Here is a 72,089-nt window from a genome sequence, read left to right as displayed (position 1 = left end):
GGCAGTTGAACATGCTCTCCTTCATCATCAATCAAAGGAGGCTCAAATAATCTCAAATTCTCAACATTAACAATAGAGTATATTTGCATATAAGGAGGCAAATCTAAGCTTAAGTGCGTTGTTACCAATCTTTTCCAAAATTTTAAAAGGACCATAATGGATTGGCTTCAGCTTTTACCTTCCCCTTGAAGTCTCTCTTTGCTAATATATAACAAAACTTTGTCTCCAACTTGAAATTTATGATTGACACGGTGTTTTTCATGCCTTGCCTTGTAGCTTCTTTGACTCTTTTCAAGTTGTTCTTGCACTGTGTGATGTATCAACTGAATTTGCTCAATGAACTTCCTTGCCTTATCAATGTCGTTATGACCATCAATAGCAACATCTTTCTCAAAGATGAAATCCAATGGCGATCTTGGCAAGTACCCAAAACATGCCTCAAATGGTGATGTGTTTGTGGAAGAATGCTTTGCCCTGTTGTATGCATGTTGTATGTAATGCAATTGTTCATCCGACAGCTTGGGATGTTATATCCTCTAAGAAGATGAATAATTTCCCTGTTTACCACCTCGGTTTTTCCATCTGTTTGCGGATGAAAGGTTGTATTCTTCTTCAACTTAGTGTCCATCATGTCCCACAAATTTGACCAAAAATTCCCAACAAATCGAGAATCTCGATCATTTACAATGGAAGTAGGAAGACCAAAATAAACCCAAATATTTTGAAAGAAAAGATGAGTTGTTTGTTCCGCTGTAATTTTATTTTCACATGGCGTTAGAATACACATCTTGTTGAACCTATCTACAACTACATACAAGTAATCATGGTCTTTCCTTGACAATGGAATACCTCCTACAAAATCCATTGAGATACTCTCCCATGGACGTGAAGGCACCGGAAGTGGAGTGTACAATCCTAATTTCCTATTGTTAGGCTTAATTATTGCACACAAATAACATCCTCTAATAAAACGAGATACATTATCAAACATGTGTGGCCAATAACAATACCTTTGGAGATTTGCTATTGTCTTGCCTACACCAAAATGTCCAGCAACCAATGAAGTGTGCGCCTCCCTTATGATATTGTTTCTTTCTCCCTGTGGAATACATAACTTTCCCAAGTGATACAACAAATTGCTATGTACATGGTAATCTAACTCTTCAATTTGGTTTCCTCGCCTCAAGCTTGCAAACACATCTTGAAAGTCATTATCATATGCATATTGCTCAATGTAACTTTCATGTAAAACAAAATTGTGCTTGAGTATAATAAATGAATTTACAATAAGCCTAGAAAGCATATCAGCTACCTTATTGTAGATTCCATTTTTCTATTTGATAACCAAATGAAACTATTGTAGAAAACCCATCCATTTGAAATGTCGTGATTGTTGAAACTTTGACTATGACTATAAGTACTACAATGGTTGATTGTCAGTATGGATAATGGTTTCCTTCCCCATCAAGTAGTGTTTCCATTTTTAAACACTTTGTACCAATGCGTAAAGTTCTTTGTCATAAGTAGGACAATTAGTCACAGCACCATTAAAAATTTCAAAATGAATGAAATGGGCTTACCATGCTGCATGAGAACTGCTCCCATCGCGTAATCACTAGCAATTGTTTGAATCTCAAATGGTTGTCTAAGATCCAGAAGAGCCAATACCGGTATTGAACTAATATTTTGTTTTAAAGCATCAAATGCTTTTTGTTGTACATCTCCCCAATGGAAGACTTTCTTGACACTAGTCAATGCATGTAGTGGAGTTGCAATGGAAGAAAAATTAGCAATAAATTTCCTCCAATATTGTGTTTCCCCTAGAAAGCTTCTTACCTTTGTAATTGTATTAGGCTTGGGCCAATTCACAATGACCTCAAACATTAGAGGGGTCTATCTTCATCTCACCTTCTCCAACAATGTGTCCCAAATACACCAAAGTCTTGCCAGATTCACACTTTGACATCTTTAAAAATCATTGTTTTTTTCTCAAGACATCAAGTACTTTGTTCACATGCATGACATGTTCATCTCTAGATTTGCTAAATATGAGAATATTATCTAAGTAAACAATGATAAAAACATCTAGAAATGGTCTCAATACATCATTCATAACTCTCATGAAAGTAGCTGGAGCACTTGTAAGACCGAAAGGCATAACAAGCCCCTCAAACAATCCTTGTTTAGTTTTAAATGTGGTTTTCCAATACCGGTGTTGAACTATTCTAACTTGATGATAACCACTTCGTAAGTCTAACTTAGTGAAATACTTTGCATACCTCAATTGATCAAGCAAATCATCAATTCTTGGGAGTGGATAACGATTCTTTACCGTTATCTTATTTAGTGCACGGAAATCCACACACATGCGCCAAGTCCCATCCTTCTTTGGCACCAAAACAATTGGTGAACCACATGGTGAAGTAGATGGGCATATGATACCTTTTTTCAGCAATTCTTGAATTTGCTTCTTGATTTCCATGCTCTCCATGATAGACATGCGATACATCCCAATATTTGGAAGTGGAACAAACTGTTGCAGCAATATCTCATGTTGAATTCCCCTCCTGGGAGGTAACCCCTTTGGTTCCTGAAACATCTCGCCATGCTTGCTTACCACATCAAACAAATCAGATTTTAACTTATCATCACAACCTTCAAAAGATTCATAATCTATATCATTATTTTTCTTGATCATGAAAAGCACACAATTTTTACATTCATTTACTAGTCCCTTCATCTACCCTGCATTAACTAAATAAATGTTTAACTTTTTGTGATGGGATCTCACAATATACTCCACTCCATCCTTAAGCAATTGATATTTGTTCTCATGGTGATAAAATACGCTTTCCTATCATACAAATATGGGCTCCCCAAAATAACCCCTGAGATGTCAAGCGGAACTACATCTAACTCAACTTCATCAATGAATTTTTCAGTGATGGCAAACCTGAATAAGCATTTCCTTCTAACCTATAAATTTGCATTATTGTTAAGTTATGGTATGTTCTATGCTTATAACAGTTTACTTCTTTTTCTTATTATATTCCACAGATTAGCAATCACATGTACATAAAGTAAAGTGCAGATAGAGCATTAAATGATCGACAGAAAACAAGCCAAGACAAGAGACACAAGATGTGGCAGCTAGCCAGGGACAAACCCCACAATGTGTGGGGAAACCCTTTGATCAAATCTTCTTTTATCTTCAATAATTCAGCAGAGAGAAATAGTACAATAAATATGATTCATATCAGCGATACAAACCCTAGATCAGCAGCATCAGCATTAGCGGTTTCATTATCAAACTAGGGCAGACGATATCTCACAAACCGACCATCGGATTGACTTCATTCCACCACCAAAAGTTGCGGCTTCCAGAGGAGGTTCAGATGAACCTACAGCACAGTTCCAAAGAGGAGATCTTCTAGGCCACACAGGTCATTCTTTACTTCTGCAATTGCAGCTTCAGTTTCAGCAGTTTCAGGCTTCAAACTAGGGCAGTCGATATCTTGCAAACCGTTCGTCGGATTGACTTCATTCCACCACCAAAAGTTGTGGCTTTCAAAGGAGGTTCAGATGAACCTACAGCGCAGTTCAGATGAGGAGATATTCTAGGCCACGCAAGTCAATCTTTACTTCTGCAGTTGCAACTTCAGTTTCAGCAGTTTTCGGCTTCAAACGTGTGAGAGAGAGACCCATTTCTGCGTAGTAGAGAAGAGACTCATTTCTGCGCAGTAGAGAGAGAGAGATGTGATGAGAAGAGTGAGTGAAAATGAGGAAAAGTCCTCTTATATTTATACACAACGTTGGTGTTTGAATAGATGCGATTTTTGGGCTTCTGAGCCTACATGAGTTGTAGGTCAGCTTGATAATAATTCCATAATCAAAATAAATTCATATCTCCATGAATACTTATCGGAATCGGATGATCTTTATATCAATCCTACACCTCTCGACGAGAGGAATCTAATAAAAATATTATCAGCCATGAATAAGATGATCCACATGAAGTTTTGCCCTGGTCGCCAATTTTAACACTCCCTCTCAGCGAGGGAGAACTTCATCTGCAATCTGTCTATCAGTCGTTACTATTCATCCATCAAATGCACTGCCTTGTACAGCCTGACCCTTGCCCTACTCTACTCTATTATGCCTGTTCTGCTTTGTCTTGTTCTGCCCTCTACTCATCGGTACTGTTTTGCTCTGTTTTGTTCTGCTCTGCTCTTGCATTGTTCTGTTCTGCCACTGGTCCCAGACCAGTCTCAACCAACTCGAAGTCAGCGTCATAGTGAGTACAACTCCATTGGTCCTAGACCAGTATCATCCTCCACTGGCTCAAAGTCAGCCTCAGAGTGTGTACCACTGGTCCCAAACCAGTCTCAGTCGACCCGAAGTCAGCTTCATAGTAAGTACCACTCCTACCACTGGTCCCAGACCAGTATTGCAGTCTCAGAGAGTGTACCACTGGTCCCAAACCAGTCTCAACCAACACGAAGTCAGCATCATAGTATGTACCACTCTCACTGGTCCCAGACTAGTACTGCACTGATACGAAGTCAGTCTCGGAGTATGTACCACTGGTCCCAGACCAGTCTCAACCGACCCGAAGTCAGCGTCATAGTATGGTACAACTCCTACCACTGGTCTCAGACCAGTATCGCAGTCTCAGAGAGTGTACCACTGGTCCTAGACCAGTCTCAACCGACCCGTCGTCAACATCATAGTATGTACCACTCTCACTGGTCCCAGACCAGTACTGCACTAACACAAAGTCAGTCTCGGAGTATGTACCATTGGTCCCAGACCAATCTCAACCGACCCGAAGTCAGCGTCATAGTATGGTACAACTCCTACCACTAGTCCCAAACCAGTCTCAACCGACCCGACATCAGCGTCATAGTATGGTACAACTCCTACCACTGGTCCCAGACCAGTATTGCAGTCTCAGAGAGTGTACCACTGGTCCCAGACCAGTCTCAACCGACCCGAAGTCAGCGTCATAGTATGTACCACTCTCACTGGTCCTAGACCAGTACTGCACTGACACAAATTCAGCCTCGGAGTATGTACCACTGGTCCAAGACCAGTCTCAACCGACCCGAAGTCAGCGTCATTGTATGGTACAACTCCTACCACTGGTCCCAGACCAGTATCATTGATCCCAAATCAATGGAGGTCATCCTAGCCTAGGGAGTGTGGTAGATACAACGATGCGTCCATCGGTACTACTATGGTCCCTAACTTCATTTCCCTGCTCATTGATCAGATGAGAGGTACTTCCCATGAGTCCCAGACTACATGGGTAGGATGCCTCGACAGGAGAACTAATCAATCATGTCCTCACATGAGAACACATCAAGCCTGCTACAATCGCCGTGGAGAACACATCAATCCAGGTTGCCATGGAGAACACATCAATCCAGGCCTCACAGGAGAACTAATCATCCTGCTACACAGGAGAGCGAATCATCCTGTTCCACAAGAGAGCGAACCATCTTGTCCCACAAGAGAGAGAATCATCTTGTTCCAGTGTGCACCACCAGGGAGGGTGAGTCACCCTGTGGTCATATGTTGCTCCAGTAAGAACCGCAAGCCCTCAGAGCTCCCAGAGCTCAATGTATGCAACATGCAGGACCCTTGTACAAGGGTTTCTTGACGACTCCAAGTCGTTTGGGAAAATCACAGATTGGATCTTTCCTCGGGGCTTTGACAAGGTGTATCGACCTGTACATCATCTTAATGCGATGGAACCTCCTTGCTCATCGACTTACCATATCCCAGATGATGTCTATCTGCTGGAGCAATCGACGAATACGGGATTCCTCAATAATCGAATCCCACCTCTGGTTGTTACAGAGAATCACAGTGGTATCCAATGTAAATCCAAACAGCTCACTAAAGAGCTTTCGCAACCAGACTACCTCACACGAGGTCATGCTAGCAGCAATATATTCTGCTTCGACGGTGCTCAAAGCCACCGACTTCTGCTTCCTGCTCATCTAGGATATCGAAGCAGATCCCAAGGAGAAACAGCACCCAGAAGTGCTCTTACGGTCCATCACACTACCTGCCCAATCAACATCAATATATCCAAGTAGTCTCACATCTTCGGCAGTGTATCTAACCCATTGTGCCACGAAGATATCTCAGAAGATTCTTGGCATCAATCCAGTGAGGTTCAACCAAATATGAGCTCACAATGCTAACTGCAAAACATATGTTTGGATGGAGGTTCACCAAGAACATCAATGCGAATGAGTTTATGAAACTCAGAGGCATTTCGCAAATCTGGTCCAACATCACTACCGTAACTTCTAAAAGTTAAGATCCTCGGGGTAGTCACAGGCTTGCAGTCCATCATACCGAGTCTTTCCAATATATTTACCACATATTTTCCTTGAGATAGGAAAATTTCCCCCAGCTTCTGCCACACTTCAAGTCCTTGGTCCTTCATTTCAAATTCAGAAGCCAACTCCCTCTTACATTTGTGAATGAGAGGGTTTACACCTGTTAGAAAGAGGTCATCCACATACAGCACCAGTATGAGAGGCTTTTCATCTTCAACCTTAAAGTAAGGGTTAGGATCGGCTTCACTCCTAGTGAATCCCAGCTTCATCAAGTAGCTATCGATCCTCTCATACCATGCTCGGGGTGCTTGCTTCAGCCCATAGAGAGCCTTCTTCAACCTGCATACATGATATTTTCAATCAAATCCTTCGGGTTGCTCCACGTAGACCTCTTCTTTGATCGAGTCGTGTAAGAACGCAGTCTTGACATCCATCTGATGTAGGTTCCATCCTTGTGAAGCGGCAAGGGCTATGATCGAGCAGATGGTCGTATATCTGGCAACAGGTGCAAATATCACATCATAGTCTATACCTTCCTTCTGGGAGAAACCACGAGCAACAAAACGATCCTTATACTTTTCCGTACTTCCATCTGTTGCATGCTTTATCTTGTAAAGCCATTCGGAAGTAACAATTGTCTTGTCCTGGGGTCTGGGAACTACTTCCCAGACATCATTCTTCATGATAGACTCATATTCTTTGGTCATAGCATCCTTCCATACTTGATGCCTGACGGCGTCTGAGAATGATGAATGCTTATTTTGTATGATCGTGCTCATGATGGTCAGGTATCCCTGATACCTATTAGGTTTCTTATTTTCACAAAAGGTTCCTCGGGGTGCAGCATGTCCTTTAGCATCATCAAGTAGCCCCCTAATCCATGAAGGCCTCTTCTTAGAAGAGGAAGGCTCATGTGGAGGAGGATCAATCGGATCCATGGGTTCTTCTACATCAGGCATTGATTCATCATCCTTTTCTTTCGATTCCCTAGTGTCGGCTTCTTGAGAGCTCCTCAAAGTCAGAAGATTGTTCACCTTGCTGAGAGCCATATCTTCGTCAAAGGTGACATCATGACTAATTACGACTTCCCATTGACCGGTGGTGAACTTTTCTTCAGGAGTCTTGGAACCCAATGCTTGACGAGGGCATCGATTTTGTACATATACAGTAGTGTTTGTAGTTTCAGCCCATAGAAACTTCGGAAGTCTTTGATCATGTAGCATGGCCTGGACAGCTTCCACAATCGTGCGGTTCTTCCTTCCCGCCACACCATTTTGCTTAGGAGTATGTGGTGTTGTAGTCTCCCTCTCAATGCCAACATCAGGTATGCCTAAGTGAACCAACTGTAATATATTGGAGGTCTTTCTTTGGCTTGAGGGGAATGGTCCCCTTTTGAGCTTTCCTTCGGCACATCCTGGACATACACCTTCTTTCTCTACTCAGAATTCGGGCATCCCTGTCACCATTTGTCTTACACCGAGTATAGCTTTATAATTAAGGGGGGGAAACCTCCAATGCCAAATTTCGGACTGAAGAGATGTGTCATAAGACATGACACCTAGCGGACTTCCATCGACCTGATATAATGAATCAACATTAAACCCAAGAGTAAAGGCATCTTTAACATTATTTTTCCATATACGTACCTTGCCATAGCTGAAGGTTACCTTGTAGCCTTTGTCTTCCATTGCCGAGATGGACACTAGGTTCTTTTTGAGGTCAGGTGCATTTAATACATCCTGGAATTTCTAGCCTTCTTGAATGGTTGTCCTCTTCCTCGATTCCCAGCTCTCCTCTTACCTTTGCTATTGAATTTTCCATCCCTTCGATTACCATGAGAGGGATTTTGATCATCGTCCCGGTGTGAGTCCTTCCTATCAGGGCACTCCCTTGCATAGTGGCCTGCTTTATCGCAGATGTAACATCGTCATTTTCTTCCAGCCTTAGGTCCAACCTTTCCTTTTGATTTAGTCCCAGAATTATTTCTTTTCTTAGCATGAGAAGAAAAGGCAGCAGGAGGACCTTTAGGCATGTGCATTTCTTGCTCTTCTTCCCTTGTTTCTTCTTGCATGCATCTAGCCATTAATTCCTCGAAACCAGGGATTACATTATAGTTCAGAAGAGTAGTCCTGAACACCTACCATTCGTATGGTAATCCTCCAAGAGTCGTGAGTGTCATTTCCCTATCAGTAATAGCCTCCCCAATAGATAGGAGATCGTTCTTGATCTCGGTTATTCTTAAGAAGTATGCTTTCATACTCTCATCTTTACCCTTCTTGATTTCCCTCAGTTTATTTCTAAGAAACAAAACTTGATTTGCATCATTAACTTTAAATAAACTCACCAGTCTATCGTAGATTTCCTTGGAGGTGTCTAGTTCAAAGATGTAGGCCACCAAATAGAGTCCCGGATGATCTTCTATTTTGACTTCTTCGGTTTTCCATTTGTTCCATGCAGCAGCAAATGCATTTGATGGAGGCTCAACAATATTGCCTCTTACATGGTCCAACATTCCTGGATCTTCTAGCGTTAGATCGATAGACATCTTCCATCCGTGATAGTCATCTTTCTTACGAAGCTTGCCTTCGGTAGAGTGTTGAGGACCCCATAGTTCTTTTAGGATAGCCTTGCCAATCTTCTCTTCGGTGATTGCTCTTGCTCTTGCTCGGGCTTTGTCTTCACCTCAGCTCTGATACCATGTTAAGTTATGGTATGTTCTATGCTTATAACAGTTTACTTCTTTTTCTTATTATATTCCACAGATTAGCAATCACATGTACATAAAGTAAAGTGCAGATAGAACATTAAACGATTGACAGAAAACAAGCCAAGACAAGAGACACAAGATGTGGCGGCTAGCCAGGGACAAACCCCACAATGTGTGGGGAAACCCTTTGATCAAATCTTCTTTTATCTTCAATAATTCAGCAAAGAGAAATAGTACAATAAATCTAATTCATATCAGCAATACAAACCCTAGATCAGCAGCATCAGCATTAGCGGCTTCATTATCAAACTAGGGCAGACGATATCTCACAAACCGACCGTCGGATTGACTTCATTCCACCACCAAAAGTTGCGGCTTCCAGAGGAGGTTCAAATGAACCTACAGCGCAGTTCCAAAGAGGAGATCTTCTAGGCCACGCAATTCATTCTTTACTTCTGCAGTTGCAGCTTCAGTTTCAGCAGTTTTCGGCTTCAAACTAGGGCAGTCAATATCTTGCAAATCGTTCGTCGGATTGACTTCATTCCACCATCAAAGTTGCGGATTTTAGAGGAGGTTCAGATGAACCTACAGCGCAGTTCAGATGAGGAGATCTTCTAGGCCACGCAAGTGAATCTTTACTTCTGAAGTTGCAGCTTCAGTTTCAGCAGTTTCCGACTTCAAATGTGTGAGAGAGAGACCCATTTCTGCGCAGTAGAGAAGAGACTCATTTCTGCGCAGTAGAGAGAGAGATGTGATGAGAAGAGTGAGTGCAAATGAGGAAAAGTCCTCTTATATTTATACACAAAGTCGATGTTTGAATAGATGCGACTATTGGGCTTCTGAGCCTACATGAGTTGTAGGTCGGCTTGATAATAATTCCATAATGAAAATAAATTCATATCTCCATGAATACTTATCGGAATCGGATGATATTTATATCAATCCTACACCTCTCAACGAGAGGAATCTAATAAAAATATTATCAGCCATGAATAAGATGACCCACATGAAGTTTTGCCTTGGTTGCCAATTTTAACAATTATTGACTATCCAACCCAAAGGGTATGGCTTGTGATGAGGTACAGTTTCAAGGTTACGTTTTTTGACCAAGTATTCTGAAATTAAGTTCGATTGTGACCCACTATCAAATAATACATCAACCTTTGTATGATTTGAGATTACCCTTACATGGAACAACTCTATCCTTGATTCTTCATTTGGAGTATTGTTGTGACTATGTGAGGAACTAGTGCTTGCTATAACTTATTTTCCCTTTGTAACTCATCACCATAATTGGATCCAAGATCATGTTGTGTGGTAGCGGTCGTCTTTTGTTTCCCCTTATTGCTTGGTTTCTTAGGTCTTAGTTCGGGATGTAGTTTCCAATAGTGGCTTTCATCATGCCCCGCTTTGGAAAAATGTTTGCATATAGTTTTCTCTGCTTCTTTCTTTACACTTGCATTCTTCTTTCATTTCCATTTTCCACCCTTCTCTTTCTCCTTACCCTTGAATGGCTTCTTTTTTTTACCCTCTTCTTTAATGTTCTTTCCCCTTGCTTCAAGGTGCGTGGCTTACACACATACCTCATCTAAATTGCTTGGATTGAACATAAGGATAGTGTGTTTTAAGTAGGAATGTAAACCCCCAATGTATTTCAATAGAGTATCTTGGGAATTCAAGTTTACTCCTAACAACAAAGCCCTTTTCCTAAACTCCTGGGTATAGTCTTGAACTGTTTGGCCCTTGAGTTGCCTAAAGTTTTTCCAACTCATAATGGTTGTTTGCATGTAGGCTAAAGGATAAAACTATCTTTTAATTGAAGAAACAAATTCAACCCAAGAAATGGATATCTTACTATGAATTCGCATTTCCTCTTGAGTCTTTTCTTCCCACCAAACTAATGTTCTCCTTCTAGCCTCAATGAAGCCAACTGAATTTTTTTGTCATCTTCTTGAAGGTTCTGAATTATGCAATAAACCTCCAATTGTCGAATCCAATTGTCTAACTTCTCTGCATTTACCTCACCATTGTACATGGGAAGTTCAAACTTAATGTCCAATTTGAGTAAGGGAGTTTTTTCTTTTGGGGTTTTTGAATGAGTATGAACAGTTTTTGTGGTGGAAGTGGAAGATGATGTTGTTTGTGATGATGAGGATGATGAAAATCATGAGGAAGATGGTGGAGATGTATGAGGCTCTCCTCCATTACCCTTTGAACCCTTCTTTTCATCTTTTTTATCTTCTGAACTTCCCTCTCCATGTGAGGACTTAGAACTCTCTCCATCCATTCTAGTATTCCTCTCTTCATAGAGGACTCTAACCGTGTCAATTAAATCATAGAAATATTTCTTGTATGCTTCCTCTTCTAAAAGACCTTCAGTCTCTCTTGCTCCAGACATGATGGCTTTGGATTAAAGCTCAGCGTCTGGTACTGCGTGTACCTCCTCGATCTCAACTGAAGGTAAAGCTTGAGGTGCTTCAAGTGCAGCTGGGATTGAAACTTTAGGTGGAGATTGTGGCCTTGTGGCTCTCCTCCTTTTGGGCATTACATCAGGATTTGCAACCAATAGTTTCCCTTCTCCTCTCTACCACTTTAACCTTGTAAGCATCACAACTTTGCAACCATTAAAACCCTACTTGCACAGAACTCAAGCAATCAAGAAAATAACCTTTGCTCTGATACTAACTTGATCTGTTGTTGAATGTTAGTTTTGTTGTGCTAATTTCAACTTCAGAATGAAAAAACAATTTCTCATCATTTGCTTTATGTGCATAGCTTTCCTTATGGTGTTTGTGAATGTAACAAGTGAATTTGTCAAGTTTTATGTCAAATTCATGAGCAAAATAGCATGTAAATGAAGTATTGAACAGCAGCAAACAAATGTACAGCAAAGCATCAAAATGAACACTTAACACAGTGTTTTGATGGAGTTCACCCCTCCTGGGCTACATCTCCTTGGTCCAACTTCCATGGCTTAAGCCTCTATATTAGCTCAAAATGGCAAAAAAATGTTGTTTACAATGCTCTATTATTCCTGAAACATGCTTCAATGTGCTCAGCGCCTCAAAATCATCTAGGAATGACTTTTTTTTAGCCCAAATTGGTCGAAAATTGCAAAAGTTATGGCCTCTTCAGTTTCCCCTAGAAAAACTCCACTAAAACTGGAGAACTCCAGTGAATCCCGCCAAATTTGGAGAAAATCTTGAACTTATCGAAACCGCCAAAAATACCACCAAGTTAATTGCGCCATTAATTAAAGATAAGCATGTTTAATTATGTTAATCTGCAGTTTCATAAATCGCGCAGTTAGTACTAACCACGCGCCACCATTTTTGTGATGGTGGTCACATGCGAAGAGGGTTGGCCCTCTCTTCCCCCAATCGCTAATTGTTTAACATAACAAATATAAGTCGTAACCATTGTATTGTAAGAACTAATGGTGCGGTATAACGATGAAGCATGGGCATTGTGTCGGCGAGGTCGCGGGTTCAACGTCGTCGACCTACCAATAACTTTTGTCATTGCGCGTCAATGGATAGGTCATTGGGGAGGGACACATGGCGGCCTCCGAGCTTGCCACATGTCTCTTCTTCATTGGTCCTCCCCTACCCAATAAGAAAACGTCATTTCATCAATCGATAGACCAACCAAAATGCACCACTCGGCGTGACCTCACTGGTCGTTGACTAACCTTTGACCTGCACAGTCACCTGCCACGTCAGCAGTACGGCCTCCTGACTATGCAGTGGCTATACTTTTTTTTTCAAAATTCCTATGTTTGGCAAAGCAGACAGAACGCAATATCTTTCTCATACGACCTTTGTTTTGGGTGAAACAAGTTGCGTTGGAATCATATCGCCAAGACAAACGTGGTTGTTCAGGCTTTGAGTGATTCTAAACACTTCCATTTTTGAACTAAACAATGATCCCCTGATCAGAAGTGGAGTCGCCACCCAAACAGAAATCTAACTTAAACACAGAAAATGATATGATGAAAATGAAATGAAGATGAATGGGTGAAATCAAAGGATCAAATGATGAAAAAAGATTGAGAGGACCAAGGACAAAAACTTTCTTCGACAACAGCACCAAAAAAATATTGTCGCACAAAGTGTCCAAGCACTGCGACAATACTCAACATACGGGTTGTCACTGTAATCCTTACTTTGTTTACACTCCCTCCTAGACAAGTCAAAGGGAATAGTCCCTAGGGGTAAATGAATGAAGAAAAATGTGGAACACAAACTCTAGGAGACTTGACGTTGAATAACTTAATGAAAATGAGACAAGTTCTGATTAACTGAGATGAATAAAACACAACCACAAAATAGAGATGATTTTTAGACCAATGCCTATGATCAATTAACCACGAACCTACTTGAAGACACACAATCAAGCTATTTAGAAGAAACAACGATCTTAACATGCAAAATAATATAGCAATTTAAATTCTGAAAGATCTAAATACCATGAAGAACTATGAAATTCAAATGCTAAGCAATTCACAATCCTAGAATTATAATGGTTTCTTTAATGACCAAGATCTAGGAAAAATTATCATTTTCCTATAGTCAATCTTTAGAGACAATTTAAAAATATTAAGCGTGTTTGACTATAAATGTTCCCCTTAAAGTTTTTAAAGTCCAAAACCCATTAACACAAATAAAAACCCAAGAAGGAACTTTAGATTAATAATTTTAATTATCCCTTAGGTAGTTTTTAATGTTCTAAGTTTTATGAGAAAATTTAATGTGGTAAATGAAAAGATTAAAATTTTAATGTGACAAAAATAAAAATCAAAAGGATTTAATAACTTGTTTTTAATGGGCCAAAAGCCACATAAAAATTTAAAATTTTCAATGTGAAAGTGCAAAATCTTTTGATTTAATTCCTTTAGAAATTTCAAAGTCACATAAAAATGAATCTCTTTTTTTTAGTGTTTATTTTGAACAAAATCTAAAAAAAAATATCAAAACAATAATAAAACCAAAGTCATATGACAAAATTAAAGTCAAAAGATAAAAATCAAAACAAAAATTGAAGTGAAAGCAACTTAAGAAATGAAATTGAAATCAAAGCTAAAAATAAAAGATTAAATTTTTTGAGATTTCTTTTGAGTTTAAATAAAAATCAAAGCAAAAAAAATGAAATGTAAACCAAACAAATCGAAACAAACAAAAACCCACAAAAAAATTGAATTGTTAATAAAACCAAAACCTAACAATACAAAAAAAAGGTATTGGAAAATCGGGTTCATTTGTTTGTATTCAGGTTCAGCATGGTGGCAGTGGGAGAGGACAAGCAAGGGGAGGGCAAGGCAAAGATGAGGAAGGCATGCAGAAGAGGGAGCTTGGGCTAGCAAAAATGAATGGCAACGATGAGGACACTGGTAGCGATGTATGGATTTAGTGCAAGTTTCGACAGCAATAGAAGCGAAGGAGCTCGAGGGTAGAGGCAGAAATGGAGACTAGACGAGGAGCTGCATGTCAAGAGGGGGAGGAGGGTCGCGGGAGGAGAAGTACACACAGAAGGATTGCAGCGATTTTGCTTGCAGGGAGCGAACGAGAAGAAGGGACGGTGCAAAAGAAGGGTTATGCGACTGCAAGAAGAACACGGGTCGAGGGAGCAGCAAATAGAGATTAACGCACAGATAGAGAGAAAATGAAGGTTGTGGAGCGCCGAGGCGCTGCAAGAGGGCTAAAAGAAAAAAGCAAACAAAAAAGAGGGCTCAACAAGGTAGCAGACAAAAAAATGGTAGCCCAAGAACCTCGAAAAAATATAATAAGACTAAAAATAAACAACTAAAAAAAAAATCTCGAAATCTAATTTTCGAAACCCTCAAATTAGAAAAATTTGGAATAATACCCCTGTAAAATGACTTTGAGTTCAGATCTTGCCCTCCAAGGCCTAAATCTGGCTTCAAATTAACCTTATCTTTCATATCTGCACCTTGAAAAATGAAAACAAAACACCCAAATGATATATATAATGATAAATTTGAAAACCCCAAAAACCCAGTTAGATAATTACCATAATTACAAACTGAAAACTCTAAGTAGTCAGATCTACCATTATGCTGCACAAAAATTAAAAATAAAAATAAAAGGAAGTGCTAGATCGAAACCCTCATGCATCACAAAACGAAAATCTTATGATAAGCCTAGAGCTTATTTAGCTAGGCTCTTCGGGAAATATAGATCGGGAGTTGGTTGGTCCAATTAAAAACTTCCCTAACGCACGATGATTTAACTCAAGATTTCCCTGCAAAACTCGATCCAGCCATTAAAAATACAGCGAAAAAATAATAATAAAACTTAGACAAATAGAGATACCTGCTATTACGTTCAAAATTTAAATTATTAAACAAACCCCAGCAACTAAGCAAGATATATGTACTCAAATCACTTTTCAGAAGTTATCATCAATGGCTTTAGAAAAAATATGCATGAAATAAAAAGCATCTTACAGCATTCTCATGAAAAGTAACACCAGCAGAATTAACCCCAAAGTCTTTCTTTATTATCCAAAAAAAGATTACACCAAAGCTTCTTGTTAAGCACACGACTCAAAAATCGGATTGATCGATTGACAAATGACCTCCTATTTAAAAGTAAATCATCCAATAGTTAGTTCGAGTGATCCTTGTCAAAGTAATCTCGACTGTTGATGAAGATCAAAATTTCTTTTAATCTCATCCGTCGAAATATTTTATTTTTTAGGAAAATCGAATTTTTCATTTAAATGCATTTTAATTAACTCAAAAATAAAGTTTTTGAGTTAATTTCCCCCAAAAAAATGACTTTGACTTAACCCCTATGGACCAGAGGTTTAAAATTTATCAAAATAATTAATTTACCTTAGTTTCAAGACTTCTTAAAATTTAATTTTTTTTAGGACCGACAAATTTTGCTTTTGGAGAATTTAAATTTACCTGAGACTTAGAATTAATTAAATTTCTGGCTTAAGATTTTTAACCTATGAGGGGATGAATTATTTTGACAACCCTCAAATGTTTAGCCATAGTTTTATAATTATGAAGGACCATGCACTAGACATTTTACATCATGATTTACATATTTTTTACATCGCAAAGGGGAAACTCATTGTAACAGACCCCAATAGACTACCCATTTACGCGACACAAGTATAATCCAACAAACCAAGCAATTAGTAATAAAATAATCTAATCAAAGAGTTTGGATTATTCTCAAATTACTTTTACATAGACTTGATCCAAAACACTGAGACTTGCCTCAAATCCAAGCGACAAAATCCATTCCAGCTTTGAGGTAAGACTGGAGGGAAAAACTCTGCTGATTATTTGAAAATAAATCGGTGAGACGAAAAACCTCTTAGAATGGAGATCGTCACTAAAAAGGTAGGTTTAACCAAGTCGTTACATACATGACACGAGTCTGTTGAGATTATTTACATTATACACATGCAGAATGGGTTTACATAACATCTTGGAAGTCAGGGTAATGATGATAGTTGGACGGCATAGACACATCGAGCAGGCGTTATCCCTTTTGCGAACAATAACAAAAAAAAAAGTGTACTGTTATGGGTCGTTGACACGTAGTGGTCAACACCTCCTATAGGAAGGAGTACATTCCTTTATTGGAATTGATATGTCCTTCCTAATTGAGAGGGAGAGATAGACACATCATTTTGGTGTTCACCTGGGAAGACAGAATGGAGGATTGGGTAATCATTTGGCATCTGATGCTCTTTGAGGATGAGATAGGGCATCCAAGATAAGAGTAGTCGTAGAGGACCAATATTCTTTGAGGACTGGGGAGTCCAAGATAAGAATAGTCCTAATGGAACACACCCTGAGGACTCAGGTGGGGTATCTTCTGAGAGAGACAATGATGAGGGTGTCTATAAATCATTGGTCTCGCCAACATTGAGCTCAGATCTTGTGGAGAGATAAGAGTTGTTAGTCAAGGTCTTTTTATATAACAATTTTGGTTGATATGATGTTAAACAAATGGGTTACCAATCCGATTCTTCTTATGAGAAATTTTTCAGATTGAGAATGACCAAATACCATTATGAATACCTCCCTAGTTAAGAGGGAGTGTTGAAAAGTGTATCTAGGTTCGGTCTTCATAATGACATGTAATTGAATTTTTTATGTAAGAGCTATAAAGAAGAAAATAAAATTATTATTGGTTTGCTTCATAGGTTTCATGAGCAAGTAATTTTATTTTTAGCTGGCTCCCATTTTGAGCCTTTGGGATTTTTCAATGAGTCAATGTCATGAAGAACCCTTCTTAGGCATGTTACAATGTATATGAGTCAATAGAATTGTCTAGAAGCCCTCCAACGACAAGCATAAGTCCTCATCATCATGTCGGCCTCAAAACGAAGTAAGAACTCTCATGTCGGCTCAACTAATGGAGACACACCTCTTCAAGATCACAAATCGGCTTATTTATATGGGTCAACAACTATATATAGGTGTGAGGGCACTTCGCATTTCCACAGCCAGAAATTCGGATCTCTCTCTGAAGTTTCAGTGGACAATTACAGTGAAGAGTTTGGATGTTAAATAACAGAACAGAACTAGGATGGGTAGGGATAGCGAGGATCTTTAGGAACACAAGTTCATATGTCTCTGTGATTTCAGATGGACAGTGGCAGAGTGAATTTCACATATATATTTGATATTTGGATAAGGATACACAGTGAGACTATGATTCGTTGCCACCACAATTAGGAGAATTCAGTGCCACACAAAAGGAAGGTCACGAGTGTGTTATAAGATCTTAGTGTTGTTACAAGAAAAAAGGTCTTGATGGTGTCTCAAAAGGCAGCAAATATGGTTCAGTGGTATGTCTTCAGGATTCCATGGTACAACTGAAGAAGAGGTTCAGTATCCTTGACTAACACAATGATCACAGTTCGGTGTCATCACTTATGGTACAAAGTCTGAAGTATAAGGAACCTAGAGAGAGTAATCGAGAAGGTGGAAGAGGACTTGTGTCTTGGTCTTAGAGTGGCTAATAGGTCAAGGGTCCTAGTCTTGGTATTCATCAATTGGTATCTCTATAAGAAGAATTTGTGTGGGTTTTCCTCTCAAAGAGTGAGAGGTTTTGGCCCTGGCTGATAGCCTACATTCTATGTCTCAAGTTTATTTATGTTCATGCATTGGTAATTGTTTGATGAAGAAGAACACTAATAACTTAAGCAACTAGAAGATCTTAATCTAATAAAGTAAAAGTCACTCACAAGCAGTTACTAATGAAGAGAAATCACCTACTTCATGATGCCCTAGATTTCTCAACAGGGACAACAATGGCTGCCAAAAATGAAGAAAGTATATCTATGAGTAGGTGATCACAAGGTGCGTGCTTGGAATAATCACAATTACAAATCTCACAACAATTTTAGCAGATAGGAAAAGTCTTGATTTCCAAGTGAAGTGCTAGCCATGATCAAAACAAGAGACCTTATTTTTCAATCACCCATTCTACTCTCCTAGTCTAGCCATTCAAACAAATTCATCTAGGCCATTCAACCCTATATGAGTTTTCTAAAATAGCAATTGACCTAATCCAAGACCCAGGATTCCTCGATAAGTCAAGGGATGAAAAAGTTTGAGTTACAAATGGCTACCATCTCTCAAGTGCTTTGCACAAGACAATGACAAGAGATGATCATACACACCTTGGGAAGGTTTATATGCTTTCACCAACTCCATTGCTCAATATTGTTGCCAAGTCCAAGCTAGTTTCTCAATGGTATGTACTAGTATTTGGGTCATCAAGGTTATGTATGTGCAATTGTTCAATCTTCATGGCAAGCTTTGAGGGAAAATCTTTCTGGAGGGGAGGAGTATGTTATGTCCCTCCATGCCTATTGTAACAACCTAGAATAGGGATCAAGACAAAGGTAGATATGCAGTCTGCTATTAATGATGTAGTGAGGTAAATGCATTACGGCCTGATTTGAAGGTATGGTCATGGGAACGAGTGTGTGTGCTCTTGATTATGTAGGTGGTCATGCCATTAACTATGGTCCACTAGTGGTGTAAGTAGGTTGGGGTTCTTAGGGCCATAAACATTAAGGGGAAGTCATCATAGGATTACTCAATCTTGTACCTTGTGCCTTTGCACTATTGGAGGAACCCCCTTGAAGTTGGAAAGTTGCCCTCTCTCGAATAAGGCAAGTTCTAATAGAATATTTTGCTCATCTTTGTGCTCATAATTGTGTGTGTATCCAGCAATCTTATGTGTTGGAATCCTGGGTTAAAAAGTTAAGTGGGTAACCTAGGTACACCAAATTAATATTTTAGATAGTTGGCCTTACAGTTTTGAAAGGGTCTGTGGATGAACTGGACAACACCAAGCAGCATCCTGCGATTTTGCATGCTCAAATAGGCTACAACTTTGAAACAAACAAAAACAATGCCATCATCCTCAACAAAGGAACTTGACACATTTGAATTGAACTCCTATGGGTCATATTTCTCTGCATACCGTGTGTCAAAACCTAGGATCTAAATTAGAGTAACGGTCATTCAAACATGATTTTGGCTGCAAAATTTTTGCTATGTAAACATTTTGTAAATGATAAACTTACTTCAATTCAAAATATTTACAAAGGAGATATGAAGAGACAAATAAAATGGAGTTGAAATAAGAAAACGAGGTGATAGAAGACTTGCATAATCCATCTTCAAATTGTATCAGAAAATTGTAAGATTACAGTCACCTGTCAATTCATAGCGTTATGGCTGATTTTGCACAACTCTGTAAATAACGAGAAGCTCCATATTTTCACAAGAGAAATTAAATGTCCAAGACAATTTTCACAAGTGCTTATAAACTTTTTCCCTCTCATAAAAGAGAATCATTAACATTGCTGCAATATACAAGCTCGCTTTCTGCTGATATTCAGGCTTCTTCAGCCCTGTGCCATGGAATATGGCACAGAGGCTCCACATTTTTCCGAAGTCCTGTAAACAATCAATTAGCTGGTCCAAACAGCAACAAACCTATTAAGCTGTTGGTGAAGCATTGTCATCATTGTAAATGTGCTCTGACATCTGCCAAACTTGAAGAATGTTGTCTTCAGCAACACTGGCAATTACCCATTCCTCAGCTGGATTCCATGAAAAGTCTGAAATCTTGCTGGTATGCCCTCCATGTATGAATAGCAGTTCAGGAGGTGCCTCCTCAGCATCCTCTGGATTTTGCTCATCGCCAATTCTATTGCAAAAGAGAATGGGACTGGTGCCTCTTAAGAATAAATTATAGAAATAATGTGCATTCGGATTTACAATCATATACATCAGAGCTAAAATAAGCTGACTTTTAAATCTATATAATTCCTTCCTAATCTCACCTACTGAGGTCCCAAACCATGAGTCGTCTATCCGATCCACATGATGCTAATATAGCTCCGTTTTGGGGACTCCAACCAATTTGGAACACTTCTTCTCTACAAGGACAGATACATAAATGATAGTCTTTTAAGGTAGATTTCCACTGGGCCTCTCTCTCTCTCTCAATCCAAGCCAAAAAAGCCAAAGAAAACAGCTTACAGGTTGAAGCTATACTGTAACACTTTTATCATGTAGATATTATTTCATTTCTCTAAGCAATGTCAAAAATATATGTATATAATAAAAATTTAAACAAGATTATCTAAGCAACAACTTCGGATTCCAAAAAAATAAATATATAAAAGAATCATACATGTGGTGTGCACAAGTATGAAGAATTTTGTCCAGCTTACGAATGTCATGGAGTGCAACAGTTCTGTCTGCAGAGCCTGTAGCCACAATCCATTCATTGAAAGGATTGAAAGCCAAACAGTTAACCTGGACATCATGTCCAGAATTATTAGAAAAAAACAACTTAACAAACTATGTACCAAGAGAACTTGAACTTTAATGCAAAAAAGGGTAAACCTACCAACAAGAACAAACAAATAAATGACAGCAAAGCTTCTTGAATGTCGGAGAAAATGAAGACAAGTATACATCATACAGTCACATAAGCTGCAACTTTGATAGCTACTTCCTCTTAGCATAAGTGATAGTATTTTGATCTCTAACAGTAAGCCAGGAGAGTTTTGAATAGAATAAACAAGGTAACAATACCTTAAAGTATGCTGTCTGGGAATGGAAGGATAAACTTTTGATATAGAAATATATGTGATAAACGAGTTTTCCTGGTTAAGTTTTCCACAAAACTAATTCAGATAGTTTAAGGGCTATTACCTCAGCTTGATGAGCTTCAACAATATGAAGTGGCTTCTCAGAGTCGTTCCTGATATCCCATAGAAGCAAATGATGGTCATCCCCTACAGACCCAAAAAGATGATCATGAATTGCGTGCCATGCTACATCCTCCACTGGTCCGTCGTGGTACTATATCTCCAACCAGAGTTACCACAATATTAAATGAGTACTTTGTTTCTGCTATTAAACCAAAATGATCATAACACCTAATTCAATTGAATGAATCCCTTCTCCCACCAACACCTATACATTTTTAAATGACAGGAAAAATTACACAGCATGAATTCAAAAGCATAGAGAATAATTTTTTTTCTTTCTGGCAGAAAGAAGCACTTAAAATCCTAGATGAACCCCCCAGTTATCAAGTTTGTAATCTGTTGTGAAAAAATTTATTATTCTTTCATGTTCCTTCGCTCAATTCGGTGTGTGAGTACCATTTTAGTTTATTATGTGTCATAAATCTCCATCCCACAAATATTATCGAACTCTCAAAACCACACACATGCTGATATTTCAACAACAATTCAACAGATGAAATTGTCAAGGATTGTTCAAAAATGTAAGATTTGAGGTACATTGAATTATGTTGTATCTCAGAAATTTTATTCAAAATTAATTAAGGCCTGAGCAACCAAAGAACATCATACTAGTAAGTCTCAACTAAGGATCAGATGCTTAAATTATCAAATCAAAGGAAAGACGATTGAGGCCAAAAGGCAATCGGAGACCAAAGAAAAGCATTTGCCAAACATTTTAACATTATCCCCTTGTCTTTATGTTGAGAAAAAATTATCCGTTGCCAGCCAGTGCAAACAAAAGAATCGGGTACCAAATGTTAGTGTTGAGTTCATGCTTATCAATCTCATATCTATTAGCATCTTGCAATGAAGTTTATTTGATACAGCAACCACAGGGCAGCCTGATATTTGAGAACTCGTCTCTTCAATTTTAATGGTATCTCTCAAAGTGGTGCTATTGCAGGTTGATTCCAGGTGTGCAAAAGGAAAAGAAGGATGAAAATGTAGATTTGGGCGCAAAATCAACATGTATGCATCTAACTTAAGAACTGGTTTCCTTGATCTTAATGACAACTCACAAGTAATGCAATTGCGTTGTAGAGTTCACGAGTGCAAAAGCAAAATTGGTTGAAAAAGTAACTTTCAAGTGTGTAAGATCAAATTATATTATAAAGAAGTGAAGGTTATGTAATATGTAAAACAACCCACTAACCTAAGAACAGCTATCGGCCCTCCTATCTTCCCAAACGCAAAAACTTAAAAGAGAACACTTGTTTGTATCTATTAGTACACTATATTAATGTGTACCAAAAGGACATGTGATACATCATCACGCATTGCCTACACAGTCCTGCACCATTAGGGGAAGCAATATAGACAGCTTGCTAACCTCCCAAAGGAAACCTTCCTCCAAATGCCAGTGCCACATAATCAATATAATAGTCTACCAAGTCATTGTTCTTTATAGACTGTACAATCATTAGAAGCTAAGTTACACAAATCAGCAATATTGTCATAATTCCATTTTACAAGCAGGGAATCTTTTAGGAGCAAAATTTTGCCAATAGGCCATTTTTTGGACATTTCTTGAAAATAATATTTGCCCATTTGGTAAAAAATATGCCTATTAACTATATATATATATTGATTATATTTGCCAAAAATTAACCAGTTTAAATAGTAAATTACATGAATTTTTATTGAATATTTGTCTACATTCTATATGTATGATTTTTCAAACCAGAATAGTTGCCTACAATACTATACATGGGCATAATATTTGAATCCTTATAAAATACCCTGTTTACAAGGTTGTGCCGCTGTAGACCAAGATTCCAAAATCTTGTAGGCAATCGAACTTTTAAAACTGGTTTCAGATCTATGCAATTGCAGAAATGTACAACATTGTACCAAAAAGAGGATAAACTTTCGACGCTATGCTGCAATAATTACTTCCTTCCATAGCTTTTTTGTCCCTCCAAGTTTAGAGGTAAAGTTCAAACCCTCCTCCTTAAGTGATGAACTTACCCAAAACAAAACCACTATCTAAACCAAGAGGAGTCCCCTTCTATAACTAAAAGAGGTTGCCCCAAAATTGCTCCTGAATGAGGAAAGATTGTAAAATAAGAAATGGAAGTTTCTATATTAACCGACCGAGTTAAGACACTCTATCCAGCCAAAGTATCAACATTAGGCAACGCCCCATGGGGTCCTTTAGACTTTGGAACAGAAGAACAAATGCCATCCAAATGGGGCACAACCAACCCTGTATCAGTGTCTACAGGAAGGACACCACCTCCATCATAACCTTCATTAAATATGAGAGACGTTCTTGCCATAATAAAGCATCTATCTTTTACATCAAAGCCCTTATTTTATATATTCCTGCAAAGTTGTTTAAACTGTCAATTATACAGCCTGTTGAGAAGCTTCCTGCTTCATCTTACAAAATATTTCAGTAAGAAAGCTGTCATTGAGCAAAAACCATATTTCACTTTCTTATATTAACAAGCATAAAATAAAACAGATAAAAGTAGACACATTCACTCTTGAAGCTCCCTCTTGATTGAACGCCACACTGCTTCACCATTTGGATTTGCTGCAAATACAGTACTCTTTATGGTTTGGGATTTTAACATACAAAGCTGGTGAAAGTGCCATCTGAGGCACAAATAGAGTATGAAATGTTTAAACGGTGTAGCTATATTGGTAATAAAGTGGTCAAGCTCTTTCCACGACTCAAATGTCCATTGAAGTCCAAACAATGATGGCTAACCCAGTTTGCTCAACAATTTAGAAGATGCGAATAATAAATATTCTCCTTTTCACTTTATTAAAGAGGCAACAAGGCTCAAGCCGTCCATCCAGCTGTTCATCTAGGATCATGAGCTCAAATTCTAACTGCATTGAAATCAGATGGGGCCATATTGCTGCCACCAATACTGTTGCCGCAAAATCTAGCAGGCCTTGGAGAGGGGTACCCTACAAGGCTATTACTAGACTAAGTGACAACAATGGGGTGATGGCCCACTGTCACCACAGCCAAAACCCCCTGCTCTTTATGGATTTTCACCAATGGGAGGAGTCCTAGTATGTATATAGGTCACCTAATAGGTATTCTAAGCTTAAAGGTGCAAGGTGACAAAGAGGCCTCCAAGGGAAAGACACAATTTAGGCACAAGGCTCCAAGAGGAGGCAATTTGCTTTCCTTGAAAGAGGCCAAATTAGGGCAACAAAAGACCTAGGGTTTGATTGATAGTTTTAGAATTGGAATGACCAAAGGTCAAGATGCAAAGAAAGGGTTTCCCACAATGTATTTCAACAAGGTTATGGCACATGAAACCCTCAAGAAGCCCCCAAGTTGAAGCTATAACCAAACTAGGGTTTACCCTAGGGCAAGAGAAATTATGGATGAAATTGGAGTGAATGCCCTCCAAGGGGAAATGTTTTTGTGGCAGCCACTCAACCCTTGATTTTAAGACTTTCCAAGGTCCAAAATTCCTCCTTGTGAATTCACACCAAGCCCTAGTTGATCGCTTGGCCTTAAGAGGGCATTAGGCAAGAGAGAGAAAGGAGTAAAATCTATGGATGAAAGTTGACTTGATCACCAACAAAGGATGGCCAATGCCTAGTCCTTGGGTGGATGGAGTCTATGGATGTTTAAGGTTAGCTAATCCTTGCAAAGGAGTAAGGATATTTTGATGCCCTAGCATCAAAACCCTAACTATTATCTTTGTGAGGGATCAAAGGCACTTGGGAGAGCTAACATGAGATCACCGTATTCACATGTTATACAATAAGTAATGCATGCAATAATGACATCTAGTTTCTATGCAATTAATTTTCAATAAAATTAGGGCACAATAGAAAAACCCTAGATTACCAATATATCCCATACATTAGACATAAAAGCAAAGATTTATCAAGTACAAGGCTCACTTACAAGATAACATGCATGAAATAGTCCATTATTTATCCAAGATAACTTCTACAAAGATAGAGATGGCTCCAACACAAAATTCGTTCCATAGATCACATATTTCCCACAAGTAAAGAAGGTTGAAATTCTCCTAAGAGACGCTGAAATCTCCAAGTGATGATGATGATGACAAATGAAAAGATACTCTCCTCTATTTATATGAGGAGGACAAATCTAACTTTAGTCTAAAATCACCTAAAGACAAGTAAAATCACAATAGAACCTTGGATTACAAGCCAACCCAACTAGCTGACACAAACTCAAGTAAAAAGCACACGTGTGTGAGTCGTGAGGCCTAAAAGGTTGACATCATCCATTAGGTGAGCTCCATGTGGCATGCGTTGAGGCTTTAAAGTGCCATGAGCGTTGGGTGTGAAGCCTGATTATCTTCTTTATTTAGAGGTATCATTGCATTGGACCCCAGTTCGTAATGGGGCGGCAACGCCACCCGTTTGTTCGCCGCCAAGGGGGTCCGGGGGGGCGATGACAATTTTTATGAGACCCCCCTTGGCGGGGGTTCGGGGGCAAGGCCCCCGGAGCTAAAAACAGATGCAAAATTGCCTTGTAAAATATTGTAATTTCATAGTCAATCTTGGTCGTTCATTAGGCGGATGATTTGACGGTAGAAGTTATGTTTAATTTAGCATTTTTTTGCCCTAAAAGGCAACCCCTCACTATATATGAGGGAATTGTATTACGACTGAATATATGTGTATTCTGAGCAAGAAAGAGAGAGGAGACTGCGTGAGAGCGAAGAGGAAATTACAGCGGATCAACTGTAGGTTGTATCTCTTCGGATCAACTGTAGGTTGTATCTCTTCATTTTGTTGGATAATATAAAAGGAAGCATTGGTTGTTTCTCCGTGGACGTAGCCCAAATTGGGTGAACCACGTATATCTGTGTCTCTCTCTTGTTTTATGCATTTTCTGTGTTTGTGTTTCTGCAATATTTTATGTGTTCCACTGCTCTATAATATATAATTTTCTAACAATGAGTGGTGTAGAAGCCTCTAAAAATCATGATACCAGGGTTGGACCTCAAATCTCAGTCAATATCCCTCTATGGACCCAAAAATCTAGTTTGGGGCACCAAAGGTGGTATCCTAGATCTCCAACTACTCAAAATATTCATCTCTGCTCCAACATTGAGGGCTTTCTAGGTGCTACTATCCCTCCCATGTCTCAGAAGGTGAGACCATCCTCATTTGGGCTCTAGATAAACTATCATCTCTCAAAGAGTGCTAATATCGGCTTGGGGGCATGCTGGTCCAGGTACATTATCCTGAAGAATCATCAAATGTAGTGCAAAGTGGCAAAACGTCTTGGGTGCAGAAGATGTCTAGGGGTAGGTGTGATGTGTTGCTACTACTCAGAGACCCAAGGCTCTCAACACTTCACCTGTGGGTGCCAATATACATCTCTAGAGCTTGGGTACTTGTGGGTAAGGTGCCTAGGTCATGGACCGTTGAACCACCTAACAATCACAACATAAATTCTAGTGAAAGCAACCAGTCATCAAGAACAATAATCATTTTTGCATCTAAGTGAACCAAGCTTGAATGTAAAGGGCTATTTAATACTTCAAATAAGGCTTCCCTTCCAAAATTGGGGCCTTGAACTCGTAATGGTGTTTCCTCCCTAGGTAGGAGTGGCTAAAGGAGAACCATATTAGGTGTTTCCAGCTCCCAAGGGGAAGCAACATTTCCTCAGTCCACCCTTCAATTGATAGGTGTTAGTCAATAATGACGATACGGAGGGGAGAAGACTTTGTGGCCAAGTACCATGATCAAAGGGACCAACATGATGGGGATCCACCTCTTGAGTGTATAGATGTAAGGAGGGAGCAATCGTGGATGCATGAGTTACCAACTCAGCCTTTATTTTTCCAGCCCTTTTGTGCACCTTTTACTTTTACTTGATCTTTCTTTGTATTACTTCTCGTAGCTCAAAGGGGTGGAGTTTGCTTTGTATGATGTATAACAGTTGTATCACCCTTTAATGATGAGGTAGCTCATTGCCCATCAAGGTTGGGACATGCAAGGGTTCCTTTTTACGATGTAATGGAGCAAGACGTGCTCAAGAACCAGGTGATGGCCATAATGAGTGAAGTAGATCTCATGCTATGGTTTTGCCCACATGCTAATGTGTATGACCCAACCATCTCTTAAATTTTGATATTCTTTTTGTTTTATTTTGTGGTTGTAATATGCTCTTTTCTTTTCTTTTAGTTGCATCAACCTCCCAGGGCAAAATTTTGGGCCATACCCATGTATGTGGATGTATGGGTGCCAAATCCCAAAGAACCAATGGTCAGTTGAACTCGAAGAATGGAGATGGAATATGGGCTTCTAATGTAAGATGGAAAGTGGTAAGCATTGAATAGGGATAGATGGAACACGCTATCTCAATCAAGGCTTCCCGAGTAGTGCCCCTCCTATACCCATTGGGCCATTAAGGGAGGTCCCACTAGACTAGGATCAAATATTAACCCCCCATTTAAGGTGAGGGAACAAGATCACAGTCAAAAACCCCTCATTTTTCCTAGTCAACCCATAATCTATATCAAAATCCCAAATACAAACAAGCATAAGCACCCGATTGCAAAATGAATAAAGGAACTTTTGATCGGAAGCCCACCTTCATCCATGTGCTCTTGTCAGATGCGTGAGAAAATGTATGACTGATGCAGGTGGCGAAGATATAATGGCACGTCATTAGCTAGTCGTGGTTGTCAAGGGCTGCATGGTTGGCTGTCTGAAGGTGAAGAAAGGGAGAAAAAAATTCTCCTATATGGTCACCCACTTTGGTGGGTAACAAATACAAACACTAAACTGCAATAGAGATTTTCCCCTTATAAATAAATGCATAGCTTGAAAGAAGTGCATTCTCCTATGTTAAGTTCCTCATACTCATACATGAGTTTGCCACCTCCCGTAGGTTAAATTATGGTTACTTTCCAATGCCTTTTGAGAGTGTGAATCAAGGAATCATTTACTGATTCCACATCATATATATATATATATATATATATATATATATATATATATATATATATATATATATATATTGATTCCATTTTTTATATATATAATGATTAAAGTACCCATTGACAAAGCCTTCGTCTAGCTAAATAGTGGAAAAGTTAATCTTAGTCTTTTCTACCCACCCTAAGGCCACATTGACAAAGCCTTCATTTATTATGTTACAAACAATAATGATCATTTTCCATTGTTTAATTCCTAAGTCACCTGACATGGGGACACATGACATGCAGGACACTCGAATTTCCGTGCCGACACAGGCACGTTGACCCCTCGAAACAAGCCACGTAGGACACGTTATATATATATTAAAAAATAAATACTAAATAGATATTTCTTACACATTCTCATTTGCGATACAAATTCAGACATAGATCTAGATTCTGCATTGTAAATTAAAATTGTAAGTTTTACAAAGTAACATTATGCATACAAATACAATTGTGACAGATTCATCAATGGTCCAATAAGAGAAAGACGAGAAACTGCAGTTTTCTCATTAAGTCATCAAAATCAAAATGTGTTACATAGGTAGTAGCAATGCCAATGCCAAATAGAAATAGCAAATACAAAACAACTACAAGGTAGTAGGTAGCTCACGACTCATGAGTCATCAATCATCATCATCAAAATCAGCATCTTTGTCATGGTCACCACTGCTCTCCTCTGTTGCATCCTTCTCCTCTATATCTAATGTCACCTCTGCATTTGTTGGTGTGGAGGATGACCCCTCAACAGTATCACCATCATCAAAAGTGACAGCCTCTAGCACTGGGTCATTAAGATCCAAGTTGGCCAATGTCAACTCATTGTTGTCCAAACCCATATCATCAAGAAAGACATTCCACATCTTTGTCTTTCCCTTCAACCACTCATCCCTCTACCCGTAAATAAGACAAAGGTTGGTGTGCACATGCACCATTCTCTGCCCTAGACTGCTCAAGCTTGCTCTTCTTGACACTATAAAAATTCCCATATGTGCTACAATTCCTCTCGCAATAAGACGATGAAGTCACCTGAGAGAGGAGACTGTTGTAGAGGAAGGCTTGTTGTCACATGAGTTTCCCACCAAGAATAGGGCTTCTTGGCCCTCTTGTCTCTAATCACATCATAGCCTGCAAATCGCCCAATGCCAATGGAAAACTCAGGGCACTCACTCTGTAAAATAATGGTCTTCATGGACTCAATCATGGAATCCCATCCCTCATAAACCTCTCCTAGGATGGGTTGGTCTGTATCTACAAATCGCAGAAAAGCAATGATAGGGTCCATGATCTTAATAGTGAGATCTACCCTCTCCCACCAAGCATCATCTAACACTGTGTCCTTGACTCTTTTTTAGGTTGCTTGATCTGTCTTTCTCCAAAAAGACCAAAACTCTGAAATAACCATGGCCCCAAGAGTGGTCTTGACCTCCCTCAACCTCTTCAACATGATGAATGAAGAGGCAAACCATGTATCTGCAATCTTCAACAATGATAGATGGGTGTACTCCTTGTAGATTGTGAGCGCATTTGTATGATTTTGTACATAGTTGCAGATATGTTGTGCATACTCAATAATATTTCTAATCCAAGGTACATCAGAAGCAATAGATTTAAGTGTTAAATTCAAGGAATGGACAATGCAAGGTGTCCAAAATACTTGTGGATATTTAACTTCCACAATCATGCTAGCAGCCTTGCAAACAAGTGCATTGTCTGTAATGGTTTGCACACAAGAATCAACACTTACATCTTCAATAACTTTAATGAATAACTCACCAATATATTGTGCATCCTTGTATTGTCCAAGTGCATCCACTGATTTCAAGAAAACTAGTCCATTCAAAGAAAGACACCATGAAGTTGATGAGTGGGTGGTGCATTGGATTTGTCCATCCATCAAAAATAATAGTAACCCTAGATGTTGGCCATGCTAATTTAATAGGTTCAAGCATTTTGTCCACCTCTTTCTTTGCCTTAGTCAACAATGTGGTTCTAAGCTTCTTTAACCTAGGAGGCACATACCCTGATGGAGCCCCTTGAGCTAGAGCTCGGCCCATCTCAAGAGATAAAGGTGAGCATGCAACATTAAAAGATATGAAGTTCTGATAGAAAAAGAATTGCAATGGTGAGATCAAGCTCTTCCTATCTCTCTTTCTAAAAAATCTTGTCCATAGGACCAAGTGCCACTGCCTTTATTTTTGCTGCTTAACCTACACCCCCACCAAAACTCTCAAATGGAAATTTGTTGTTGCTTTTCCTCAAGAATGGAAGGGGATCATCATTCTTGTTTTTTTAAATGATGTAGCCACCCTTGCCACACCAACATTGGCCTCTTTTTCCATTTCTTTCCTCTTAGCTAAAGACACATGTGTACATGCCGCAATTCCACAACTTGGTGTTGGCATTATGACACAGGTTTGGCGCTATGACACAGGTGTTGTCCTTGATGGCAACTCACTCAGATGACAGATCACAATTCAGGCTCTCAGAATGAAGGAAAAAGATATATACGCAGGTTCCTCTTAACCAAGTTGCGTATACACACGGGATAGACGTTCAAAAGGCGCGTATACGTATGCATGCACTTTCATGCAAGGAAAAGCACGTACATGTGGGAAAACTTATTTTTGGTCCATGGTATTGAGTCCTTGGTATTTGGACCTATGGTTTTGGACCATGGTATCTTGTCCGAAGTGTTGAACCCAGGTATTGGGTCCATGGTATTGATTCTTTATGGTTTTGGACCGTGGTATTGAGTAAGGCCTAAGACTATAAAAAGGGAAGGAGATCATTTGGCAAGGGCATTCACTCAAGCATTGAATATCTTATGAAGAGCAAGAACTAGAATTGGGTTATGGTGCATTGCTGGATCTGAACCAAGGAGGAACCTGAGCGCTAAAAGATGGATAAGTTCTATTGATGGGTCAAGATCTTAAGGCTTGAATAGTAGTATCTTTGTGTGATTTTGATATGTTATATTTGGCGCATGATTTGATCTATAAATCTGAGAATCTGGGTATAACTAATGTCTGAATAAGTGAAAAGGGTAAATTATCTTTTATCTGTACACAGGTTCGGCACATCAGAGGCGCGTATACACGCTGGTTCAGTAAGTCAAAACAGCGTATATGCTGGTTGGCCTTAATACAGCAGCGTATGCACGCAGGTTTCTACATATTGAAGTAGCGTACGTCTCATGAAATATGTTTTAGCTGCTTCTGTTTATTGTTGCAGTGTTCTGGGTTCAGGATTGGTTTCTGGTTACTGTTAATGTATTCTGGTTACAGCATTCAGAGAAGTAATTGTTTGATTCAGTTTTGATTGAAGAAAAGGAGATTGGTTGATGCAGATATATTTGATTAATGTTATTGATGGATCTAGTCTGAAAATTTATGAAACATGGTCCTTGGAAGAAAGAGAAGGTTGTAGCCTTCTGTAGGTCAGCACCTACATACTAGTACATCAGCTAGTACAAGAGCTAAGGGGGTTGTAGCTCCCTTCCAGGAGAAGCTGGCGAACGAGAGAAGGTTGTAGCCTTCTGCAGGTAGAAGCTTGCGTACTGGTATAACACTGCACCAATACAAAGATATTGTAAAAAGAAGTTTCTTATTAAAAGAAGATAGAGACGAATTGCAGCATGTGGCTTTCACCCACATTGGGTTTCCACCTTATATCTTGTGTCCATGTGTGTGATGATCTGATTCTGTTTTACTGCTCTTGTTTACTGTTCTTATGATTAATGAAGTCCTGATGCACTGATTAAAGATCAACATTTAATGAATCGTAAGTTTTCTGATATATGCTGGTTGCTTTAGACACAGTAGCGTATATAAGCAAGTTCCCATAGCTGAAGTAGCGTATACAAATCTGATTGTGAAATGAAAAATAATTGATTTGATAATATTGATTCACCCCCCCCCCCTCTCAGTATTATTTCCAACACTTGGTAAGGCCAAAAGATGAGCTTTCACAAGGTAATAAGTGCTCTTGAAATGATTGTTGCAATAGTTGCATTTCCAAGCAACATTGCCTCCTCCCTTCAATTTGTTTATTGGCCCTTGATCTCTTGTGACATACTTCCACAAGGGATATTTGTTTTCTTGAGCCTATTGTCTTTCTAAATTCATTATGCCCTCAACATTTGAAAATATTGTTGCAACCCCACTTCCAATAGAGGGAACACTTGTAGACCCTGATGAAATTGGAACAGGAGGGGCATCACCAATGGGAAAATTCTTCCCTTTCCTTTGCCCCTTCCCTACTACCCTTGATTGAGCCATGAATGTTGTAAGAAATTAAAGAAAAAATGCACAAACTTGTAAAAAAAATGGACATGCAAACTATTGTAGCAAAAATGCAAAAAAAAAATAGAAGCAAAATGCACTTACCTGTTGCTTGAATCACCTCCAAAATGCTCCCAAACCCTTTGCTAGAAGCTCCCACACACCCACAGCAGAAGACACACTCAAGAATGAGTGACAAATGAGCCCAAATCAAGCTTTATTGGTCGCATGACACGCCTTTCTGTGGGACACGCTGGACACAAGCTCGAGATCCGCATGTCCTTCGAATCCCACGATCCAAGACACGACGGACACACTAATCGGACACGTGTCCTAGTGAATTGTGTCTAATTCGTGGGATTTGGGACACAGGGGGGTGGACAAATCCGATTTCTTAGTTTAATTCCTATTTATGCATAATTACTTGGAATGTAACATCCCCCCACCCCACCCCCAATTATTAGGGTTCCACTATATTTTCTTGTTAGGGCTCCAATGTGTCAGGATGCAATTCTTCATACTTAGTATAACACACTTGGCACTAGCATTCAACTTCCATGACATATATTCTGACCACTTTTTACACTAATCATATGAAGTAATACCATTACAAGACTCGTTGGAAGATTAGCTTCCTCTCTACACTAGTAACACTTGGATATTCAACAAGTGGATATATGTATATGTATGTAGTTAGCGTAATTAGCAACCTATGTTGCACCAAATGGGAGTAATTTAAAAATTTCCAAAAAGATAATGGATATGGAAATAGTAATTTTAAATTATCAAGAAAGGGGTATTGTTGCTGCAAACTCTAACAGGCCTTGGAGAGGGAAACCCTACAAGGCATAAAATAGACCAAGAGACAGCAATTGGGTAGTGGCCCACTGTCACCACAGCCAAAACCCCTACTCTTTACAAGCTTTCAATGATGGGAGGGGTCCCGATAGGAAAGAGATCACTTATGTCAAATATTCTAAGGTTAATATGTAAGATGACCTCACTAGGAACTCTTCAAGAAAGGCACAATTTAGGTTCAAGGCTCCAAATGGAGATAATTCACTTTCTATGATGAGATCTAGGAAAGAAGACCTAGCACTTGATAAATTTTGACGAGTGTTGGAGTTTCCAAAGGTCAAGGCTAAGAGAAAAGGTTTCCAACAATGTGTACTAGCAATGCCAAGGCTCATGAAACCTTCAAGAAAGCCCTTAAGTTGAAGCAAGGCAAAACTAGGGTTTCCCTCTTAGGCAAACAACTAGGGAAAGAAAGTTTATCGATGAAATTGAAGTGGAAGGCTAGTACATCATGCCCATGTGCCAACGCTTGCCTCAAAGCATGCCATGTAACCCCCATGTTTCCTAGAAGAGTGACATAAGCTTTCTTGGAGATGACATCATGGTGGAAAGTAGTTATTTGGGGGTATTACCATTCACTCTGATCATTTCTTGGAGTCAAGAGCACTCATGAGCCCCTCTATCACTTGCTTGATGAAGATTAACCATTTTGAGAGGATGACGCCATAATGCCACACATGTGGGAAACTTCAATGTATTTATCATGCTTTAAAGCTATCTTAAGGTTGACTTGTAAACTTTAGGCCTAGTTGAACGCCCAAATAAACATTTTAAGGGAGTCGCTTTCATTTGGATCATTACAGTTCTCTCTTAAGAAGTGCGCACTAGATTTGTTGCTCTTTTCTCATGGAGACAACGTGATCTTGTTGAAGCGCATTGTCTTGGGAGGGATATTTTGCATGAGGAGACTAGTCTTGAATTGATGACATGATTGTTGATTGAATGGGGTAAGTTTATTCTTGATTTTCTTCCATTTTGCATGCAAATATCTGAAATTAGGGTTTCTTTGTGCCATATTAAAAAGCGCAATATCATTTATGAAATCTTATTTCTTTATGCTTTTGCCCAATATTTCCCCCCAACCCTCGCCCTCAAAAATGTTTTAAATTATTTTTTAACCAATATTTCCTCCCCACCCCTCACCATCATATAATATGTTTCAAACTTTCACCCCGCACCCCCATATTATGTTTTACCCCATATTTACCCTCCCATCACCATGCTCATATATGGAGAAATATTGGATAAAACGTAATATTCCCCCCACCCTCACACATTATGTTTTACTTAGTATTTCCCCCTCACCCCTGGCCTCATATGTGGGGAAATATTGGATAAAACATATTATATTTTACAAAATTATGTCCCTCCTATTTTTACCCAAATATTTCCCCCTAGCCCCACCCTCATGCTCATAACATAATGTATTGCCCAATATTTTATCCACCCCCACCCTCATAACATATATGATTTGTCCAATATTCTATCCGCCCCTCCCCTCCCCTCCCCTCCCCCGCACCCCCGAAACCCTCATATATTTATTCCTAGGGATTAATCTCACCATCAATATGTTATTTCCATCAATATATTTATTCCTAACCCCATGTATATTTTGCCCAATGTTTCCCCCCATCATCATATATGTTTTACCTAATATTTAGGTAAAATATATATGGAAGTGGAAGGAAATATTTGTGAATATATGTTTTACCCAATATTTCCCCCCATCCTCACCCTCATATATGGGTGGGTGGTGGGTGGATGGGTGGTGGGTGGATGGGTGGGTAGGGCGAAACAATGGGTGAAACATATATGGGGTGGAGGAAAATGTTGGAGAAATATATGCTTTACCCAATATTTCCTTCCACGCTCGCCCTCATATATGGGCACTTGGGGGAAAATATCGAATAAAACATATGTGGAGGTGGGCAGAATCATAATTACCCAATATTCCCATCCACCCCCATATATGTTTTTCAATATTTCCCCTCAAACCCACCCTCATATATGGGCAAGGTGTGGAGAAAATACCAGGTAAAATATATATGATGGTGGGGGGATTATATATTTTACTCAATATTGTGATCCCTACAAACTAAAATTTTGGAAAGACTAAAAAATAAAAATAAAAAAATTGTTCTCAATAAAACGAAACAATAATAACACAAGCAATTATGATTGTTTTTAGGAAAAAGAACTAAAAATAAAAAAAACCTACAAGTTGGGTACTCTCAACATCATTGCTTCATTTTATAAGAATATAGTAACTAAAAACCAAGCCTAATTATAAGGGCAACAAGCAATGCATTAGACAAAGGTTAGCACATAATTGTAGTAACATCCATAATAAAGTTGGTGATCCAAACTACTAGGAATTTTTGGTATTTTTAATACAGTCAAGCTCTAAACTTTAGGAAACACCCAAATATTATAAACCCTAAGTTTATTGTCTTAAATTTTTTTGATCCAAGTTAATTTTACATTGGCTCATTATATATTTTGTGTTAAAATTGGCAACTAGGGCCAAACTCCATGTGAGTCATCTTATTAATGGTAGCTAATATTTTTCTTGGATCCCTCTCATCGAGAGGTGTAGGATTGATATAAAGATCATCCGATTCCGATAAGTATTCATGGAGATGTGAATTTATTTGTGTTATGGGACAATTCGTCAAGGTCGGCCAGCAACCAAATAAACCAATATTCCACCAAGGTTCCGGGACGAGGCGGCAAGGGGGCGAGGGAGCAAGGATACGCGGGAGCAGCTTATGCAAAAGCTCCCCACCAATTTTTAGGAAACATGGGGGGACGTCAGGGTCTTAAAAACTTATAAATATAAAATATAATTTATAAATTGAGTCCACTATGACAATTGGGTTTGAATTGAAATGATGCAAAGCATGATCATTGATATGAATATCATTATCTAATATCATATAAATTTAAAATTCTAATTTATAATCATACATTAGACATTATGATTAAAGTTTAAACCATATTGATGTTCCACTTCCTACTATGAACATTGAAAACTGAACAGTGAATATTGACATAAAATTATAAAAGTCAAGTCTGATACATCAAGAATCACTATTTTATGGAGTCAGAATAACATAAGCACATCAACATATCAAAAGATAAACGAGCATAATTTTGCTCAAGCCTCCAAGGTAATGCCCCGCTAGTCTCTGCATCCAGCTGCTACATGAATAAATCAAGATCAACCATATCCCCATCTGAATCTGAATCACTAGCATTCTCAAACATGCTAAGTGGCACACCAACCAACCCCATCTGTCTCTCATCAAGTCTCTCCTCCATATCTACCTGTGCATCATCCTCTAGATCAACATCCCATCGTGTTGTTGGTCCCTTCAAATACTCAGGTGTCTTCCTATGCTCAAGACGTAGGGCACTGTGCACAACAACTAACTTCTCCGCTCTTTTAGAGGTAAGCTTGTTCCTCTTGATAGAGTGGATGAAGCTATATGTGGACCAATTCCTCTCTGCTGCAGAGGAACTAGGAACGTCTTGCGAATGGAGTGAGAGACCAGGACGAATAATGAATTAAATTTATAAAAAAACGAAATGAAACCCTAAAGTATTAAAAGTAATGTTAAATTTTAATTATAAACAAAATTTTATTTAAAAAAATTGGGCCCCTCGATCCCCCACGTCCCCCCTCGACCCCCCACGACCCCCTTTTCAGAAACAACCCCTCATCACAAGGAAACGACCCCCTGGCACGTCCCCCTGCGTACCCTGTTTTTTAGGAGCATGGGGAAATGACCCCTTCTCATCCCCAAGTCCCCAGAGCGCAAGGGAGCTAAGAAACTAGACCCCTTTGGGGAGGGGGGGAAGAGCATGGGGAAATGACCCCTTCTCGTCCCCGGAGCACGGGGGAGCTAAGAAACTAGACCCCTTGGGGGGGGGTCCCCATGGAACACTGAAATAAACCCCACTTGTGCTCAACGTTTTAGTATAAATAAAGGAGGACTTCAAGTCATTTAGACACTCATCCTCTTGGAGATCTCTTCCTCTCCACTTGTCTTTGGGTTTTGGTGGGAGGAGAGACCTAAAGAAGATACGCTTCCCTAGAGGATGCCCTATCCTATATGTTGTCATGAAGGAGACCTCTACGTTGCCCTAATGAAGATCAAGCTTCAGCCATCAAGAGATCTATACGCTGGACACCTAGACGCAGGCCCTATAGACGCAGTTAAGGAGGATCCTTATACGTTGTATAAAGGAGGCCTTAATAAGCCCTAGCCGCAGTCACAAAAGAGGCGTAGCTGCAGTTGGAAGGAGCCCTACAGCAGGTCCTATTACATAGAAAAAGAAGGTCTAAATACAGCCCTATATCCGCAGTTGAAGGAGGCTTCTATACGTTGCACAAAGGAGGACTAAACGATGTCAAAAGAGACCTAATCTATCTGCTGTTAAGGAGCCCTAATCCGCAATCCTGAAGGAGACTTATACACAGTCAAGGGAGGACCTATATGCTACCTGAAGAAGCTCCTCCTAAACGTTGTCAAGGAAAGGTCTTAAACACAATTTAGGATGAGGCCCTAGCCACTGTTATGTGCAACCCTTATTCCGCAGCAAGAAGACCTTATACGCAGCTCTAAGAGACCAGTTACAGTCATCTAAGCAGTTGTCATAATGCCACATTGATGTAGGTGAAAGCGTGGACTATTTAAGGACTGTTTGGGCAAGTTAATGTTATTCTTGAGGGGTAGTAGAATCCGCAATAAGGAGGAACTAGAGGTTTTTGTTTTAAGGTTGTTTGTATCCCTAAGATACAACCAAGAAGTGCCCTAACCAGTCATCATGACAACATCAAAGACTGTGTCATAGAAGTGTGGTGACAGTGCAGTGATGAGGTTGTTCATGAGGACAGTTTATAAGGTTGTCATTACAATGAAGAAAATTGTCCTTGTGTATATTCAGATTGAGTCAATCTTGTTGGACTCAATAATCATAGGCTTAACTTGCTGCTAGGCTAGGCCGTAGGCCATAGCCAGCAGCACAGTTTGATCTAAGGATCGCTCAAGTGGTAGAGCCTCACCTTGAAGACCTGCATTGTTGACTGTATGAAGGAAGAGCACTGAATGTTGATGACCTATCTCATAAAGCAGTGATAGCTAGTGCAACAGCATGATGTGTGCAGCACGATGATTAAGATAAGATAAGATAATTTTATTAATGTCCAACAAATGACCATAATAGGTCAACAGGACTGTCGGTTACAATGATTAATCATTACATCATGCCAAGCCGGTGGACCAAACGGTCCCCTTTAACATTTCTTTTAAAAAGCAGAAAATACATATATAATCTAAGTAATTGTGAATGTAGAAGCTGGAAACTCTCGGCTTCGAAATAAAGCACTGCAATGAAGCAGAGAAAGAGAAGAAGAAGAAGGAGAAGGAGAAGCAGGGAAGGAGTCTCCTGTCTAGTTCCTACTCCTAACATTCGAGGTCGAGAGAAGAAAACTGAGAGAAGCTTGTCAAAGTCTGCTGTCCTATGGGCCTACTGGGTTGTCGCTGTTATCGCTTGGAGGTTCTAGGGCGCCTCCTGGGGGTGGATCTAATCCTAGAACGCTGGTGCAGTGTGGTGGGTCGGCCCCCCCAGGACCGCACTAATCTGGTCTCAGTGTCTGTGGGTCGGTCAATGGTTCTTTTGGTGCCCCACGCTAATGGTAGCGCCCTAAAGAAGTCCGTGATCTTCTACGTGGTGTCCGATCTGGTGGGGGGCTGAAGAAAGTGGGCCCGAAATCTGAAGGCCTCTTGGAGATAAAGTGCAAGGCATCTCAGATAAACATATCTAAGGAAGCTAGTCAAAGTCTGAGAAGACCTGAAGAGACAACAAAAACGACCTCGAATCTCGTAGTAAGCAGGGCATCCGAAGATGAAGTGTGTCTTTGTCTCTATCTCCTGTAAGTGACAGAGCTGGCAAATCCTATCTACCCTATCGATGTGGTGATCTGTCTCCACCCAAAGTCTGTGAGACCCAACTCTGAGCTGCCCAAGGGGGATTCTAAGGGCATGCATCCAATTCTGGAACGTGTACTGGGGTCTGATGATGAGCCCATCCCTGCAATGCTCCGCGTAGAAGGCCATTTTTGGACGCAACCCATTAGGAGGATTGGTCCTTGTAATCTAAATGTATCGTCTGTAGATATCCTCCTTAATGATTTTATTCAACTCTTGCTGATTGGGAAGTAGGTGGCCTGGAGCATTCAGAGAGTACTGAAAAGGAAGGAGATGGTCAATCTGGATTCCTGAAGTCTCCAGAAGCTCTGTCACACCAGTGTACCAACATTTGGATCGGCCTGTCTGCATACGGGCGATGTTCTCTAAGGAGCAATATGTTAAATATGGGTATCTATCACGAGCCTGTGCAGGAGCAACAATAACCTGAATATCACCTCTAGGCGGAAAGGTTGAGCCCCGAACTCTGCTAGAGTGATGTGCTGAGGAACTGTCTGCTTGCACCTAATGAAACGGCCCAAAAGGAGGGTCTAGACCCGCTCTGCTAAAGCCCAATCTAACTCTAGGAGAGAAGGACCCCAAATCTCTGAACCGTAAAGCACTGTGGGGCGAATCAAAGTGTCCATGATGCTCATTTTGGATGACATGTCTTGGAAATGGTGCCGGAAACACTTCCTCTCCATAAGGGCTAGGGAGCCATACCCTTTGTTGATCAGAGGCTGAAGGGCTAGCCGCAGGCTGAAGCGAGGCCCTGAAAACTGAACTCCCAAATATGTATAGGCGCTGACAATCTCGATCTCTTCTCCTTTAAATAGGAAGTGGAAGTCCGAGGTTTTCTTGACTCCATTGAAGATAATCACTTTGGTTTTACCCAAGTTCACAGTTAGATGCCTCCGGTCACAAAAAGCTGCGAGAGCATCCAGCTGTCTCTGAAGGCCTTCTTGGGAGGAGGCAATAAGGGCAATATTGTCTGCAAAGAGGAGGATGGAAATCAGGACCTGGTGAAGAATACACCCATCTATATCCTAGATATGCTCCCGAAGGAAGGACTCAAGCTCATCGATATAGATCCCGAATAAAGTAGGAGAAAGGGGGCATCCTTGCTTGACTCCAATGGTGCTTCGGATGAAATCCGACATTCCTCCGACTGTGCGGAGACAGCCAAGGATGGCCTCATAAAGGCGCATGATAGCTGTCAGGAAAGTCGAGGAAATGCCAATCTCTCTTAGCCTCTGGAAAATATCTCCCCTCGGGACTGAGTCAAAGGCCTTCTGGAAGTCTACAAGCAGCAATACACTTTAGAGGATCGATGCCTAGCCTCCTCGATCACCGCACGAAGAGTAAGGATGTGGTCGATCGTCTGGTGGTCTGGGTAAAATCCCTACTTGGCCCTTGGCCCTGAGTTGTCTCTGCTCAAGGAAATGGGAGAGTGTCCTGTGGAGTGTTGTAGCATATAGCTTGGAGAAAGTGTGCCCAACCATGATTGTGTTGTAGTTGTTGGGTCCGGAAGTAGGCCCTGACTTGTGGATCGGGTAGATAATGTGGTGTGACCAACCATCCGGAAATCCATCCCGTACCACCTGGTTGAAAAGGTCCACCGGATATCCTACTAGGGGGCGAAGTCCATGCTTGAAGAATTCTGCCTGGAAGCCTTCTTCGTCTGTTGCCCTGCTGCTATTCATTGTCCATATTGCCTCACTGATATCTTTGTCGGAGAAAAGGTGGCAGGAGGTGGGGGCGAAGTAACCTGAATCAGACACTGCACAAGAATGTCACACAGTTGGGAGGTGTGAGAGAACATTGAGGCAGGATCAAGGTCGACTGGGGTAGGAGAGCGCCGGGAAAGGATGGTCCCCCAAAAATCTTTAGGGGAGCAAAGGAGGAGAGTAGAAAGAACCTGTCTCCTATGGGCAATGAAAAGGTGCTTCTTGCGGCGAAGGAGGCGACGGTAGGCTGAACAGAGGTCTGGGTATGTTGGTAAGGAGTTCCAAAATGCATGTCGAAGGTCCTGATGCATAGACTTGCATTCCTGGTCATACCATTTATTCATAGGGCAATTTCCTGATTTGCGGGAGGTGGTGGCGGTACGGGTAGAATGGGGGAAGGATTGGAGCGCAACTTCCCAGATTGCATATGAGAGGCACTGGTATTTGTCCTTGGCGGAGCTGAGAGAGGCGAACTGGGACTCCGATGGGAGTGTTTGTCTGAGGATAGAGGAGAAGAGATCAGGGTCACCCTCCTCAAATTGGAAGGTGGTTCTGGGAGGGCTGCGGGGAAGAGTAGGAGATGGATTCGGGAGGTTAAACTGCAGAGAGAGTGAGAGAAGTGCATGATCTGCGAGAGGGATGGGGGTGATCGAGAAATTTTTGATGTAAGGGAGGAGATCTGGGTTTGCAATAGCATAGTCAACCACACTTGCTCCGCCTCCAAATGGTCTGCAGGTAAAGAAGTGCGAGGCTGGGAAACATGATAGGCCATTCAGAATTACCAGCTCATGAGATTCTCCCAACTGTAGCAGATATCTCCCATAGGCTGTGGTGGGTCCCAAGTGATCCTCGGAGGTCTGGTGCATGCCGATCGTGATCGGGTCAATCCCCGAGTGAAAAATATATCCTCTGTCCGGTCGTGCATAGGAGCCTGGAGGTCTTTGGTCCAGGCATTGAAGTCCCCCGTGAGAATGACGTCCCCTACTGCCGAAAACCTGGTGATGTCAAAGTATAGGTCTGTAAAAGGGTCTCCGTCTGAGCTATTGTGAATAGCGTAGGAAGACGAGATAGGTGGGAAGTAACAGACTGCGACATAAATGTCTCTCGAAGGTGATGTTCTGGCTCTGATCTGAATCCACATGAATCTGGCATACTCATCGGTTGCAACCACCGATACTCTGCTCTTGAGGCTATCACGAACGAGGCAAGCAACACCCCCTGATCCCCTGACACCTCCTGAACTCCGTGTCTCCTGTTTGCAAACTGCAGTCCACTGGTATCCTGTAATGTCGAGGAGAGGTCGGACTGGGCTCGCATGAGTCTCGGTAACCAGGAGGATGTGTGCTGAGCTAAGGGCTTCATATAGTAGGCCTGGTGAAGACCAGAAGGAGCCATTGCCATTCCAACAGTGAACCGAGAGACCCGTGCCCCGCCTCCTCTCCGCTTAAGCCCGTCATTTGGAGCTACCTGAACAGGATGCCCATCCTGGGGGGAAGGTGTCCCGAATAACTGCCCGAAGGTTTCTAATCACTGCCCATTTCCCTGTTTGTCTTGCTGCTGCAACCTGTTCCCTGGCCTGTTTCAATTCAACTACTTGAGCTCTTGTGAGGTCTTCATCCAAAAACACTTTATTCGGAAGAGAGAATAGCTTCCGCTTGGCTCGAAGTGCCCAAAGTCTATCCGAGGAGTCACGGAACCTGAGGAAGAGGGTAGAGTCCTGCCCTATCCAGGCTTTGTCCAAGGTTATGTCTGGTATGTCAAGAGTGTCGCATAGAAACCTGTTCCCCAATTCCATTGGGTCCGCTGAGGGGGGAGGTGTAGGGAGTCCTCTTACCTTAAGATTTAATTCTCTTGCTCGTCGGGTTCTTTCCTCCACGAGCTTTGCCTGCACTACTTCCTCCACCGCTATGAGCGGAGGGGCCTTGTCCTTTCCTCTGACCACTTGTGCCCATGTGCTGATATGCAACTCCGTTTCCTATTTAAAGGACATTTATTGGGATCTAATTTCCTCCTGTTTCCTTTTTAAATCTCTGATCTCCGCCTGTAAAATCTCACTGGAATTTTGCCCTGCACTTTGTTCTCGGTATTCCTGCAGTGTTTTTCTGAGAGATGCGTTGTCTCCCTCTACCGAATAAAACTATGTTTGACAAAGTGCCGATGTCGGCTCGCAGCCCGCGATTTTCCGCCTCTAGGTATGTTCCTTTTTCCTCATAATTTGTCTAATTTGGGATGTCCAGAAAGCAAAATCTATTTCATGCAATATCGGTGGAGTTGTATACATTATCACCTTTATTGTGGCACTGCGGTAAGTACTTCAGTGGACCTCTGTTGTTGAAATCTTTGGACATTGGCGTTTTGACTTCCCCGGGGTCCTTGTTGTGTTGCTGCTCTTCATCATCAGAAACAATATTTCCAGCACCCATTGTGAAAGATTGCCTCGATTGCCGAGACTTCACCTTTGTGATAGCACTATGACTGTGGAAACATGAACCCAAACAGTGATCTCACCGTGACTGTTATTTGAGCGAAGTTAAGACTGTGACAGCACTGGATTTTCTGTGGCTGCTTCGAGCCCTTATCACTGTGGCAAGATCGAACCCTTCACTCTGTAAAAGCGTCGAGCCCTTAACTCCACTGTGATCTCCGGACCCTGCAACTAATCTGAGTTCTGTGATACTATAATTCTATCCGAGAAGGGTGTCGCGGGGCTGAAATGGACAAGGTTCGTGGTTTTGTTGTGCGGACAGGGTTCGATCAAACAGAGACAGGGGTGACAGGGATGACGGCAATTAACAAGGTTGGCGGAAATGGCAGGGACGCGGGTCTGGAGCAGCAACGGGGTTTGGCGGTGTCAGGAGTCTAGACGCGAGGCTTGGAGCAGGGAGTCGGGACACGGGGCTGGAGCAAGGAGCCGGGACGCGGGGGGGCTGGAGCAGGGAGTCGGGATGCGGGGCTGGAGCAGACGGGACGGAAGAGAGAGCAGATGGAATGGGAGGAGAGCAGACAGGAGCAAACCAACGAGAGCAGACGGGACAGGGAGCAGACGAGACGGGGAGCAGCAAGTTGTGTACAGCGTGATGAGGTACAGCTCAGTAGTGGAGCAGCATGGTGCAGCTCAGGAACATGGTATGATGTTGTAGCATGGTGCAGCACAATGAGGTGCAGCACATGGACGAGATGCAGCACAATGATAGGTGAAGGAGTCACCTTGGAGAATCAGTTGAAGCAGCATGTCTTCAACTGATCTCATGTAGAGATGATCGATTCTCTTATCTAGAAAGTCGAAGTGTTGACTTCTGTTGTAAATGTACTATCTCTCTCTCTCTCTCTCTCTGTTGAACTATTGAAGAACATATAAGAAGAATTGATCAAGGGTTTCCCCACATTGGGGTTTGTCCCTGGCTAGCACCACATCTTGTGTCCTCTTGTCTTGGCATGTCTTCTGCAATTTATGTTTATGTTCTATCTGCAGTTTACTTTAATGCTGATGTGATTGCTAATCTGGAAAAGATATTGAGCTAACTATGAAAATTTAAATAAATTGTTCTAAGCATAGAACATACCTAAAATTAACATTTTGGCACATACATCTTGATCTATATGCTATTTTTGGACATTGCAAATGTTATCTTGAATTTGACAAATATATTAGATTATGTTTAACATTTTAATCTTTCCTAATAATTTACACCAATCTCCCTTCCAAGTTTCATACAATTTCGGTTTTTATATTCTTCAAAATCCTAAACCAATCTTTGATACCATATCAAATTTTGCATGCCCACAATTTGCAAAATAAAGAGAGAATATGCTATGTTGCAACGATCAAAAGTAAGACATGTACAAGCCAAAATCCCTCTCTAAAGAAAGGTTAACAACGGGGCAACTACTCTAATTAATTGAGATATTATTAAAATCTTTTTATTACAAATCATACATGATTTTTATAATGACATGTTACTAATTTTAATACTAATGCTATTTCTAATATAAGCAAATAAATTGTACTAATGTACATCAATATGAACCATGACAACTTGGCCCCATCAAAACACAAACTACTTTATTGGTACAAAATTTAATCAACCCCCTCTTAATAATCAAAGGTCCAAATCAAGGCCCTAATGCTAAATTTCAAAACTCAAACTTCGAGCTCCCTAATGCTAAATTTCAAAACTCAAACTTCTAACTTCCTAATGCCAACTTTCAAACTCACATAACAACTTTCAAAACCAATATACCAACCAAAACTCCCATGTGTACACCCATATGGTCAATCTACAACACCTATCAATCTTTGTACCTCACAAGAACTCAACAATGGTCATCAACTCTCCAACATGCCCTATATATGCAACCTACTTGTTGGACACATCATAACAATATAGCTTTCTACTATCCTTCCCAAATTGCCCAAATTTATTGGTGCCCCAAGCAAAGACAAACAACCCATGTTGATGCTTTTGTCCTCACTTGCATTGAGTTCATGCCTTACAACGATATGACCCTTAAACCCTTCCCATGCTATTTGACAAACAAACCCCTTTCGACAACTTTACCTCGTTCCCAACAAGACCATAATACTTTCCAACAACTTGTTGAGAAATTCATAGAGTCCTTCAACATCCCTAAACATGATGACTTAGGTCTCGCCAGCTTATTCAACCTTAAGCAAAATGTCAAAGAACCAAATGTGGCACTTATCTGTAGATGAAGACAAGTTGTCCATGCCCCAAACATCCACTTTACCAACCATTAATTGCTGCAAATCTTCACTAATGCATCTTTTTTTAAATGCTTCAATTTCTATTAAAATATAAAAAGTGTACATGTTACAAAAAAAGGGCCACATGGCAACTATTGCCGCAAAATCTAGCGGGAGTTGGATAGGGGTACCCTACAAGGCTATTACTAGACCAAAAGACAACAATGGGGTAGTGGCCCACTATCACCACGAACAAAACCCCTTGCTCTTCACGGATTTGCACTGATGGGAGGAGTGTCGGTATGTGTACGATCACATAATAGGTATTCTAGGTTTGAGGTATGAGGTGACCTAAGGGCTTCTAAGGAAAAGACACAACTTAAGTACAAGGCTCCCAAAGATTAAAGGCAATTTGCTTTGCTTAGAGAGGCCAATTTTAGGCACACAAGACCTAGGGTTTGATTAGTAGGTTGAGGGTTGGGATGGCCCAAGGTCAAGGTGAAGAGAAAGGGTTTCCAAGAATGAATATTAGCAAGGTCAAGGCACATGAAACCCTCAATTAAGCCCCCAAGTCAAAGCTAGAAACAAACTAGGGTTTGCTTAGGGCTAGTAACCAAGGCAAAGAAATTTATGGATGAAATTAAGGTGAATGCCTACCCAAAGAAGGGATTTTGTGGCAACCACTATACTCTTGGCATTTGGACTCTCCAACTCCAAAAATTCCTCCTCCCTAGAAATTTGCACCAAGCCCTAGCTTAGCCGCTTGGTGTTAAAGGGGTCAAATTAGGTCAAGAGAGAAAAGAGAAAAAATTATGGATGAAGAATGATTTGATCACCACCAAAGGATGGTCAGTGCCTTGTTCCTTGGGAGAATGGAGTCTATGAGTTGATTGAATAGCTAAAAGTTGCTAAGGAGGAAGGATGATTGATGCCCTAGCATCAAAAACCTATGTAATGGATCAAGAAGTTTCATGGGAGAGCTAATCAAAGTTCACCACTAGGATTATCATTCACATGTTATTCATGAGTAATGCATGCAATAATGATATCTAGAATCTACCAAATAGATTTTCAACAAGTTAGGGCACAATAAAAAACCCTAGATTCAATATAGTCCATACATTAGACATAAAGAAAAGATTTATCCAACAAAATGTTATCACTTACAAGATAGCATGCATCAAATTCCGTCCATTGATCCAAGACAGTATCTCCAAAGACAAACAATTAGCTCCAAATGTCAAAATGCATTCATAGATCCAATTTACTCCACAAGAGAAGAAGGCCAAAATCTTAAGAGGCCAAAATATCCAATCCAAGTGATGATGATGAATTACAAATGAATCCTCTCCTCTACTTATATGAGGAGGACTAATGTTTATTTTAGCCTAAAGCCCCTAAAACAATAAAATATGTCACAATGACAAGTTAGGTCACAAGCTAACCTACTAGCTTAGACAAAACACAAAATATTTGCCCACACGTGTGAGTCATAGGGCACTTTTTGCTGACGTCATCCATGTGTAGGCCCTTCTAGGGCATGCATTGAGGGCTAAGGGTGCCATGAGTGGTGTAGAAGCCCACTAAGATCATGATGTGAAGGTTGGCCTTCATGCTTCGTCAAAATCTCTTTGTGGGCCCCAAATTTCAGCTTGAGGTGAAAATGTGGTCTCTTGGGTCAACAACAAGGCAAAGTGCCCATCTTTGCTCCAACATTGAGGGCTTTCCAAGTGCTACAAGCCCTCCCATGTCTCAAAAGGTGATATCATCATTATCTGGGCTCTGGATCAACTATCATATCTCTAGCGTGATAAGGCCAGCCATGGGCACGCTGGGTCCAATGTATGTCATCCTAAAGAATCATCAAATAGTGTGCAAAGTAGCAAAACATCTTAGGTGCAAGAGGTGTCCAGGGGTGCAAATATCGTATTGCAACTACTCAGGGACCCAAGGCTCTCAACACTCCACTTGTGAGTGTCAATATGCTCCTCTAGGAGCCTGGACCCCAATTAAGTTGCCTAGGTTATAGTTGTGGAACCACCTAACAATCACATCACAAAGTCCAGTGAAAGTAACAAATCATCAGGTACAATAATCATTTTTGCATATAAGTGGACCAAGCTTGAAAGTAATGGGCTATTTGACACTTCAAACAAGGTTCCCATTTTAAATTTTGGGCTTTGAACTTGCAATGGTGTTACCTTCCTATGTAGAAGTAGCTAAAGGACAATCCTATTAGGCATTTCCAGCTCCCAAGGGGAAGTGAAATTTCCTTAGTCTACCTTTCAATCAATAGGTGTTATGTGAATAATGATGGTAATGAATGGGAGAAGACTTCGTGGCCAAGTGCCATGGTCCAAGGGACCAACATGATGGGGATCCACATCTTGAGTGTATAGATGTGAGGAGGGAGAAATCGTGGATGCATGAATTACCAACCCAACCTTTGTTTTTCCACCCCTCTTGTGTGCCTTTTACTTTTTCTTGATTTTTCTTTATATTACTGCTCATAACTCAAAGAGTTAGAGCTTGCTTTGGATGATGTGTAGCAATTGTATTACCCCTTAATGATGAGGCAGCTCATTTCCCATCAGGTTTGGGACATGTAAGGGTTCCTTTCATGATGTATAGGAGCAATATGGTGCTCAGGAACTGAGTGATGGCCATAAGGGGTGAGGTAGAGCTCATGCTAGGCTTTTGTCGATGTGCTAATGTGTATATCCCATCTATCTTTTATATTTTGATATTCATTCTTCTTTTTTTACTTGTGGCCAATATATTCTTTTTCCTTTTCTTTTAGCTCCATCAACCTCCTAGAGCCAAGTTTCAGGCCCTACCCAAGTATGAGGATGTATGGGTGCCAAATCCCAGAGAACCAATGGTCAGTTGAACCCAAAGAATGGAGGTGGAATATAGGGTTTGTAATGTAAGATGGAAAGCGGTAAATATGGAAAAGGAGTAGATGGAACATGCTATCTCAATTAGGGCTTCTCAAGTGCCCCTCCTATATCCATTGGGCCATTAGGGGAGGTCCCACTGGACTAGGATCGAAAATTAACCCCCCATTTAATGTAAGGGAATAAGATCACGATCAAAACCCTTCCTTCTTCCAGGTCACCCCGTAATTCATGCCAAATGCCCAAATACAAACAAGCTTAAGCACTCGATTTCAAAATGAATAAAGTACCTTTTCATCAAAAGCCCACATTCATTCATGTGTCGTTGTGAGACGGGTGAGAAATCATATTACTGATGCAGGTGGTGCAGATATGAATGGAACATTGTCTTCGGCTAGTGGTGGCTACAGGGGTTGTTGGCTGGCTAACTAGAAGAAATGATGGGAGAAAAAAATTCTCCTATGGGGTCACCCATTTTTGGTGGGTAACAGCAACCACCAAAAGCTATAATCAAAAGGCATAAATCCTAGTGTTATCACTCCAGGAAACTCTCTGAGGTTGTAAATCAGAGATGCCTGGTAACATATAATCTTCAATATTGTTCTCTGAACTATTGGAATGAAAGATGGTTTGGATCAGGTCGGATAACCATTCCAGCTCTATTCACACTCAAGACATGCATGAACACCCCCAACAACACAAGGCTTTAGACTGCTAATGCTCAATAGTTTGTAGATTAATGGATAGATGGAGAACACTGAATATGTCGGCAGATAGCATACATGGACCTATATGAATGGCTAGCTGCAGGCAGTAAAAGAACTCACTGACCATACTGGCAGATGCACATATAATCACACATATAAATGGCTAGCCATAGGCAGCAAAGAAGCTTGCAAATCTAGTATATCAGAGCAGAGATAAGATGACAGTTATCTGGCCTTAAACACACAGAAAACCTGAACAAATTGTTCAAGTGCAAGCATAGAACAGAAGAGAAATGGACATTAAACATGTAGCAGCAAAAGAAGCTTGTATTACTAAAGACTGCAGATGAGAAGCTTGAGAAAACAGGGGGGGAATAATCTCCAAAAGTTGAACCCTTGTTACATTTTGTTTTCTGCCTTTTATAGGTCCTTTACAATGCTCCTGAGCTTCTCTAGAAGGCTCGGAGTCTTAAACTTGTCTGATATGTCCCATAACCGTTTGATTCCCTCAATATGCAGGCATGCCTCGGAGGTTTTCCTCTTCTGACAGAGGAATAACCATACTCAGATATTTTGGGCGGCCTGCTGTGATGTATGGGAGCTCCCTCGTGCCAAAGATGCCCCATCATGTTTGTTAGGATGACTGCTGCACTGGCAGGGTCGTTAAGCTCCATGATTTTATTTGATTTGGTTTGAGGCGTGTAGTGGCCCTTCTGCTTACCTTTCCGAGTTCTGTTTGTCGGCCATTGTCCCTCTGCCGAATCCTTCTTCTGGTATGTAATCATAACTGCACGATTTCTTTAAGGATGGCTTGCCGCTTGAACCTGCAATGGAGTGGCTATCGTTCCTATGAAATCCCTGCACCGGTCCCTTTCAGACAATAGTTGCAAATGTTTCTTTTCTGTTATTGTGTCTGTTTGGGTCATAAACAGCGAAAACGCTGCAATACCACTAAATCCCGCCCATTTCTGCTTCATTTGGACTTTAAAAGTCCTCAAGCCTGGTTCAATCATCTATCGGGTCCGCCTTTCGGGTCGCAATGCATATCTTAACCGGCCAATCCTCTGTTTCTTTATATTTGAAAATACACATAAAACTGCTGCAAAATCATGAAAAATGGCTTTGGCGGACTTGAACAATATATATATTTTACTTCCGAACCCTTTCGGATCCGAGACTCATCGCAATCGGCACCTGCCCAGGCTTCCTTTATATTTTCTTATATTTCCTTATACACAGAAAATGCGCCCAAAACCATTGAAAATGGCTTAAGCATGGATTTGAAATTTTATAAGAAATGATTCATAAAATATTGGGTCTGACCCATCGGGTCGCAAACATATATGTGCGAAAGACCCTGCTCCATTGGAAACGCCGATAGCGATACGCCGATGCGATATCGGCGATCGCTCATCGCACAATAATAAAGCCCCTTTGTAAATCCTCCATTGCGATACACCGATGCAATATCGGCGATCGCTCATCGGCGATGTCTCATGTCGCTGCCGCTGCCTCCCCCGACTTGTGATATGTCGACGCGATCTGGACCGTTGATCGGCCAGATCCAACGGCTGAGATTAATGCGGATCCTTAAGCCTGTAATTTGATTTTTACATGGTTTTTTTGGGGTATTTTCGCCTCCCAATAGTGTATTTCTACCCTCCAAAGGGCTTTCCTCTTGCAAATTTTTTTTAATCGGTGGAAGACTTTTAGCCAAAATTTGAGGATTTCGACAGCATCAATGGTTCCTTTGGCATGATTATAAGTGTGTTTGCAGCCTTTGAGAGTGTTTGAATCCATTTTTGATGCTTTTGCACAGCAAAGCTAACACTGGCTCCTTCTGGGGATGAGATCCTCCCTGTGAGGTCTCAACAACCTGCAGATCAATGCCTTTCGAGCAATAAACAAATTAACCAAAATTCCTAGTGTTCCATTGGGCATGGAGTCTACTACAGCTATACTAAAAACTGATAAAAGCAGAATATTTACAGCGTTTAAGGCAAAAAGACCTTAAATCACATAGTTTTTCAAAAACCACCCATTAACAGGGCCATCAAAAACTGGTTCTTCTTCCATACTTTTCAGTATGAAGGTGTTGTTTCCTTGAATCTGTGAAATGATGAAAGGGCCTATCCAAAGAGCATCAAACTTCCCATGATTGCCTTTCTTTTCTTTAAATGCATCCCATTTTAGAACCAAATCTCCAACCTGCAAATTATTTCTTTTTGCCTTCTTGTCAAAGACTTCCTTGATCTTTTGCTGATGTGCTGTAGCTTTTTCAATCAACTGCTCTCTGATCTGATATAATTCTGTTAAATCAGTGATTCTATTGGCCATAACATCTTCTTCATTTTGCGCTGTTTGGAGCAACTTTGCCACAGGGAGGGTAAGTTGAATTGGAAAAATAGCATCAGTACCATATACCAGCTTGAAAGGAGAGCAGCCTGTGGATCTTTTGATGGTCACTCTGTCTGCCCAAAGTGCATATTTGAGCTTGGCATCCCAATTCTTCTTATTATCCTCTAACAGCTTCTTAATAATCCTGATCAGACTTTTATTAGAGGATTCTGCTAGACCATTCCCTTGGGGGTAATAGGAGGTGGAATGAACAAGTTTAATGCCCATTGAATCACACATTTCCATCAACTCTTTTGCCTTGAAGGCTGCTGCATTATCTGTTATAAGCTTATGTGGGCAACCAAATCTGCTGAAAATGTTTTCTGATAAAAATTTCATTACCACATTATGATCAGCCTTCCTTGTTGGGATTGCTTCAATCCATTTTGTAAAATAATAAGTGGCAACTAATATCCACCTGTGCTGGCCACTGGAGTGTGGGTTGATTTCACCAATGAAATCCAAGCCCCACTGCTGAAAAGGTCCTTTTGCAATTATTGGCTTTAGGGGCAGGGATTTTAACTGTTGCTTACCTTCAAATCTTTGGCACCTATCACAAGATTTAACAAAAGCAAATGCATCAGAAAATAAAGAGGGCCAATAGTACCCAGCTCTGAGAATCTTTTGGGCTGTAGTCCTCCAATAATGATGTCCTCCACACATGCTGTTATGGAATTGTTGCATAACTTCTATTGACTGTTCTTTGTCCAGGCATCTTAAAAGCACTCCAGATGGATCCCTCCAATAAAGCAAGCTCTCATTTATGCAATATTTCGTTGCCTTGAGCTTTAACGTTCTTGCTTGACTTTAAGATAATTCTGAAGGAACTTCTAGCTTTAGCAGGAAATTAATTATTGCAGCATACCAGCTACATGAAGCTAGGTTCTCGGCCACTGACTGTCCTCTCTGCGTATCAGCAGTTTCATGCTCTTCTATTTGACCATTTTCTACTACATTGAACAAAAAATCCATGTCCAAAGACCTGCAATTTTCTTCAGCCAACAGTTTAGCAAGCCCTTGACCTCTTACCAGTTTGGTGGGCTTCAGCTCTATGTTGAATTCTATCATTTTTGCAATCCATTATGCTCTTTTTCCGTCAGCATCAGGCTGCGTTAAGACATCCTTTATTGCAGCAGAAGGCACATATGCAACTATTTTGGAATGCAAAATGTGCACTCTAAAAGCTTTCAAAGATTTGATAAGAGCATAAGCTTGCTTTTCAATAATATCATACCTTAGTCAGCATCCCTCAGATTCTTGTTGAAAAAGGCCACTGGATGCTCTTGACCTGCTTCATCTTGCTGCAACAGGACAGCTGCAAGGGTGTCATCAGAGGCAAAAGAAAATATGCGGAACTCCTTGCTATAATCTGGACTGATTAAAGTGGGAGCCTCCATAATTGCCTTTTTAATGGACTCAAATGACCTTCTCGCTACACCATTCCACTTGATCTCTGACCCCTTCTTCAACATAGAGGTAATATGCTTCACAAGTTCTGCAAAATTTGGGATAAACCTCCTTACAAAATTAATCTTGCCTAGAAAAGACTGGATGTCCTTCTTCGATCTCGGGACAGACAAGGTCTGTATCGCTTTTACTCTTTCTGGGTCAATTCGGACACCTGCAGCAGAAACAATATGTCCCAACAACTTGCCTTCTTCTAATGCAAATTGTGACTTCTTAGGATTTACTGAAATCCCAAACCTTCTGCACTTCAAAAACACTTTCTTCAAATGTTGCACATGGTCTTGATGGCTGCTGGAGTATACTGTTATATCATCCAGGTAGATAAGGACAAATTTATCCTTTTCTCCCACAAATGCTATATCCATAGCTCTCTGAAAGGTGGCTCCAGCATTCATCAACCCAAAAGGCATCTTGGAATACATAAAGGTGCCCCAAGGAGTGGTGAATGCAGTCTTCTCCTGATCATCCGGATGCACAACAACCTGATTATACCCTGAAAATCCATCCAAGAAAGACATCATTTTGGCTTCTGAGACCTTCTGCAGCAAGTGCTCCATCTTGGGTAGAGGATAATTGTCTTTCTTGGAGCATTTATTTAAGTTTCTGAAATCAACACAGAGTCTGATTTCTCCACTTTTCTTTCTCACCACTACTAGGTTGGCTACCCACTTGGAATATCTGAGAGGGACTATGATTTTGGCAGCCAGCAACTTTTTTATTTCTTTTTCGATCAGAGGGATAAGCATAGGATTTATTGGCCTCAGCTTCTGTTTGAAAGGTATGGTGCCCTTCTCTAAAGGGATTTTATGCTGGATGATATTCTTATCATAGGTTTTCAGGTCACTATATTCCCAGGCGAAGACATCAGCAAATTGCTTCATTAATGTGCAGTATTCAGCACTTTGGTCAGCAGATAGACGAGAAGACAGCTTTATATATCTAGGCTGACCTGGACTCCCTATATCATGCTGACAGACTGCAGATGAATCTTCTTTTTGGGCAGCTATGTAGGGTACATCATTTTGGTCAAACAGTCTTTCTAGAGGAATTAGACCCTTAGGAATATGATTGCTGGGAAGCTGAACAATGCTATCTTTGCCAATTTTGTTTCTAAGCTGGCATTGGCGGTTCTCTTGCAAGGCTTCATTTTCTTGGTCAAATTGCATTTCGGAAAATTCATCAATGACTTGCAGAAACCTATTTATCTCATCGTCATCATCAAAAACTTTCCAATGTTGGACATTATCAGGCAAGGATGGTCTAAATTTCATTTGGACTTCGTAAACCAGCCTGGGCGGCATGGGAGGGATAAATAGACTAGCAGACACAGCAAGGGAATCAGCAAGCTGATTCTGGGCTCTAGGAATATATGAAATACAGAAATAATCAAAAGAGTCTCTGATCCTCCATACCTCATCTCTGTATGCTTTCAGCCTTGGGTGCTTCGCTTGAAACGTTTTATTTACTTGCTGAATGATCAAATCAGCATCTCCAAATACTTTCAGATTCTGGATTCCTCTGTCTTTTGCTGCATTAAGGCCCAGTATCAGAGCCTCATATTCTGCTATATTATTGGTGACTTGGAAGGCCAGCTTAAAAGACAGTTGTGTGCTTTCTTGTTTTGGAGATATCAGCACCACCCCTGCTCCTGCAGTCTCCTTGGAACATGCTCCATCGAAGAACATCTCCCAAACCTGATTTGCTTGCTTCCCCTCAGCCTGAACAATTGGTTTCTTGAGCTGCAACGAGGCCTTCTGAGATTCTTCAATTTGGAGGATACATGCTCCAAAATCAGTGTCCACCGCATAAATAGGATGATTAGAAGGATTCTTTTCATCACTGATGATGTACGCCAATTGTGCTTCTCTATACAATCTCCTGCTTTCTCCTCCAAAAACTGGGACAGTGGCATAAGATAGGTCATTCTGCAATGTCCCACCTAGTCTCTTAATCCATCCTCTGGACAACAGCATGCCAAACTTAGGAGGGACATCTGCCACCACAATATCCATCATTATGCTCTTCATGGGCAGCTGGGTTAGGGAAATGGCTAAATCTTTAATCAATCCCAGACATTTCACCTTCCTCGAATCAAATGAGAATAGGTCATGATATGGTCTGGTGATGTCAAGGCCTAACTCTTCCATGACAGTTTTGGGCATCAGATTGTGACTGGCACCTGTATCTAGGAGGCAGTTGTGGAGAATTTTGTCATGAATGGTCAAGGAGACATAAAAATATGGGGAACTATCATTGGCAGGTTCAATCATTGGGCTTAGCACAATTGCAGACCTATCGTCTTGCAAATTGACAAAGTCAGTGGAGGTTCGTGTGATCTTCAACTCGTGAGCCTCAAGGATAGGCTTTCTAAACATTTCACTCTTCACCAGTTCTGTCAGAGGCACAGTTATTTTTAACTTCTGAACTTCTGATTCGAAGCTGAAAGAGAGAGGTAGCTTGTCAGGACCTTTTACCTCTTGAACTGGTGCTTTGAGGGTGACTGGATCAGCTGCTGGTCTTCTCTGTTTGGACGGCAGCTTTTTGGGCAGGATTCTCCTTGATATTATTTGCATTTGACCTTAGATTATATCTTTGCTGCTCCCCAGTTTGTAGAACAGCCTCTCTGTCCCACCTTTGACTGTCTTGCTCCTGCAGCAAAGACTCTTCGTATGCAACTAATGTCAAAAAGGCATCACTGCCTTTATCTTCCATACAGAGAATTTCATCCTCATCTTCAATATGTTCCTCCTCCATGACCACATTTTGGAAAGGAGCCTTAACTTTTTGATCTTCGTTAGTTTCTTTACCCCTCTGAATGATTTGCAATTGTTCGTTGGTTCTTCTAAATGGATTCGGATTTCTTGGTGCAAATGTGCCTGGGAGCCTTGTCTTCCCAGAGTTCTGCTCAATCTCCAGCTTAGAAATTTTAGCAGACAGTGACTCGATCATTCTAGTCATTTTATCAAGTTTGGTATCTGAGGATGGAGCAGAGGAAGAAGAAGCCTCGCCTCTCTGCCTCCTCCTATCAGTGTGGCTTTTGAGCTTTTCTGCAGCCATAATGTTAGATTCGACCTCTAGTGCCGCATCCTGCATTTCAGCTAGGGTAGCACATCTTCTTTCTCTTAACAGCAAACAGAAATCAGAGTCAAAGGCACTGGCGTAGGCAAGTTTGGCAGAGGTGGGGGTAGGCTTTACCTCAGCTGGTATCTTACTATACATACGGTTGAATCTTTTATTAAAATCAAACAAGGATTCCCCATTTTCCCTCTTCAAGTTTCCAAACTCCGTATGATAGTATAGCAGGTCTTTTTTATCTCCCCAATGTTTTAGGAACGTATCATCTAAAGCTTCGATATCTGCTATAGATCTCGGGGCTTGTTCTCTAAACCATTTCCTAGCCTCCCCATCTAGACTTTGGACAAAGACTCTCATCCACACATCATCTTCACTAATATCCAGATTATCAGCATAGCTATAAAATGACTCAAGGTGTTCTTCAGCAGTGACACCTTCAGTCCCAGTGAACTTAGGCATATACTTCTGATATTCTCCAGTGGGCATAGCATTCAAAGGAGCGGGCAGTATTAGAGGTCCATACCTAGCGGCTATGATTCTTTCCATTTTGGTGGGTGCTTGCGGACCTGCCATAACTGTGGTGGCTAAAAGGGTACCAGGAGTCTGAAAGACGGAAGGCGGAGGAGTGATTGGTAAGACCAAAGGAGTATGGTGAATAGGAGGTGGGGTTCCCTTTGGGCTAACAACAAAAGGAGAAATTATAGAACAAGGAACTTTATGAATTTCTGAGAGCTTTTCTTCACTGCTAGTATTTGAATCTGTACTCTCAACCTGTATTTGTTCTATTGCAAGATCTTGCTGAAGAGATATAGAGTATTGTTTAGGTTTACCTGAACCCGATGCTCCTTTCTACAATACTTTCTTCTCCTTGATGGTCTTTCCCGGGTCAGGTGCTCGGTCAGCTTGCGATTTCTGAGGATTTCTCCGAGTATGCCTCACAAACTACACCAGAATTATGAAGTGGAGTTGCCAAGAGGTTAGGCCTCCAGTAGAGTTGCCAGATAGATGATTACAACCAAAAACGTGCCCAGACTTTGTCTATCATCAAAGTTGGGTCTGTGTCATTTCCCAGGGAAGCTGAGCTTCACTTTCCAGCTCCCCGGCAACGGCGCCAATTATGTTATCACTCCAGGAAACTCTCTGAGGTTGTAAATCAGAGATGCCTGGTAACATATAATCTTCAATATTGTTCTCTGAACTATTGGAATGAAAGATGGTTTGGATCAAGTCGGATAACCATTCCAGCTCTATTCACACTCAAGACATGCATGAACACCCCCAACAACACAAGGCTTTAGACTGCTAATGCTCAATAGTTTGTAGATTAATGGATAGATGGAGAACACTGACTATGCCGGCAGATAGCATACATGGACCTATATGAATGGCTAGCTACAGGCAGTAAAAGAACTCACTGACTATACTGGCAGATGCACATATAATCACACATATAAATGGCTAGCCATAGGCAGCAAAGAAGCTTGCAAATCTAGTATATCAGAGCAAAGATAAGATGACAGTTATCTGGCCTTAAACACACAGAAAACCTGAACAAACTGTTCAAGTGCAAGCATAGAACAGAAGAGAAATGGACATTAAACATGTAGCAGCAAAAGAAGCTTGTATTACTAAAGACTGCAGATGAGAAGCTTGAGAAAACATGGGAGGAATAATCTCCAAAAGTTGAACCCTTGTTACATTTAGTTTTCTGCCTTTTATAGGCCCTTTACAATGCTCCTGAGCTTCTCTAGAAGGCTCGGAGTCTTAAACTTGTCTAATCTGTCCCATAACCGTTTGATTCCCTCAATAGGCAGGCATGGCTCGGAGGTTTTCCTCTTCTGACAGAGGAATAACCATACTCAGATATTTTGGGCGGCCTGCTGTGATGTATGGGAGCTCCCTCGTGCCAAAGATGCCCCATCATGTTTGTTAGGATGACTGTTGCACTGGCAGGGTCGTTAAGCTCCATGATTTTATTTGATTTGGTTTGAGGCGTGTAGTGGCCCTTCTCCTTCCCTTTCCGGGTTCTGTTTGTCGGCCGCTGTCCCTCTGCCGAATCCTTCTTCTGGTATGTAATCATAACTGCACGATTTCTTTAAGGATGGCTTGCCGCTTGAACCTGCAATGGAGTGGCTATCGTTCCTATGAAATCCCTGCACCGGTCCCTTTCAGACAATAGCTGCAAATGTTTCTTTTCTGTTATTGTGTCTGTTTGGGTCATAAACAGCGAAAATGCTGCAATACCGCTAAATCCCGCCCATTTCTGCTTCATTTGGACTTTAAAAGTCCTCAAGCCTGGTTCAATCATCTATCGGGTCCGCCTTTCGGGTCGCAATGCATATCTTAATCAGCCAATCCTCTGTTTCTTTATATTTGAAAATACACATAAAACTACTACAAAATCATGAAAAATGGCTTTGGCGGACTTGAACAATATATATATTTTACTTCCGAACCCTTTCGGATCCGAGACTCATCGCAATCGGCACCTGCCCAGGCTTCCTTTATATTTTCTTATATTTCCTTATACACAGAAAATGCGCCCAAAACCATTGAAAATGGCTTAAGCGTGGATTTGAAATTTTATAAGAAATGATTCATAAAATATCGGGTCCGACCCATCGGGTCGCAAACATATATGTGCGAAAGGCCCTGCTCCATTGGAAACGCCGATAGCGATACGCCGATGCGATATCGGCGATCGCTCATCGCACAATAATAAAGCCCCTTTGTAAATCCTCCATTGCGATACGCCGATGCGATATCGGCGATCGCTCATCGGCGATGTCTCATGTCGCTGCCGCTGCCTCCCCCGACTTGCGATATGCCGACGCGATCTGGACCGTTGATCGGCCAGATCCAACGGCTGAGATTAATGCGGATCCTTAAGCCTGTAATTTGATTTTTACATGGTTTTTGGGGTATTTTCGCCTCCCGATAGTGTATTTTTGCCCTCCAAAGGGTTTTCCTCTTGCAAATTTTTTTTAATCGGTGGAAGACTTTTAGCCAAAATTTGAGGATTTCGACAACATCAATGGTTCCTTTGGCATGATTATAAGTGTGTTTGCAGCCTTTGAGAGTGTTTGAATCCATTTTTGATGCTTTTGCACAGCAAAGCTAACACCTAGCCAATCAAAAATGGCCCCACATGACCACACAAAATTAAAGTCATTAAATGTCACATTGCCCAAGGCAAAAAGCAATAAACACATAATCATCAAGCCAAATAACCAAAGTAAGCAAACATATCAAGATGTTGTATGAAGCCACATTAGGACAAGCATCCTTATCCTCAAGAGAACCCCATCCTCCATCTATAGACTAAAGTTCAACCATAATCAACTCCCATCCATGGTTGCCCTACTTGGGTCCTTTAGAACACTCTAGAATAGTAGGAAACTTATCAAATCAAAGTAACTTCAAGTCTCTTATCTAAGGCCAACTCCTTCACCTCTCTCAATGCTCTCTTATAGTTGGGCCTACACTATGTTAGCATCAACAATCATTTAAAGCATGAAAACAACTAGAGAAGATACAAGGTCTACTTGAAGCAACACTTTGATCATGGTACATGGAAAATTAGTCAAATATTCCATTAGCTCACACAAGCGAGTTACGAGTGGCAATTGAGCTCGAGAGACATGCAATGAGCGAAAACTCATTTTTGAACCGTGCCGTAAACTCATCCATCTCTGCAGCAGCAACAACCTAGTTCTTTTGCTTGCCCTTCTTTTATTAGGGCACTAGCTGGCATAGTGACCTAGCTAATGGCATGCAAAGCATTTTACCTTGCTTGGGTCTTTCTTCTTCCCAATCTTGGAAGAGGACCCCTCGCTTGGCCCTTTCTTAGCCTTATACTTACCCTTGCTTGCTAGAGCAAGGTTCTCCTCCCCTTCAAACCTTTTCTTTTGGTCTCCCCGCTGACCACTTTCTCGAATCTCCTCTTGGACAAAAACATCCCAAAGCCTCGCCCAATGGGGTAGGTGATTCCAGCCCATAACGCACTTAACAAATACCTCCCAATGCTTCGAAAATCCATTCAAGGTTATATGCACTAGCTCCTCCTCAGCAATCGTCTCGCCAACAGTAGCCAATTCGTCCTTGACCTATGTCAACCTAAATAAGTAAGATGTCACGCTCTCACCCTTGGACATTCTTGTGCCATGCAACTTGTCCTTGAGCATCATCTTTCAACTTTGATAGTCGCTCTGATATAGCTTTGTGAGCGCATCCCACATCTTCTTCGCAGTATCCTTCTCTAATGGATGGGGTATGAGATAATCTTTGCCCCATTGAGAATAATCCTTTGCACCTTGGCCTCCTTGGCCTCATGAAGATCAAGAGAAATTGGATCTGAGCTTGGTGACGCCATTGTTGTACTAATGAAATTCCACAACTTGTTCTCCTTGAGAACAAATGAGATTTGAACCTTCCATTGCAAATAGTTCAAAGAACCCTCAAGCCTGTCCTCATATCGAACATTGGTTGCCATTGTAGAATAAAACTTCGAAGAGATTGAAAAACTGAAATATGAATTTTTTTATTTTTTTGTGTTGAAACCTATATCAAATATCCTTGGCTTTGTATTCAGAGGTTAGAGTCCTGATACAATGTCAATTTCTTTAAAACTAGTTACAAATTTATTGTCTCAACAAATAATCGCAGATCTGAAATAAACAATGCTTTCTAATCTGATTTGTAACAATAAATATTCTAGGTTTTTACCAAATAAACAGCAAAAGGCAAAAACACTCGAAACCAATCATGTGCAATGGAGAATAACACACATACACTCTGGAAACCCAGTGTGGGGAAAACCAGCAAACATTGGGCTTCTTTCAGGTTCAGGAGAAATATTTTTACAGTAGTCGCACAAGGATTTGCTCTAGCAAATACACAAGAAAAGATCTTAGCCTTCTCTCTCTCTCAACCCTTGTTCGACCCACACGTGTGGTCGAGCAGAAGGACTTCAGGAAAGCTCGACCTCACAACCCATTAGAAAAATCAACCTACTTGCTTTGAGAAACTCGGCCTCTCTATTGATCTCGCTCTCACTGCCAAATACTGCACTCCATTGAATCCCAACGCATGCCAATCAAAATTGTGTCTCTCCTTTGGCTCAAACCTCCTATTAAAAAGATCAAACCCTAATCCCAATAGTTGAGATTAGATCTCTCTTTACTAAGATCAATGGCTACGACTTAATTTGTCATTGACTTTGCCTTTTTAATTAAAAAATGTAACCAACAATTAAATTAAATTGTCATCTAAAGTCTTGACTTAGGAAATTCATTAATTAACTATCATGGGAGATAATTAAGGTGACTCGCCGCATGTCATGACACCTGATCCATGCAGAATCACCTTCCAAGCTACAATCTCAACACATATTGCATATAATTTAACATGCAACCCTCATTTGACAGTAAGCACAAGCAACAAACTCGGCCTTATTATATTAAATATGAATCTAAATATACATGAGAACCTATTAAGACACCAACAAGATGGCACAAATGTTTGAAGATATAAATGGTTGCAAATGACCTCTCCAATGAATTCGTTGATGCCCTAACGACAAACCTAGATGGCTCCTCGATGTAACTGTTAACATTAAATCCACAAATAGACCCAATGAGGAATCTGAGTGATTCCTCCTTCAATACTAGCTAGGGTGGTGTCCTTCACCACTGAAGACTAGTTATTTTGATCTACTAGGGTGGGTAAGTGTTCCATCGAAGAAGATCATGCTCAGGGTTATAAACCCTCAAGCAAGCTCCAAGAACCAAAGTAAACAATCCATCAGATATCAAGACATGCCTAAAGAATGATCTTGAGCTCCCTTTTATAACCTCTAGCCATCCCAATACATGGCAAAGTATTCCATGGATACCAATACCATGGGTAAGTATTCAATGGGTGCCAATACCATGGGTACCAATACCCTAATCAAGTAATCGCATAATAATGTGACTTTATAAAGTTCCCCCTGTTCTCATAGCCATATTTCAATCTAATTAAATTGATTGCTTCCCTTGCAGTGCTCACTCGGAAAAGGGACATGACATAAGGTTGTTACAACTTAAAATTTTCAAATTATTTGGCAAGAAAATCAAGGAGTTAGAATATGTACAAGTTTACTCTCCACGAAATGATTGAATATAGGAAGGTTTAATGCATTGCACAAAACTCCTCTTTGGTATATCTAAATCAAGTGAGTCTAGTCACATTCTTGAGAAGACATCTCAAACTATTACAAGTTTAACTTTCACAAAAATTAGAGTTGAAATCACAAAGATGTTAAAACAAGGTCGGCCATTAGACTAGTTCTTATAAAAAGGTCTATAATTTAGCAAGTAAACTTACGTTAAGCATATTTTTTTATTAGCATGTACAAATCATGTGATTCAAAAGGTAATCTCAAGAAGAAATAAATGAGAATTTTTATGTAAATATAAGCTAAATTTGGCTCACAATTATAGAGATATTGGATTTGGAAGCTTGTGTAAATCTAAGCTAAATTTGGCACATTATTATAGAGATATTGGACTTGGAAGCCAAGGGTTATAAGAAAAACCTATGTTACAGGAAGCGTGGGCCAAGGGGGCATTTCATCCCAATTTTGGGCCTGAAACGCGTTTCAAGCCGTATGGGCGCGTTTCCACTCAAAAATAACCTTTTTTTTATGTTTCTAGATGTCTCTCACCAGTTATAAAAAGACTCTCACCTCATTCCCTCTAGGACAAAAAAACCTAAATTAAAACAACTTTTGTTGTTAGATCTTCAGCTTAATAAACATCCCAGATTGACTACGAAATTACAATATTTTACAGGGCAATTTTTTTCTAATTTTTTGCTTCGAGGGCGCTGCCCCCGAACCCTCGCCAAGGGGAGGCTCCAAAGAATTGTTGTCACCCCCCCTGGCAGCACTAGTGGGGGGGCAAGCCCCCCACACACCCCCGTCAGGGACTGGAATCCAAACGCAGCTAGAACAAGACCTTTGTATCAAGAAGATAATCAGGCTCCACACCCAACAATATATATATATATAGAGAGAGAGAGATATCGTGTTTCCCCATTTCCAAAATTTGGGGGGTCACGTTTCATAGCCATACCCATTTAGAAAACTCGTACTCGTTTTCCCGTATCGTGCAACTTAGAAAAAAACTTAATTAACTGAGTAGATGAGCAATTGTTGTGACATCTTCAAATTTCTAATACGAGACTCAAATTGAGGTAGAATTTTAAGGAGACAATATGATCCATAATCTCGTATTCTTAGCTTCATATAGGCGTCAAAGTGTAAGCAAAATCACTTAAACATTACCTTAGTTTGGGTTACAAGTTCCTTACAAAGAACAAAATAGGTCAAATTACTTTCACAAGAGAGTTGAATGGACCTAGTGCATAAGAGAGAGTTTTTATATGATGAGGCTCTCTTAACAAAGAAAAGGTGCCAATAATTTCAAATGACAATTTGAAAATGTTATCTTAGAAAAAAAGTTTAGAGACAATAATATTATAATTAGGATAAGGAAACACTAAAAGACCTTCAAGAATAATTGTAAGAGACAAAATATAATTGCATGAAGGACACTAAGAAGGAAAATATTGAAGTATCCAAATTGTAAAAGGACAAAGATGATTCAAAGGAAGAACTTGCAAGGAAAGATGGCAAAATAAAAGGTTACATAATCATAATCTAGCCCTTCTTAGCAAAGTTGAGACTGCAAAAAGGTGCCTACAAGAGGAAAATCAAAGATTGCAAATAAAAAGACAACCAAGGGAGTAAAAACAAAAATGTGTAAGAAGGTTGAAGCAGCCTTCAATAAAGATTTAATGTCAAATCAAAAATACAAATAAAAATTTAAGGATGAAAGAAATTGATGGATAGTGTCATTTCAAAGAGAGGAAGAAAGATACAAGAAGACCATCAAAGAGTACATGAAGAAGTTGAGCTCTAGCTTGAGGAGGTGAAGGTCAAAATTGAAAACCCAAAGAAATACTCAATGGTGTGCTCTTGAAATCAAGTACAATCAAAAGGAAACTCCATGTATGCTTCCTTTAAACTTTATTTTTGTAGATCAATCAACCCCAAGGGGGGATTACCAAGAAAACTAAGGGTACTCTTGGGGAGAATATCAGCACTCATGCTTGACCAACTAGTCAAGCCCTTGATAAGGACAAGCACAATTGAAGATCAAGCACAAAGGATAGAACACATTATTTTTGCCAATAAGGAAGATTGATGATAAGCTTGTGGGAAATAAAGGAAATTTATAAAAGGTGAAACCATATTAAGATCCTCATTACCAAGAAAGTTTGCAAGAATGGTAGAGAAATGCACATCAACATCCTCGCGCTCACAAAAGCAGATCACAAAATGAATGACAGTCATAGAATCAAAAAACATGTAACAAATACATGGCAAGATATTATCATATACCAACAATTAAAACGAATTGGCAAAATTACAACAATGTATAGTGTTAAAGGCCGAAAAGGTCATTGCCACTACAGATTTTTATGGATGGATAAATGATCAAGACTAACGGGAATTCAATGCCAAGTTGTAGATATCATACATATGAATTTCATCTAATGCGTTGAGGGCAAAGCATTCCAAAAAGGGGAGGGAATATTATAGCACTCTAGCCAATATAAGGGTCCTTGTATATGTACACAGTAGGCCAGCCTAGTAGGTAACTACACATCCTTGATGAACCACAATGAAAATGCCACATAACACATTTGATGGGAAGTCTAACACCACATCTTAACACATACTAACTCTAACCATTAATAACTTGGTAAGTGTTTTGCATTGTAATTGTGGAAAATCACATACTGTTAAATAAATAACTCAAGAGGAAGATAATAATAATGAAAACAAACAACAATAATATGATGAAAAAGAAGCGCATTATTACAAAGTAGCACGAGCAGCTTTCCTTGAAAATCTGTGTCAGCTCAAAACCATGAAAATTATTGACCCAAAGTACAACACAGACTTAAAACATAATTTACCTACCCAATAAATCTTGTGAACATCCCATGAACACAATATATGTTATTACATAGTATCATATGACTGCAGCCCACTCCACATTAATACTTAATTTCAAATGAAGGGAATTGAATCATGTATACGCAAACACTGGGATGGATGCAAAATAGAAGATAAATTGACCTCCTAAGTTTCTTGGGTTTCAACTTTCAACTTGTTTGACAATGTTCAACATTGCAAGAACACTTGTGAAATTCATCTATTTAACAAGTACTTTTTCAAGAATCAAAGATGTTCATTTTCGTGTAAATGTTTTAGAAAATTTCTTTAAAGCAAAACATGATCGTGAATGCAGTTTCTTCAAATCAAGGATGAACGTGAATGTAGTAAGTTGCAATGCATACAAATAAGAAAAAATGGAGGTTACAATTTAATAAAATCGTATAAACTAAAACCAATGCTATCTTGCTAACTACATCTGTAGCATCCAAGTTACAAAACACGGGTTTGAGAATACAAATCGTAGAGATTCAAGAATGTTCAATGCAAGAGTTACAAACTACAGCCAGAATCTGACATCCCAAAACAGAACACTCATGAATTCGATCAAGGAATTTTGTTATAATAAAACGGAAATAGGCAAGAGGAAATATGGCAAACAACAGTGAAAAGGTTAAAAAAAAACAGGACTTCTCAATTTTCTTTTAGAAATATTAATATCCTCAATTTCTGTGGAAAATGGTTTTTGTAAACTGTCGGCAAACATTAAGCTTAAGCAAGAACTGCTTGGTGGACTGAAGAGTCAATAGGAAGAATTAAAAATTAACATAGCCATTTTCAGGAACTTATGTGGGAGCTTTCAAGATCCATGTCACTTGGTTCAGATACATGACTTTACCACTCGTGACAGCCTGTGGTGGCTATTAGCTAATCATTGCAGTTTATGCTTAACCTAACAGTTTGATGCAGTGATGATAATATGAGTGATATATCGCCGAGAAAATATCGCGATATTTTGACTCTCAAAAATATCACGATATATATCGCCGGGGGCCGCGGCTAGAAAAGGGAAATTTGCCTTTTTTTTCCTCATTTCTATTTCTGAGTGTTGAAGAACTTAAGAAGGAAGGGGAAGAGTTTTGTGGTGGTTGTCAAAGAGGGATTGAGGATCAAACAACCATTATCACCACCAACTAAAAATTTTTTGTGGATCAAAGATTGAAGAACAGTGAGACAAACTTCATTTCTTCCATTAACAGGTATGTTCTTAAAAACCCCTATGTTAATGATTTTTTCATAGATTTAGGGTTATGCTTGCTTGTCTCTTTTCCTACCAACATTTTCTTTATTTGTTTTTTTTTTTCATTTGCTATGATTTTCATGGCCATGAGCCAATGCAAGGGTTTTCTCCATATTTGGACAGCAAGCTTTATTTTTTTTTTTTTATGCACCGTCTTATTGCCATTTTTCATTCACATTGCAAATAATGTAGTAACTTTTTCTAAATGAGGTGGTTATTACTTATTATTTTTTGTGTTGGGGGGTTTAATGCCAATTTTTTGTTTTTTTTTGTGCCCTAGGTTTGAATTAGTTCACTACAAATATGCCAAAAGCCTTGGACCCATTTTGGGAGTATGGGGAGCTTGTTGGTGGGGCAAATCGGGCATATCTATCATGCAAATTGTGTGGGACCAAGATGTCAAGAGGGGTTACGCGATTGAAATACCATCTAGCTAGACTCCTTGCACATGATGTAATGCCTTGTATGGTTTCTAGTGCGGAGGTTATACAAAAAGCTCTTGAAGCAATTGTTGAACAAGACAGAAAGATAGCTGCTAGGGAGAGGGCACTGGTCTCAGATAGATAGCTGCTAGTTTTATTTGTTTTGCTACATATAAGTTTATAACTCATGATGATGAGATACTTTTATATATGTGATGTTATTTTGTATTAGTTCTCCACATTTGAGTCCTTGATTGGACAATTATCAGGGATTAGCAGGATTTGGTATCGCCTTTGATGTATCATTTTTATTTTACATCCACTACATCATATATATCAGTGCTTTCTTCATATTTATGTGCCAATGTGTTTATTTCATGTTGTTATTGCTTTATATGTTTAAAAATCTGAAAAAATGAATATATTATGCATTTTTTATGTTTGCCGATATTTTCGCCGATATTGTCGATAAGATGTTTTCTGGACCCTCGCCAATATTGTCGATAAGATGTTTTCTGGACCCTCGCCGATATTTTGCCGATACCGATATTATCAACACTAGTTTGATGTGCCGTGGATTCTCTAGAAGTTTTTGGTTTCACCGCATAGAAGTGTAAAAAAATAGGCAGAAAACATATATATATATATGAACGAGACAATGTTTGAAATAGTACAATGATACAATCAACTTAAAGATGGGACGAGTGGAAGAAAGAATAGCGAAGCATGAAGAATAGTACAGCAGATTACACAAACATGGTGCTCTGAATAGCCTCCATTCATTGTTGTTAAGAAACTAAGTATACTAAACTAGTATAGCCTGAACTGAGTTTAATGTGGCATGAATTTTATGGTTGCTTGAATCTTGAATGAAGTTTTGTTCCTCCTTTTCTTAACATAAGCAATGATTTAACAGAGGTAATGCATAATGCTCTGTAATAGTGTGCAAGGCTATGGATCCTATAGAATCATTTAGCTGTGAAGACACACATACAAGCCCATTTACTCACAGGTACATATATGCATCTACAATATAGGGATGTGTAGGCATATGTAAGCACATATATACACGTGGATACGTGTGTTACTGAGATAATTTTTAAGAGCGTGATGCAGTCATGTTTGGAATCAAATCCAATATAGGGATATGTCACTGCAGTAAGATAAGATAACTTGTCACATGACATAGGGATTCAAATATGCCACTGTAGTAAGATAGATAGCTGGCTATATAAAATAGGATAGATATGCCACTCTAAGAATAGGATAGCGATATGCCACTGTAGTGAGATTGCTCGCTGCATAATATAGATGGCCGCCCATGACATGGAAACCGTCAACATTGGTAGTAATAAGAGTGGAGGAGGATCCAGTGGCATAAGTTCCATATGTATGTGGTGGGTACATAATCTTTTCTTTAGTACATGCATACATAACATATAACATATATTTGCACTTGAGAACAGAGGAAGCCAAAAGCGTACCCGAAATATTTGGTTGGCTTCCACCACCTTGGGGGCTTTGGTGGCAGCAGTGATGTCCCAGAGGCAAATTTGGGCATCATCTGAAGCACTCAACAGATGACCTTCCTTGAGAGGGCTCCAAGACAAGCCATAGCCTTCAGACTCGTGACCTTGAAGCCGCAGTTCCGGATTGCAACGCCCCTCCTGGGGAGGCTTGGATGGGTGTTTACTGTAATCGAAGACATAAACATCCGCATTCACAGTCTTTGTTGCAATGATTGTGGGTTTTTGAGGCATGTATCTCGCCCGGTTCACTTCCTTCTGATGGTTTATCTGCTGAAGTATTCGAACCTATATCAAGAAATTAATTGCAAATCAGAATTGACCAAATTACTACAAGTTCGTAGAAATGGAGTTAAAATGTGAGAAAAGCTTTCGACCTTCCCCATTGCACCCCCAGAGGTTCCCGGTTTCATTATATCCTGGGGCCGTTTGACATCGCCATCGCCATCTTCATCCTCAGTTCCATCATGGAGCTGGACCTCAGCTAGAATTAGATAGTTGGGTTCGTTATCTGATGTATGGGTACCGAGAATAACCATTTGGGTGTTGGGATGATCAATGTCATCATCCTTGATAATGTCCTGTTGCTGCTTGCAGCTGGGAGGCAGCCATTGAACAGTTAAAGAAGGCCACTCCAGAGCATGCGTGATGACCAAATCGTATAGGAATGGGGTGTTCTTTTTCCATATTTTGTATTCCTCATTCACCATTCTTTCCCCCATCTCATCCCTCGACTCCCCATGATCTTCTTTCGTCATTGATATTCATACACAGGCGGCCAGGCAGGGAGGCAGGCTCAGGGCCCAGAGAGATATCAGCCGACAAAATCAATCGCCCTCAGACCATGTGGTATAAACACAAAAATATCACGGCCAGCCTGCCATCTCTGTTCACTGCATACTGCATAAATACCTGTAGCCGTTCCATCTTCTGCGCTCGGATTTACCATTTATACAATACAAACCGCCCTTTCTTTAACGCACACTGCTGTGCTTGTGTTAAGAGCCCGTGACAGAACAGGGAGTTTCTCCTTCCCGCGTAGATATGACCCTGCAAAGGAAAGGATCAGCATGATTATCACGGCGTCTGACCATGCAAGCTGTGCCTGCAACTTCCACCGCTCTGTCATCCATTCCCGTTGTCCTTTGCAATTCACATCATTGTACCAGTTTTTCCTTCAAATTCAAAATAAACCAGAGGTATCCTCTGGTAGGTATAATTCAAAAATAAACTTAAGGTCAGAGTAGGTCCCACTTCGTTTCTGCCATGTCGGACAACCCCAACAAGTGTGTTTCTTGGAATTCTTTCTTCGTAAAGATCACCATAAAACCGATGCACACGACCAAAAGAAAATCCACTATAAAGTCGCTGTAATCAAATTGAATTTTCAAATATAAATTGGTTTAACGCCTGTTTCTTTCAAAAAAAAAACTTATTTAATATAGTTAATAAATTGTAGTTAACTGGGAAATTTAATTTATATAAAATATTTGGTTAATATTAATTATTGAGATTTGTTTATAGGGTTTTGGATAGATAGTGATTAAGGGTTTTGTTAAGGTATTCTTTGATATAAAATTACTAGTAATATATTAGACATGCTGAAGATATAATCTCACCAAACTTACAAAAAAAATAGTTATTATTGAGATTTATTTCAAAAATAGTTATGTTTTTATTATTTTTCATTTTAACTAAAAACATTAAAATAAAATATTCTACTATAAATATAAAATGAGTATAATTTTTACAAATATGTTATTGATAAATAATAATATTATCACACAATATGTAATAAAATTTATTTATAGATTAAAATTTTCCATGATTAAATTATGGTGAATTTTTATAGTTAAAAATCTTGTTACATATTTTTTAAATGTACGTATGTTTAATTCATATATTAATTATTTTTATAATTAATAATGGCATAGTCTAACTTATAGTTGAAATGGTTTTTTTTGTTAGATTTTTAAAATTTGAGTTTTAGTTGTTTGATATATAGAATTCGTCTCTAGGGGTTTTGAAAGCGTTGAATCTATTTTTAAAAAGTGAATTTAAGTCGTTTAATCTTTTGAGTGTCATGGGGTTTTTGAAGGGGTTGAATCTACTTTTTAAATTTGACTTTAAGTTGTTTAATCTGTAGAATTCTAGTGTCCTAGGTTTTTAGGGTGTTGAATCTATTTATGCATTCAAAAATATATCATAAAGAACAAAATATCATCATTTTTGCTTGAAATTTTATAGCTAGATTTTCATATATAAGTTAGACTACGCCATTAATAATAATTAGAAACACGCCTATATAAATTAATTAACAAATACAAATAGGGATCAATTCATGTTAAACATCAAACAGTTACTTTATCATACATCTGATATTGTAAAAAAAAAAATAATAATAATAATTTTTGTAACCACATTGCAATGTAAAATTTGTAAGGATGCATTATGTTGATTGATTATTGATTTAATAGTAGAAGCTATACTTCTACACAATTAAGGATTATTTAATTCATCATATTAAGGAATGCAAATGATAAAAAAAGACCATTCTCTTCTACACAGTTACATCAATTTTTATTTGAGTTGAGAATGTTTGTTAATGGTCATTGTGATGATCAAGGAACAAAGGTAGATTAACAAAATTCTTGAATTTTAACTTTGTTGTGATAATATGATCTGTAGACAATTAAACTTTGTTTGGATAATTTGATCAAAGTTAGATAAACTGAATTCAAGAATTTGAACTCTGTTGAATTTTAATTTTAATTCTAATCTGAAAAATATTTTTATTTCGATGTCAGGTTTTTATGTTTTTTTCAATCATCAAAATCTACTCTTTTATTTAGAGAAAATCACTAACCATAAAGCAATGAATCTAAAACAATAAATCACTAACAAACAAACAAGCTAACAACATAAATGAATCTAAAGCAATGAATCACTAACAAACAAATAGCTAACAACATAAATGATTCTAAAGCAATGAATCACTAACAAACAAACAAGCTAACAACATAAATGAATCTAAAGTAATGAATCACTAACAAACAAACAAGCTAACAACATTTTACTGCTAACAATTTAAATGTATTATATTGTTGACAACTACTAACAATTTATATTGTTAACAACATTATACTGCTAACAACATTAGGGAAGGGACACAATTAGGCGAACGGGTCCACGTAGACCAGCCATTATGCCACGTAAGCGAGGTGAGGTGTCGTACAACACATGTCCTCCACCATGCGACACTTGTCCTCCATGCATCGTGATCGGTTCAACCGGTTTAGGGCATGTTAAGTCCCCTCGAGAACACACTAAATGACTGTTGTTTCGTCGACTTCCTTATTCTGTTCGGGCCTGCTACTTGCTCGTTTTTGGTCCCGGGCACACAATTCCA

The 72,089-nt window shown here is 39.9% G+C and overlaps 1 protein-coding gene across 1 annotated transcript; it reads right to left on the bottom strand.

Moving 5' to 3' along the window:
- Nucleotides 1-19,701: 19,701 nt before the first annotated feature.
- Nucleotides 19,702-69,874, bottom strand: LOC149156514 (histone-binding protein MSI1-like). Its single transcript, XM_089438213.1, has 6 exons — nucleotides 69,058-69,874; nucleotides 68,639-68,968; nucleotides 21,296-21,445; nucleotides 20,769-20,893; nucleotides 20,416-20,511; nucleotides 19,702-20,279 (listed from the first exon to the last, which is right to left on the bottom strand). Exons 1-6 carry the CDS (start codon nucleotides 69,436-69,438, stop codon nucleotides 20,069-20,071), a joined length of 1,293 nt encoding a protein of 430 aa, XP_089294339.1. The 5' UTR covers nucleotides 69,439-69,874; the 3' UTR covers nucleotides 19,702-20,068.
- Nucleotides 69,875-72,089: the final 2,215 nt, after the last annotated feature.

Source organism: Pinus tabuliformis, chromosome 9 (assembly GCF_031772625.1).
Source record: "Pinus tabuliformis cultivar Carrire ecotype Pingquan chromosome 9, CPIR1, whole genome shotgun sequence".
Lineage (NCBI taxonomy): Eukaryota > Viridiplantae > Streptophyta > Pinopsida > Pinales > Pinaceae > Pinus > Pinus tabuliformis.
The sequence above is the reverse complement of the archived record's forward strand: the minus strand, read 5'-3'. Positions and strand labels throughout refer to the sequence as shown.

Bases quoted from the DNA above. Each gene is read 5' to 3' on its own strand.
- LOC149156514 (XM_089438213.1), bottom strand. From the start codon at position 69,438: ATGACGAAAGAAGATCATGGGGAGTCGAGGGATGAGATGGGGGAAAGA. The intron at 21,446-68,638 runs GTACGCTTTTGG...TTGGAGATATAG, and splicing joins AAGCCAACCAAATATTTCGG to TACCACGACGGACCAGTGGA. The intron at 20,512-20,768 runs GTATGATTCTTT...CTGTCCTTGTAG, and splicing joins CATACTTGTGCACACCACAT to AGAAGAAGTGTTCCAAATTG.